Genomic DNA, 70,966 nt, shown 5'->3' on the forward strand with positions numbered 1-70,966 from the left:
ATCGGCCGGCTGCAGTGGAGTGAGGCGGCTGTTGATCGGCCGGCTGCAGTGCAGTGAGGCGGCTGTTGATCGGCCGGCTGCAGTGCAGTGAGGTGGCTGTTGATTGGCCGGCTGCAGTGCAGTGAGGTGGCTGTTGATCGGCTGGCTGCAGTGCAGTGAGGTGGCTGTTGATCGGGCGGCCCCTGAAGCTTTTACTTTGACTGGAAGCTGTCACAAGTCCCTTAGAATAGGGTTAAACCCACTGCTATAGCTAAGGAGCACCAGCCGTTGCTAAGGAACTTTGTGCTTTCACTGACTTAGAATCCTAGGTTTCCTGGGTTGAAATAAGTCTATCAAATCACAGACCACACATTGGATCCTCACCCACCCACCCACCCAGAGTGGGCACAGGAGCCCAGGTTTGGGAGCCGACGGACCTGGGCTCCAGCCCTGACTCTCCTTTAACAAGTCACTCAATCTCTGTGACAATGTCTCCTGAAGGGCACCCCCACCCTCCAAAACGGGGAGTTATGTTGACTGAGTGAGTGAGTTCATGTGTGTCAGGTTCCGGCTTACGCTCACATTTACTTTCATAAACCGGAATTTGAGGGGTCATTCCGGCCCCGGGTCTGGTGGCCAGGCGTGCAGCCCATGACTCAGGTCCCTGCCCCGGCCGTCAGGGTTACAGGTTGTAACATCCGAGCACAGGTCTCGCTCCTGGCGGTGCTGCTCGTTGCTCTGGGGGAGCCCAGGCACCCGCATTCTTCAAGCTCCCCTGTGGTGTCCCCAGTGCACTGCAGTGGCCACGCCGGCCAGCACTGCACCCAAAGTCTTGCAGGAGATGAACATTTTGCTTTGATTGGTCTTAAGCGCTGTGCTTTTCTTGTTAAAACCTCTTCTGAAAATTGTGGAGTTAAGAAAAAACCTGATTTAAATGGGATATTCTCTGAGTCCCATTCCTATTATTGCTCTCATTATTATTAAAAGACAAAAACAAACGAAACTACCTTATGACTTGCAAAATCTAAGCCAATCGGAAGCCAGATCATGATGGAGACAGCGGTGGGCTTGGGCTCCGGAAGCAGTTCGGAGTTGTCTGCCTAAAGGAAATGAGCTTGGTGTGAGCTCCGTCCTGTTGGTTGGCGTGTACATTATGCATACGTTTTATTAAACACTAGAGGCCCGGTGCACTGGGGAGGGGGTGGGCGGTGCTCCTCAGCCCAGCCTGCGCCCTCTCGCTGTCCAGAAGTCCTCAGGGGACGTCTGGCTGACGGCTTAGGCCCCTAAGCCCTCAGTCAGATGTCCTTAGCGCTGCCGTGGAGGCGGGAGAGGCTACCACCACTGCAGTTGCTGCTGAGCCCTGCTTCTGGCTGAGCAGCACTTGCTCTGTGGGAGCACACTGACTATGGGGGCAGCTCCTGCATTGAGCATCTGCCCCCTGGCGGTCATTGCGCATCATAGCAACCGGTCACTCCACTGTTCAGTTGATTTTCATATTAGCCTTTTATTACATAGGATTGCCTCCTTCCCAAAAGGTTTATTATCTTTAAGTTTTGAACTTAATTTATAACAGAGGAGACCATGAATTCCTTGTAAACTTCTACAGCATCTGGGAGAAAGCGTCGTGTTATCTAACATCGCCTTCATGCCTCCAAGGCCTCAAAGCGCACAGGTTGCCCCCCTATAACATAATGGGACCCCTTTTTGTCAGAGAGGAACAGGGTTTTAGTTAGTGGCCTTCCCACTATTCCTTTCTTTCTAGTTTTGAGGGAACCTCTAGTCGGTTGAAGGACTGCATATTGAATTTTCTTGCTGAAAAACGACTGGCTCACATTGTGCCTGAGAAGGGTGGCGCTGCTGAAGCAGTTGATGCTTACACTCATCTTAGTCATGCAGGTGTCCCTTTGCTCTTCCTACTTGCAGGATGGACTTCACTTTGTATTCGTGGCTGTTCATTCACCTTTTACTTTGGAATCGTGTGTGCACAGCTCACCCTCGGTGTTGCGCACTTTATGGGACTAGAGTACTGTGCAGAGTTGTTTCCCGGGGCCAGGTCTCTGCTCTGCCAGTCCCCACCCCGCCCCGCCTGCAGTTGGAATTGTTGAAGGAGAAGTTAGTCATGGCACTTGTAAAGCACCGCAGGGCGTACTATGCAGGGGCTACTGCATGCGACTTTGGCAGGTGGGGGTGGGGGGCCGAGCTCAACTCCCGACCCAGGAAGGAGAAGGGGAGCCTGCAGCCTGGAGCAGGTGGGAGAGGGGCATGCACAGCCCCCGAGGAGAAGAAAGGCATCTGGCCGAACGGACCAGCGGGGCTCTTCCTGAAGGCGGCCGGGTGGTCAGGCTGAAGCTGGCTGAGGGGGCGGATTCTGGCTAAACCCACGTAGACTGATTCTTGTTAAAACTGAGCAACGCCAAGATGCATCTGGAAGTACGAGTCGCGGCTGGTTGGGGAAGGGGATCCAGAGGAGCCTGGCTGAGTTTGGTAAAAGGAGCCTCTGTGGGGGAGACCTGGTGTGGCCTCCCGGTGGCTTCTTTCTCTTAGTAACGCCGTCGAAGGCTTCTCCACGTGTTTCCCAGGCTCGGTAGCTCATTTCTTTTTATCGCTGAGTATTATTCTGTTAGCTGGATGGACCACCGTTTAGTTATCGGTTCATCTGCTGAAGGACACCTTGATTGCTTCCACACATTGGCGATTATGAACACAGCTGCTATAGACATCCATGTGCAGGTTTCAAGAATAATTTTATGTTTATTAAAAAGTCGCAAAGGTAGTACAAAGCATTCCTGTGTACCTGTCCCCTTCCCCCAGCTCTCCTGGTATTAACATCTTCTGTACCCACGGCACACCTGGCCACGGCACACTGGCAGAGCTAAGCAAGTGACATTGGCACACCCCCGGTAACTGGACTTTATCTGAGTGTCACCAGGGATTCCCTCCTTTCCTTTTTCTGTTTCAGGATCCAGTGCAGGAACACGGTGCATTAGTACCACGTTTATTTTCATTTTAGTTTATAGGAAGAGCTCGAGTGTGTGTGTTTTATTAATTATATTCATAAAATTCAGCATATACTAAGGCAGGGGACGTAAGCATCAGGTGTAGGAGCTGGTGCTTAATCAGATGAACACATTAGTTATAAAATCGTTGCTTAGAACATTTTGGGAACCTGTTTTTGTCTTTGGCAAAGCATGCAGGAGACCCAGGGTCCCAAGTCAAGGTCTGGTTTTAGGGCTGCTGGTTCCAGACAGAATCCCGAAGCTATGGAAGGAAGGCCCTGTCAGGGTTGAGTGCCCCAGGCCCTGGAGGACAGCTGCCAAGTGGCATGAAAGCTGTCAGGCGCACCCTGTTGCAGGCTGATGCCGGGGAGTGTCTGGCTGGTCTCTGACGCGCTGCTCTGCCGCAGGGGGACCACATGAAAGATGACAGAGGAGGTCATCGTGATCGCCAAGTGGGACTACACGGCCCAGCAGGACCAGGAGCTGGACATCAGGAAGAACGAGCGCCTGTGGCTGCTGGACGACTCCAAGACGTGGTGGCGGGTGCGCAACGCCGCCAACAGGACGGGCTACGTGCCGTCCAACTACGTGGAGCGGAAGAACAGCCTGAAGAAGGGCTCCCTGGTCAAGAACCTGAAGGACACGCTGGGTGAGTGCTCGCGGCCCGGGACCCAGGTTAGAGCGAGGAAGCCCGGTGGGTGCTCTTTGAGGAGAGTGTTCATCATTTGTGTTAAAAAAAAAAAAGTTTGTTTTAAATGTTGACATCATTCTAGTTTCCTTTTTTAGTCTCTGAGAAAGAAGCGACTGGATGGAGAGGTAGCACATTTGTCATTTCCGAGAGATTTCCGAGTGTGGAGTCGGGTGTAAACTGCTCCCCCTGCTCCTCTCCGGCTCCCACCTGCGGGCGGGCGTGGAGGGCAGTCCCTCCCCCGGAAGTGCCCGCTTTGCTGTCCGCACAGATCTCCTCCCCGACGAGCCTGTCCGTCCGCGCTGTGCACAGGGAGGAGCGGGGAGGAGCACCTTGGACACGGGTGACTTTCACACCACAGTCCTGGGCAGTTTAGCTCAGTCGGCAACGGGGCGAGCACCACTGTGATGTCTGAGGCCATCGGGGTCACCCAGGTGGGGACTGCTGGGGCTCAGCTCTGGTGCTGTCGGCCAGCTTTCTCCCCACGTCCTGTCCCTTCTGAAGTGAAGGGACCAGCCTTGCCTTTGTATTTTGTGTGCGCATCAGGCTTCCTTGCAGTAGTTATTGCTTCAGATTATGTGAAAAGGTATCTTTGAGGGCCTTTCTGAGAATAAGTGAACTGACCTGCCGTTAAAGTGATCGTTGCCTCCTCCCGTGATACCAGGTGGCTGTGTCTGAGGCTGCTGGTTATCTCTGGAGCGTGTGCTATTGAAATAAGTCAGTATTACCACCCGTGCTATGTTTACTTGAGTTTTTCCTTTTTATCTTTAACAAGAGCATATTTTTTTTCATTTAGGGGAGAGGGTGACAGGTGGGAAAACTGAGCATTATACACGGAATGCAGTGGGTATTGCAAAGTATTTGTCTTTATTTTATGCAACCTTGAAAAGTCTCGTTCTTCAAAACCATATAAAGCCTGCATTAACGGGCTAATCTGTTTGTGCTGTGGATTAGGTGATGCCCAGGCCTGGAGCGAGAAGCGGAACGCGGGCCTGTGTGGGTCACGCCAGCTCGCCAGCTGTCTGAGATTCGGAGGCTGATAGAGAAACCCCGTTTTTCATGAGCAATCTGATTCTCTCCCACTAAACTGACAGCCCTTTGTCTTTGTTCTCCAGGCAAGGCACTGGAAAGAAACATTGTTGTCCTACGTTTATAACTCTTAATTAAAGAAATGTAGGCTGCATGAATAAGTAAAAACTTCAAAAGTGCCTGAGCTTAATTTTATTTATTTTTTCCAATTTCAGCTTTTCACCTACCAAAGTGCCTTTAAAAAAAAATTTTTTTGGATGTACTAAACATTGTAGACTTCTTTTGTCTTTCTTCTTATCCATTTAAAAAATATATATAGTCTCAAGATTTTAGTGCAGAGCTAGGCCAGAGTGGCTCAGTGGTTGAGCATCAACCTATGAACCAGGAGCTCACAGTTTGATTCCTCATCAGGGCACATGCCTGGGTGGCGGGCTAGATCCCCAGTAGGGGGTGTGCAGGAAGCAGCGATCAATGATTATCTCTCATCATTGATGTTTCTATCTCTCCCTCTCTCTTCCTTTCTGAAATCAATAAAATATATTAAATTTAAAAAAGAAAGAAAGAAAGAGATTCTAGCACAGAATGAAATGCCCAGAAATGGAATGAAATACCAGGAAGTAAAATAAGGCAAAGCAAGCCTTCTGACTTATCTAGAAATTCCCTTGAATCCTTGTTATTTTTTCCTTCAGCTTGTAGGAGAAGACAGAGCTTCAAATGGAAACTATTAGCCACAGCTTTTGCCCAGTGTTTAGTTTTTCACGAGCCGTGATCAGAGCTGTGACCAGTGCAGCGAGCTTGTGTGCTGCGGAGGAGGCCGGCACCCCAGCCAGCCCTGGGGCTGGGGCTGGGGCTGGGGCTGGGCCCGCGGCCCCACCCCGACAGATGGCCACCCAGCTCTGTTGGAACACTGCTTCTAAGTCATCCAGTTCCATTTTTGGAGAACACAGATTGTTAGAAAGCTCTTCCTTAAATAGATTCAGAGCTTGCTTTTTGCTTTCTCCTGTGGCTCATCAGCCCTTGAGAGCTGTGCTGAGTGGGGGTGCCCTTCTGTGGAGGGACAGCTCTCGGCAGGCTGTCCACACAGGCACACGTGGCCTTGGACGCGTTCGTGCCCAGCAGAATATATTGTGAAAACACACGTGAAATTGTATCTGCAGCATCCGTACCTGTTAGCAGCAGGTGACACTCAGAGTCTGAGGTTGCTATTTCCACCCCGCAGAGCACTGCTCCCCTTGTCATATGTCTTTCTGTTTGGATGGATCCATCATGCTCTCAGAACCCTGCTTTTGTTGGGCAAAGACCTTGTTGCTTCGGCATGAGTTTTTCCCTGCCCTCGAGCAGTATGAGAGAGCAGGAGGCACCCTGACATTTTCCTGCCCTCGAGCAATATGAGAGAACAGGAGGCACCCCGACATTTCCCTGCCCTTGAGCAGTATGAGAGAGCAGGAGGCACCCCGACATTTCCCTACCCTCAAGAAGTATGAGAGAACAGGAGGCACCCCGACATTTCCCTGCCCTCGAGCAGTATGAGAGAGCAGGAGGCACCCCGACATTTCCCTGCCCTCAAGCAGTATGAGAGAGCAGGAGGCACCCTGACATTTTCCTGCCCTCGAGCAATATGAGAGAACAGGAGGCACCACGACATTTCCCTGCCCTTGAGCAGTATGAGAGAGCAGGAGGCACCCCGACATTTCCCTACCCTCAAGAAGTATGAGAGAACAGGAGGCACCCCGACATTTCCCTGCCCTCGAGCAGTATGAGAGAGCAGGAGGCACCCCGACATTTTCCTGCCCTCAAGAAGTATGAGAGAACAGGAGGCACCCCGACATTTCCCTGCCCTCGAGCAGTATGAGAGAGCAAGGGGCACCCCGACATTTCCCTGCCCTCGAGAAGTATGAGAGAACAGGAGGCACCCCGACATTTCCCTGCCCTCGAGCAGTATGAGAGAGCAAGGGGCACCCCGACATTTCCCTGCCCTTGAGCAGTATGAGAGAGGAGGCACCCCGATATTTTCCTGCCCTCGAGAAGTATGAGAGAACAGGAGGCACCCCGACATTTCCCTGCCCTCGAGCAGTATGAGAGAGCAGGAGGCACCCTGATATTTCCCTGCCCTCGAACAGTATGAGAGAGCAAGGGGCACCCCGACATTTCCCTGCCCTCGAACAGTATGAGAGAGCAGGAGGCACCCCGACATTTCCCTGCCCTCGAGTAGTATGAGAGAGCAGGAGGCACCCCGACATTTCCCTGCCCTCGAACAGTATGAGAGAGCAAGGGGCACCCCGACATTTCCCTGCCCTCGAACAGTATGAGAGAGCAGGAGGCACCCCGACATTTCCCTGCCCTCGAGCAGTATGAGAGAACAAGGGGCACCCCGACATTTCCCTGCCCTCGAGCAGTATGAGAGAGCAGGAGGCACCCCGACATTTCCCTGCCCTCGAGCAGTATGAGAGAGCAGGAGGCACCCCGACATTTCCCTGCCCTCGAGTAGTATGAAAGAGCAGGAGGCACCCCGGCATTTCCCTGCCCTCGAGCAGTATGAGAGAGCAAGGGGCACCCCGACATTTCCCTGCCCTCGAGTAGTATGAGAGAGCAGGAGGCACCCCGACATTTCCCTGCCCTCGAACAGTATGAGAGAGCAAGGGGCACCCCGGCATTTCCCTGCCCTCGAGCAGTATGAGAGAGCAAGGGGCACCCTGACATTTCCCTGCCCTCGAGCAGTATGAGAGAGCAGGAGGCACCCCGACATTTCCCTGCCCTCGAGCAGTATCAGGGAGCAGGAGGCACCCCGACAAGAATCTCTGTGGCAGAGAGAGACCTCCTTTGTCTCCACAGCCGGACGGGACATGGCACTGAAGGGGGCAGCCCCTCCTGCCTCCCAGGGGTCTCTTTGCTGGAAGAGATGGGAGCTGAAGTGCCCATGGCGCCTGCTTCCTGGCTGTCTCCGGGTGCTGTCAGTGACAGTCGCTCAGATCGATGGTGCAATCAGAGACTATCTCCACTGTGTGTTAGAAGGGGCGAGGACGACGTCAGAAATGACCCTGCATCACTGAGCTTCCGGTAGCTCCTCGTGGCATCCTCACATTGGTAGTTTGCCCTGCTGTGGAAACCTGCCTGCTTCCGAAATCCAGGCTGAGTCCCTGGCAGATGCCTGGCTTGGAACAATAGCGCCGGACTCGCCAGCAGTCATGGTGCCATAACTGCGGTTTATGTCTGTAATGGCCGGTCACTAACTCTGTCTCGCCTCCCTGCCTGTCCCCATCAGGTGTGTGAAAGCTGGTAGGAAGTTAACGTCATCCCATGTCGTGCTGGTTAGAGCAGCTTTGAGCAAGCAGCACCTTTGACAAGAAGATCTGTTAGGGAAGGGTGACCTTTCTTCCTTTTCTTTTAATAATTTTTAATCAAATAAAATGATCTGAGCTCTTGTTTGCACACGGGCAAGGCATTCACGTACTCTGGGTCTCCTCTGGTACCCACCTTAGGTCACCAACAGTCAGAGCTTCTCCGTGGGTAAGGGTGGCTGGTGTGCGGAGGGCCCGGCTGCAGCTCTCAGCTCCCGTGTGGAGCCTGGTTTATGCAGTCACGGCCCGACGTTTCACGGCGCTGCGCTGTGTCCTCAGGTGTGAGAAAGGGGCCCGGAGGCCTTTTCACAGCCGTTCCTTCAGGCTAATGGAGAGCAGTTTTTGTATCACTTCATGGTAACAGCTGGAACCCACAACCCCGAAGGTTAACTCTTCCCCGTGGCTCAGCCCAGGTGCTGACCCCGGTACACAGAACGGCACACTTCCACCTGTCGCCTCTGCTCCCAGGCGCACGGCCCGTGCTAAGCACGTCCTTAGGCGTCGGAGCCGGAGGGAGTGCGCCGCCCGGTTTGCTGCTGGAGCACTTGTCCCCGTGTGACACACCTAAGGCAGTGAGAACCCCGCAGGGGTTAGGACCCCCTCTGTGGCTCCTCACCGCTGACCACTGTCACACGGCCCTTGCCCTGCACTGGCTTGAGCTAAAGCCTTTGGACGAGGAGGGGTGGTCCCGTGGGGACATTCACATGGCTCCGAGGCCCGTGGATGCTAGGATTGACGTTGGCGGGGCTGAGTGGCTTCCCCAGGACGCACTGCCAGTCACGGGGAGGAGACAGAGATGGGGCTTCCGCTGAAATGGAGGCTTTGACTCCCCGGTGGACGTCAGGGTTCAGTGGCTGGGCATCGGCGAGGACTCTGGAAGCGACGGGCACTGAGAATGTTAGGGGGCATTTTAGTGATGACAAGTTTTCTATTTTAGAGCTGAAGCACTTATCAGTAAAACTTAAATGGGGTCCTGAGTGGCACGGTGGTGACCACCAGGCCACGCTAGTTTCCTGATTTTGGTGGCAGTGCTGTGGTCCTTGCAATGGAAATACACACAGTATTCACGTGATGGGACGCCGCGCCGGCACCTTCTGGCACGGCTGAGGGAAAGCCGTGCTGCTCTCGCAGTGTTTTGTTCATTAAACCCCCGGGCCAGCGTCAGGGTGGCGTGGAGCCCGCGCCCGGGTGTCGCGTGGCTCGTGGGGCACTTGTCTGCATGGCCACAGTGTTGCAGGCCTTAAACGTGGCCTAAGCCTCTCGGAGCGCAGGGGCGCCCTGAGGATCTGCCGCGATCGGACCTTAAACATGAGGATAACACCCAGTATAAACATGTCCAGCTGGTTCTCCTTCGAATGGTTTCCCCAGTGCTGGACCCTGAACATCTGCCATCACCTGCAGGTCTCTCCCTGCCGCCAGCTCGCCCGCGAGGAAACCCCTGTGGGACCAGCCGGACGGCGTGGAGCCGGTCAGTCTACGCGTTCTGTTATCGGGCGACAGGGAGAGCGGGGTCAGAGCAGCGTCCTGGGCTCGCAGCCTCCGGTTGGACGGGTGCAGGATCGTGGGTCTTTGCTGAGATTATGCGTGTCCTCAGCGGTAATCAGTGCTGCAGCCTGTGCCTGTGGCAGCCCCCGAATTTCAGTTGTGCCCTCCTCACTCTGTCCCTTGGAAACCCCTTCTAAGCCACGTCATTCCTCCCTGAGTGGCCTTGGCAAGCAATCACCAGAGGCTGTGAAATAGGGGTGCAGACATTCTGGGGGGTCAGCATGGCGTAACGGTGTGTTTGGGTCAGAGCAGGAAGCCTGGCCGGCGCTGCTGCCTCTGGCGGGACATAAGGAAGCAGGCGGTCTGGCCCTGACTTTCTGAGGCTTGTCTGGGAAAGGGACGCAGGCTCCATAGGCAGACTCCTGCAAAGTGGCACTGCCCTGCTGTTCCCCTGGGAACGGGCTGCCCCGCGTGCAGTTCAGGCCTCTCCCGTCTCCCAGAAGGCTGTGCGCAGCACGGCGGTGGGGGCACCCACGTTCAGATCCAGGCGTTGCCGTTACCAGACGAGCGGCTTTGGCAGCTGTGAGAGCTGAGCCTCTGTGAAGCGGTTAAGGGACACTTGTCCGTGAGGTTGGTGAGCCTCGAGTGCGGTCATCACGTCAAGACGACTGGGCTGAGTCGAGACTTGACGAGGCGGTGGGGCTTTAATTGCAGGAGGAGAACACGCGTGAGAGCCTGAAGGACACTGAGCCCGCTGACTGGCAGGCAGGGGGACGTTGGGGAGTCCTGAGTGACTGGGGTGCACCATACGGGGAAGGCCCTGACCACGAGGCCTGATGGCATTTGAAAAAAGAGCCCCCCCAAAGGCTTCCCCCCGGTGGGGAGAGGAGCCCACCTTCAGGGTGGATGGCAGGTTTCCGATCCTGCTGGTCGGGAGGGGCCTGGAGGGCGCCAGTTGGCCAGCAGGAGGCTGTGGATGGAGCTCAGAGCCTCTGAGGGGTGACCCTGTAGGGCCTGAGCCCAGCAGTGGGAATGGCGGGTGACAGGTCAGAGGGATTTTGAAGGAAAAACCCAGGATCTGTGTTGACTGGGGATGGGACAGCTGGAAGGATTAGTCACGTGTGACTCAAGGGTTTTTCAACATTTTTTTTTATTGATTGATTTGAGACAGGGAGGGAGAGAGAGAGAGACATGGACGTGTTGTTCCACTGGCTTATGCATTCATTGGTTGCTTCTTGTATGTCTTGACTGGGCATCGAGCCCACAGCCTTGGCGTATCGGGATGGTGCTCTAAGCAAGTGAAGCCTGAATGAGGGACCAGCAGGATGACTGAGAATGAAGGAAGCAGGACGAGACACTGGGCCCTGAGCACAGACCTGCTTGAGTTGGAGGTGAGGGCAGGACATTGAGTGAATGAATCCCAACTTCAGGAGACACAACATTATATTTTTGTCGTAATGTACTTCCTATGTTTAAGTGGCTTCTTGGCTTTTGGGCGTCTATACAAATGATTTTCCTGAGGCCTGCAGTGGAGACCCACACTCGGAGCAGCTGTGGTGGCCCAGCCAGGCGTTCAGTCTTTGTTTTGTCCCAGGGGTCCCCGCCCGCTGTGGAGAGCTGTCACCATGGCCTCCCGGGCAGGAAGCCCCAAGGCCCTGAGCCAGCCAGAGCCCAGGCTCCCAGGCTCCCCAGCCCTCGTTCCCTGTGGAACACACACCCTGAAGCCAAATAAAAGCTAACACAGCAGAAAAATTCAAATCGAGACTCCCGAACTGATTGTATATGCATTTTTCCAGCGTGACCAGTAATAATGATTTCTCTCTGATTTTGCCAGATACTGTGCTGGGTGCCACATACATTTTTGTTTAATCTTCACAATAACCCTAAGAGGAACATAATCACTTTTCATGTGAAACAAAGTTGAGACTCAGAGTTCAGTGCTGTGCCCAGGAGCACGCAGGAAGTGGCAGTGGGATTCCGACCGACCAGCGTGCTGGGCTGCAGCCTGCTGCCCGTCCTGCGGGGCCTGGGCTCCGCTTGCCTGGGGTGGGGATGGCGCTGCTGGGCATTGATTCCATGAACCAGTCAGCCTGGCGGCACCCCCGCAGCCCATTGGGTTGCCACCCTTGCTGTGGCCCCTCCAATGCCAGGGCCAGCTCCTCCGCTGAGCATTGCTGCTCCCTGCCCCAGGGAGTCACTTACTAATGACGTCCTGGTTCCTTCCCATTCAGGTGAGTGGGAGCCATTCATTAAATGATGCAGGAGCTGCAAGTCCCGGGCGTAAATTGATTTTTACTTTGGCGCCGCTTTTGTGCACAGCGAACACGCACTGTGGCTGCCGCGCACAGTGCTGTAGGCATCTTTGTCACGCAGGGTTTCTTTGTACGACAGGTTTCTGCGCGCAGCTTTCTCAAAATCACTATCTCTGAGGTGCCTGCATCCTAGCCAGTCATGCATTTTAGACATGGGGGGAAGATTGTTTGTTCTTTTTTAAAAGGGGGAAGATTAAAAAAAATCACCTATGATCTCATCACTCAGAATGCTTCTGTGTCTATAAGTCATTGTGTCTGTCTGCTCAGTGTTTATACACATATATAATCAAAATCGCGTTGCATGGGCACGTGCCTCCCTGCTGTTATCAGTACCAGCTGCCCCGGGGCAGGTGGTCCAGAAAAGGCCAGCCTTTCGGCAGGTGCCCGGCCCGACGTGCCGGGGAGGAGATGGAGTGAGCACGCTTGCACACGCTGCCTGGCTCGCCAGATGCTCACGTGTTCTGTGCATTTTATAGACCATGTAAGAGGAGATACAAATCTTTAGGGTGCATCTGTCTTAGAAGAAGTTTGTTTTCCTGGATTGAATGTTCTTCAAGAATAGAAAACTACTGTTAGTCTTCCAGCAAGTCGCTTAAGCAAACTTCGTAAACTGAGTCACTCTCTAAGCAACCAGTTTTTCGTGTCAAAAAAGAATAGAAGGCCACACCACTCCTCAATGACAGTTTGTATGTAACATGTAAGAAGAGTAAGATATCTCAATGTGATTTCTTTGTCTATTTTTGCCTAACAAATATATGAAAAGGACCTTGGCAATTTCTAACCCTCATTAGGGTGTTATAACTAAATTAAAAAACTGGATTTCCTTATAAAAATTAAGACAGTTTTACTTTGAACTAAGAAAGATATGTGGCTACTAGTCACAGTATTTCTAGCCCATATTTCAGCTCTGTGCTTGATACATTTAAAAGCAGGGCTTCATTATTTGATCTCACTTTCATTTAAACTTTCAGCTTCAACAAATGATCTCTTCCACGTTAAGACAGGGACTCTGCAGTCTCAGAGTTGCATTACCTCCCATTCCCTGTTGTATGACCCACTGTTTGTGGACGTGCCTTGCATATCAGATGATGACTTAGGATTCTGTCCTGTGAGCTCGTTCACAGGAGAAACGCCCTCCCAATGAATTGCCCACCTAACACGGAGACTTTTACTGTAACTGGTGCCAGCCACCAAAGTGAACGTGGATTCGTTTTTGTATATCATAAGCATCCAAGTATTTAGAACCAAAAATGTAAAACAGCTAGCCACAGATTAGTGGGAGGATAATTAGAAAAGAGACAGAGTGTTAAAGAGAATACTAACGGGAGAAAAGCCAGGAGGGACTGGGAAATGGTGAGGGTCTGTGCCCCAGAAAGTGAAGGGAAGGATGTGCAGGCTTATGTGGCTTCGTGAAACCACATTGCTCTGTCCCTGGGCCGTGTGGTCCCCTCGTGTCCTGGGGAAAGGCAGGGACCTCAGGTAACGTGTTTCCCAGCACCTGGCATCTTGGTTGCTTCTTATTAAAATTATCGTAAAGAGCATAGAAAACACCCTTTCCTGATGAGAGAGTTACTCAGAGCCTTCAGTTTTTGTTTTTCAGTTTTCATTTTTATTTTAAACCTTTTGGCAAGAACCACCGCAGCAGGCAGTGTCACGGTTTTCTTTGGCATCAGAACGGGTTTGAAGATGCCTTGGATCCCGGGGATCGCTGACGTCCAGAGGCCCGTGGTCAGTCACTCGTGGAGAGCCTTCAGTTTTAGAACACAGAAGCATGGACTCAAAGTGCCCAGAGACTCGAGTAAAACCCTCCTACCGGTGCAGGTGCTGACTGCGTTTCCCCATCTGGCACTCTCTTTTTCAGACCGTCCATATGTCCCGAATGTTGCTTTTCTCTATTGCACGTTCTGTGTGTCCCCTGGGGACAGGCATGGGGAGCATGGGGAGGGGGGTCCTGGCATGTGCTGCGTTGCTTGCTGCAAGGCCGGCACTGCTCCTGGTGCCTCCGCCCCCTGAGCCGCTGCCCGTGCACCCTGCGCTGCACGGCGGGCAGCTGCCAGCTGCTGCGGGCCACGGAAGGCCGCTCCTTGGCGGGCTTAGCCAGGCGGGTGGGTGTTGCTCTGCACATCAGCCTACGTCTCCTCCAGTCCTCTCTTGTCTAGAAGTCAGTCCCCGTGACCGGCCCCTTCCGCGGCCCGCCATAGCTCACCACTGCCCTCTCTGCTCCTGGGCGCAGGGCCGGTGAGCACCCAGGGTCTCAGAGCCGGAGCCGCCTGCGGGCAGCTCTTTGCAACATTTTAAGGCCGTGGCTGCCCGTTTCCTCGTGGAGGCAGGCCGACCTGCGGCGGCTGTGTGCAGGGCCTCATTTGATTTCGCATGTTTGGTGTTTTTGCATTTTTTGTTTTTTAAGGAGTAAAGCAGTTGATTGTCTGAGTGGAAACTTTTGCAGGTGGGTGTTTAGAAGGAGAGCATGAATTAGTAGTGAAACGAGCTGTTCCTATGCCACTAATTTAAGTTGACTCAGTCTATAATGTTTAATCTAAGAGCTAAGAAAAGCAGTGTAGTGACGCAACATGGCTGTGAGGCTCCGAAAGGGCCACGTGTGTTCTTCCGTGGGGTTTTTCATAGCCTCGCATGTTCCGTTCAGTGGGAAGGTGACGCGCAGCTGAGAGCTGGGCTGTGTGTAGACTTCAGATGCTGGGAAGGGCCCTGGAGACAGCCTGGCCCAGAGCTTTCCTCGGAAAGTCAGGCAGGTTGAGTGACTTGTCCCGGGTTACAAGGACTCTTCACAGCTGAGGCAGGTCCTGGCTGGCACGTCCATAAAGCCGGATGTACGGCCAAGAGCTGCAGGCAGGAGCCCAGTTCCCTCCGCGCCCTCCCCGGAGCGCGGGCAGGAGCGAGCCCGCCACGCCCAGACCCCGCGTCTCGGTGACCAGTGTTGCCCGTCGAAGGCAGCGTGTGGCCTCCCAGCCTTGCTGCCTGCTCTGACTCGGAAATGGGCTCTCTCTCACTCCCTGTGTGAAGGCCCACTTTGCGTTATGGAGCATCCTCTCTGAGCCTGTCCATGCCGTAGCCCGAAGAGCAGGAGTGGGTGAGACCTGCCCAGGCACATTTTCGGGAAAGAAGAGCTAAGTGGCACCTCTGTTGAGAAAGCACCACCTGTCTTGTCTCCATTGGTCCTGCCTTTGTCCTCCAGGGGGAAGGAAAACAGTTAGATGTAATAATGGCAGTAAACACAATGACAGCTGCCATTTGGGCTCTTGCTGGGTCCCAGACCCAAGGCTAAGCCCCACAGTGTCACGGCTGTCCTTGGAACTGAGGAGTAGAGGCGTTGTTGACCGGCCGCGGTCTGACGCTGCTGGCACAGAGGCTGGGCGTGGAGTGTGGTCTGAGGAAGTGGGCGGGAGCCTGGTGCAATTGTCTTTGCCCACCCCTGGCCACCTGCATGAATATGCTGCCCGTTCTCGTCTTTGTTTATTTGACACGTTTGTTTTACTTGGATGTGGTCTGGGGTAGATGCATGCACTAAACTTGCCAGTGGGCTGACACGTCAGGTAATATTGCAGAATGTCATATACTGCCATGCCTCATACACCCTTTTGCATATTAAAAAATGCTTGTGCTGATGGATCCAGTATATGTATTGAGAAGTATTAAATATGTATTGTTAATTAAAATTTAAAAAAATTCTTTTTATTGGCATCTGTTGCCATTTGACTTTCACATTTGAGGGAGAGTTCTGTATTTCTGAACCATGCTGTTCAGAGTTAAATATTCAGTCATGTTATTTGCTGCCTGCTCGCAGATGAACAGGCTTTCTTATGAGCAAGGGTGGAGACTCCAGTCCGGAGGCCTGGACACGGGACCTGTGTGTGGTGGGCCCTTTGACCCTGACCCTGTCCCTCTGGGCTGATCCTCCAACATCTGCCCACTGGAGGGGGTGCTGGATGGGGACTAGCTCCTTTGTCCCTCCTTCAGCTGGCAGCCCCTCCCCAGTCATTGTGAGTTTGCCTCAGGGATAGCAGCTCCTTCCAACTTAGGAGTTGCCTTCCTCCCTCCCTCCCTGTACTTGGGACAACACCTGAGGTGTACATTCCTAGGAACGATGGAAGTCAGCCTCCTCCATTCATTCCAGTTTGGGGGGCGAGTAGAGAGGGGGTACATCAGGAACCAGTGTACCTTGGGCCCCTCAGACACAGCCCAGCTAGAGCTGGGCCTTCCACCCTGGCCCCTGGCCTTACGGGTGCGAGTGTCCGGCCCACAGTGGGGTCTCACAGTTCTGTTGAAGGGTGGAAGGAAGAAAGAGTCATAGGGGGGCTTAGTGTGTACTTGGGGGGTTGCTGGGTGCAGCATCAGTCCCTCGGTCTGCTCCTAAGTAGTCTTGTCACAGTCCTGGCAACACAGGCGGGTGCCCCCGGAGAGGTCAGTCTAGAAGGATGGAGGAGTGTGTGACATGGTGATGAGACAGGAAGTGGAGTGTATTTCCTGAGCAAGCAGTTATTGAATGCCAGGCCCTGAGGCCACAGAGGGACTAAGATGGGCTTTCTCAGGGCGGTAAAGACAGTGCAGCGAGTGGGTGCTGAGTAGAGGTGGGTGATGCTGTTGAGGCTGCGGGTGGGGAAGGCTGAGAGTCCCCTGATGAGCCGGGGTGTCCCACGGGCCAGATGCCTACAACCCGGTCAGGGGCGTGCAGATGGACTCAGCTTTTGGAAAGGACTGGTTTTCACTTTTAAAAGTTATATTTAAGCCGCTAGAGGAAGGTTTCCAGGCCCAGCTTCATGCTCAGCTTCCCTCGTTCCCACCACATCCTGGCTGTCTTCCTTCTTGTTGTCAGGACCTTACAGAGTGGGTGGGGCTGCTGGGGCACCCAACGGCAGCACCATAAGGCTGGGGCACCCAACGGCAGCACCCATAAGGCTGGGACACCCATAAGGCTGAGGCATCCAATGGCAGCACCCATAAGGCTGGGGCACCCAACAGCAGCACCCATAAGGCTGGGGCACCCATAAGGCTGGGACACCCATAAGGCTGGGGCACCCAACGGCAGCACCCATAAGGCTGGGGCACCCATAAGGCTGGGACACCCATAAGGCTGGGGCACCCAACGGCAGCACCCATAAGGCTGGGGCACCCATAAGGCTGGGGCACCCAACAGCAGCACCCATAAGGCTGGGATGCCCAACGGCAGCACCCATAAGGCTGGGGCACCCATAGGGCTGGGATTTTTGTGAATGAACTTGGTGCCCAGAGAGGGACATGGAAGACCCAGAGAGCTGTCCTGGGCTGTGTTTAGTCCTTTATCTGGGAAGAGGTTAGGAACTCGATATTTCTTCTTGAAGCATCTCCAGTTCCTAGCAGTGAGTCCATGGTGTCAGGTACGATGCTCAGAAGAGAGTTGGGCTGACGAGCTCTTTGCTTTGCCTGACGCAGTCCTGCCAGCTGCGAGGGGACCTGTCTTGGCTGCTGGCTGCCCTGCCCTCCAGCCCCATGTCCCACTCCAGGGGTGGCCCAAGGCCTCCTTCACACCTCACTTACGGCCTGGGTAGCCTGTCTTCTCTTCTGCACACACTTCCTCCCTTCTCAGCAGTTAGCAACCTAAGCCCTGTGTGACGAAAGGAGTAGGTGCTGACTGCAGCAGCTGGGTGCTGGTGTTGGGGCTCAAGTCTGTTTTGACCTGGACCTGGCCTTGTCTGAGATCATTCTATACTGATGAGTCTGTCCCAGTCTCTGAGCTGCCCTGCAGTGTCTCTGACACCACGCCTAAGACACTGGCCGCAGGGAAGCCTTCCGGGTCCTTCCCAGGTCACATCTGGGCCGTCAGAGAACTGAGGTTAGATGTGCTGGTTGCTGAGGCCTGATGTCCGTGCCACCCAGTGTCACAGGTTTCTCATTATGGGTCCTGTGGGGGCACATATGTTAAACCCGAGATTCTGGGGGTGTAAGAATCGCGTGCACCAGCCCAGCGGCTGGTTAGTCATGGCAAGTGGTGATCCTGTCCCTCCACCAGCACCCACCTCACTCCCACACCCAAACCTGCTTGCTTGCCAAGCCCAGCAAACCCTCGATTTTGCAGGCCTTGGTTTAATGGACTTCTGGTCTAACAGACCACATTCCCGGTCCATATGTCATATGTGAAAATTAACACCCTGTTAATCTTTAAATGCTTTTAACCAAGATTTGCTTATAATTAAATTAACAGGTTATTTTTTTGTTATTGACACACTGTTATTTTTAACAAATTTTAGTGAATAGGCCATATATTGAAAAAAATACTGTAGTAATTTTGCTGACATAAATATTACATATCTACAACTATAGTCTATATATTTAAATCCAAGGGCCACCGCTCACAGACAGTGTTCGGGAATGATTAGCAGGTGATCACACCGCATCGTGTGTGGTAAGGGGTGCTGTTGTCATGGGGTGTGACTTCTGCAGCGGTTTTATCGCACTGGCCCGTGTTCCCCGTGCCCTAGGCCACGCCCAGCCTGTGCATTTGTTTGTTCGAGGTGACTGGTGAACGCACGCATTTACTAGGCCTATTCAGTGGAAACTTAAAATTGCTGTAATACATATAGGAAACTTTCTGTGAGATGGAACCTTTCCTACATACTTAATTTTAATCACACAGGCCTGTCTACATAAGTCAATGTAGGTAAACTAACTGATTTGTCATTTTTTTTGACATACACATTCGGAAAACCTACTTCGTTACATAACGGCCTTTTGACTTTCACGGACACCCCCTCGCCTGAATTAGTCCGTTATATCAAGGAGTTACTGTGTTACTGCGCTCTTTTCAGCTTACCCAAATGCAGTATTCCCCCGGCTTAACCACGGTTTTGCCTCCGCAGTTTCAGTTATCTGGGGTCAACTGCGTTCTGGAAATATTTAAAGGAAAGTTCCAGAAATAAACAATGTATAAGTTTTAAATTGCATGCTGTTCTAAATAGTGTGATGAAGTCCCGCGCTGTCCGGGGATAGGAACCATCCACCTGTATCGTGCCCCTCACCCGCGCCCCCCCCCCCCCACGCCCCCTGTGTGGCACTCAGTAGCCGCCCGGTTATCAGGTCGACGTCTGGGTGCCCCAGTGCTTGTGTTCATGTCCCTTTATTTTACTTTGTGCGGGCCCAGAGCCATTGTTAAAATTGGTCTAGCTTATTACTGTTGTTAATCTCTCACTGCGCCTAATTGATAAGTTAATCACAGGCACGTATGTATAGGAAACAAGCAATATAGACAGGGTTCAGTACTCTCTGTGGTCTCAGGGGCATCTTGGAACATGTCCCCCTCAGATCAGAGTGGGAATAAAGTTTGGCGTATTTAAGGGCTGGAATGGGAGCGAAGTGAGAGTTGGGGGAGAGTTGTTTTTTTGTTTTTTTCTAGAGCTCGCGGAGAAAATTTAAAGAGGATTTATCTCACAGCACTGGGAAGCATGGTGGGACTGAGGGACTCAACACATGTCATCTAGGTTCTGTCTTTTCCTCCCTGGGCCTCATGCCTGCCCTCTCCTTCATGCTCCACACTGTGGGCGCCCAGGACGGTGCCCCCCACTGCGCACTGGTCCTGAGGAGCCCGGCCTCCCCTGTGGCCGCGTGGGTGGAGCCCTGCAGAAGCCACGGACAGGAGTTTGGTGAAGAAGAGAAGGCGGCTGAGCAGATAAAACAACAGCAGAGAACGCTGGGCTGATCTTTTTTTAGTTAAATGTATTAGGGTGACTTGGTGAATAGGATCATGTAGGTTTCAAGTATAGGTTTCTAGGTTACAAGATCTGTACATTGCACTGTGTGCCCACCATCCAAAGTCAAATTATCCTCTGTCACCATACGTCTAGCTTACTCCACCCCCCACCCTCTACCGCCTTCCCTCTGGCAACCCCTCACTGCTGTTTGTGTCCACGAGTTTCAGTTTTATATCCCACATATGAGTGAAATCATATGGTTCTTGACTTTTTCTGCCTGACTTATTTCACTTAGCATAATGTTCTCAAGGTCTATCCATGTTGTCGCAAATGGCAACATGTCATCCTTTCTTCCGGCTGAATAGTATTCCATTGTGTATACCAGTAGATACCACATCTTCTGTATCCATGTCTTGGCCACCATGAGTAGTGCTGCAATGACCATAGTGGTGTATATATCATTTTGAAAAGATGATTTTGAGGTTTTCAGGTATATACCCACGAGTGGGATTGCTGGGTCCCATGGTAACTCTGTTCTTAATTTTTTGAGGAATCGCCGAATTGCCTTCCATAGTTTACATTCCCACCAGCAGTGAGTGAGGGTTCCCTCTCCGACAGTTAGTACTTGTCTTGTTGAGAGTGGCCACTCTAACAGGTGTGAGTGTGTCTCATTGTAGTTGTGATTTGCATTTCCCTAACAGCCAGTGAAGCTGAATGCATTGATCTTAAATGGTCATCCTTTAAAAAATCTTAAGTTTAGTAAACTTGAGGTTTTCCTCCTTATATGTTGAAATATTTTTATCATAAATGTTAGGACTGGGTGTTCTCTGAGTCTTACCAGCATATCTAGTTTTTACTAAATATAAATTATATGCACATATGATCATATGAAAAGCTATTAGAAGCCAAACATTATCCTAACTCTGATATGAAAACTTATTTCAGTTACTTGGTATCTTAATCAAATCTTGTCAGATCTTCTTAGCATTTAATAACAAAAGCCTTTTGTAATTTTTAGTTGACTTTAATAATAGGTCCTAACTCACATGAGGGAACCCCCACAAATTAATAACCTCTATTCTTTACTTAGTATAAATGGCATTTCAAGTACAAGAAAGCTTTCTGGTTAAAGGTGGTTCATGTTACAGATCTGATTAGTAACAAAAATAAAATGTCTTTGCCTAGAGCTCCTAAAACTTGGATGCTGTCTATGGTAGAGAGTTTTTATGAGTTCATTTGAGCCAAATTGATAGCAATTGTTGGAAAGCAAAATCTTAACGGATTGAGAAAATGCTCCTGAGAAGGCAGTTTTGCAGCTTATTTTATACACGAGAGGCCCGATGCACGAAATTCATGCAAGGGGCTTGCCCCTCGCAGCCCCGGCTTCATTTGGCAGGTCGCCCGGACGGTTATTCTGCTGTTCGGTCTAATTAGCATGTTAGCTCTTTATTATATAGGATTAGAGTCAAAGACAGGGGTGTAAGGGGGTTACATGCAATCAACCAATGGTAGATTAAGGGGGCGGGGGAAAACAAAGCAGGGAAACTTCTGGGATTGGATAAAGAGTAAAACAGAGAGACACATCCTTGTACATTGGTGGGTACAGGATAGTTAACATTTATTTCACACACAGATTGTACTCGGGACAAAATAGCAATGGGGGTTCAGTAGTCTCCTGCTCTGTGGGTGTGTCCTGAGGGGTCTGGACAGAGGGGTGACCGACATTCCAAAGGCGTGTTATCTGAGATGCAAAAAGACAAGGAGCAGGCTCAGTCACGGTAAAGACTGACCTTTGTCAAGGGGACTATGGTTGGCGGACATGACTACCCACCATGTCTGCTTTTAGTTAGGAAGTTTTAACTTCACACCATCCCATGTGGTTACTTTTGGTCTCTGAGTCTGTCAGGCTGCCACACAGGCCTCCTCTGAACCGGCCAGGTTTAACACATGGCCCCTTTTCGCGCACAGTACATTATGTCTAAGTGAGTTGGCTTGAGTACATTTCTGAATAATCAAACTTGTCTGACTTTATCTTAAATCTGCAGAACTATGCTGGAAGGTGACAGCATATTTTAAAGTCGTCTGTTTACCATTCCTTGGTCTTAAAAGGAGTACATGAGAGATTTTGACTTTAAAATCACTACCATTAACATGGATAACACAGTCAAACTTTTGTTAGAACTCAGTCTTTTATTCAGGAACTAGAGGCCTGGTGCACGAATTCGTGCATGGGTGGGGTCCAGCCAGCCCGCCCTAATTGGGGCCGATCAGGTCGGCCAGGGAGAGAGGCTATGGACAGTTGGCAGGCCGGCCCCGCCCCTGATCGGGGGCGGGGGGGGGGGGGCGATCAGGGACGGGGCTGGCCAAGGGGAGGGGCTGCAGGTGGTTGACCAGCCGGCCCCACCCCCTGGTCGAACTCCCAGTCAAGGGGACAATTTGCATATTAGCCTTTTATTATATAGGAGTTAAAGCTGCTTATTGTTGTCAGTGAAAAGGTAACTCAGGGTCAGTAGTTTGCTGCCACACAGACATGCCTCGGAGATGTTGCGGGGCTGGTTCCAGACCACTGCAATAAAATGAGCGATGCAATAACGTGAGTAGTCTGCGTCTTTTAGGGTCTTGCCTTCAGTTTGTAAAAAATGCAACCTCTCTGAAGGGCAGTAAAGCACAGCAGGATAAAAGGAGGTATGCCTGTAGTGTTAATCCAACTCAGCTACTAGTCATTTAAAGTTATTATTGCTCACAGAGTAAGAAGTAGCATTCCTGTTGGTGCATACATTATTTATTATTATTATTATTATTATTATTATTATATGCAAATAAAGTTCACTGCACACATTGTGGCTGGTCTCTAATGTGACAGTGATGGAGGGAGCTCCGTCAAAGAGCTTATTATGTCCTCCTGGGCCGCAGGCCTAGTGCAGGCAGCCCATCCTCAGGTCGCGCCCTTGCTGCCCAGCCTGGCTGCGACTGGCCTGGGGGCTGGCATCTGGCCTCTCAGAGACCTTCACTCACTCCTCTGTGGAGCGCACTGCCCGGCACTCCTGGCCAGCACGCCTGGCATTGGAGCTGCTGGGGGCATGTTGGGTAAGGGGGTTGGGGGTCTTCTGCCCACCGGTCTCGGGCACCACACACAGGAAGGACCCCAGGCCACTCCCCACAGCAGCAGCCTGAAGCAGCTGAGCAGTATAAGATTTCTTCTAGATCTTAAATGCCAGTTTTATGATAGTGGATTCGAGGGAACGGGAATGTTTGCAGAGCTAACCAGTGCAGAAGCTGCACTCCTGGTCGCTCCTGAGCTCGTGCCACATGAGGCAGTGGCTTCCTTCTCTTTTTGAACGTGGTTTCCATTCCTTCTTTGTCCTTTCTTCGTGCAGAGCTGGTGAGTTTATGCTGCGGAGGAGAGCATCGCCCTGCAGAGCGGTGCGCCGTCGCCAGGGCGGCAGGCGGCAGGCAGGAAGGCCTGTGGATGCTCGCATCTAGATGTCCTCACTCATGAAGTGACCTGCCCGACGCCCCTGCAGCAGCAGCTCCCTGTGCAGGTGGATTCATGATAAACTCTAGGACGAAAGAGAAAAGCATGTCATTTGAAGCCCCAAGTCTTGCTGAAACCCACTACTGCTCCCCGTGCTCAGGAAGTCCAGCGAGGGTCTGTGCCGCCACTGCGTGTGCTCGGCTGGAGCCGTCTGGGCCCTGTGTGGGTTGGGCCATGTGGGCCCACTCCTGGGAGTTCTTCCCTGCACCGCCCAGGTGCTCAGGAAGTCATGGGTGGGCCAAGTGGGCAGGCCCCAAGGGGAAGCACTGGAAAGTATGTCCTTCCGAAATCTGTGCAGAGGGTGTGAGCACAAGCTGCTCGTTGAGGGCTTCTGGGCGGCCGCGTTTGGTTACTGCTGTTCACTTACAGTGATAAAGGGGCCTGAGACTCTGCAAAGTTTGTGTGAGGATTTGCCTCTCCTTTTGGGAAAATACATAAAAGTTTAAGAGAAAAAAATTCACCTGGTCCTTGTAAAAGACACATTGGAATTCCAGTCATTTTTCTTAAAATGAGAAGTGGTGTGACTTCCGTTAAAGGAAAAGAAACGGAGAAGATGTGCAGTGGAAATACACACATGGGGGTGGGGACAGCAGGCTGCCCTGAAAGGGAACAGATTTTCCTTCAAATCAGAGACGCTGCTTGGAGCCCAGACATGGTGGGGTCATCTGGGGCTCAGGCTGATGGGCACACGTGTGTCCTCTCCTCCTCGGACACACAGCAGCACTGCTGCTCCTGCTCACACGCGTGTGGCCTGTTCCACATTGAGACATGGCGATGGTCACATGGCTTCATGGTTCCTCGTGATTCCCTCAACCTCAGCCCCACTTCCACCTGGAGGCACCGGGCCATTTTCACGGCCTAGAATCAGAGGAAGGGTGCCTTGCTATTTGGGAGGGCCAGGGGTGTTGGCAGAGTGGACTCTCGGCACCTCAATTCAGAGTCCATCCCGCGTTCATTGCCCACAGAGCCTGCTGCACATCAGCCTCTGACCGAGCTGTGTGCTTGGCCGTTTCTACTGGGAGCCGGTCGGAGCCCCCACTGCTGTGTGCTTGGCCCTTTGTATTGGGAGCCGGTCTGAGCCCCCACTGCTGTGTGTGTTGGACCAGTTCCCAGACCCCCTTTCGCACTTTTCTCCATCTGCAGAAATGCGGGGAGGCCCACTTTGCACAGGAGTGTTGTGAGGGTTTGGGTCGTGTGGGTGTCAGTAGGTCGGCTTCCTCCCTGTGCCGACACCTGTCTCTTGAATGTCACTGCAGCAGCAGCTACACATGACACTGCCCTGTGGAACGAGGGTTCCCAGGTCCCAAACCCCTGACAGGCACACGTTCTATTTTGGTGGCTCTCGGCACAGGTGGGCCACGGCCACGGGCACTCAGAAAGGACTGCAGTCCTCTTCTGGTAAAATACAGCTCTGAGAAAAAGGCAAAGCCCAGCTCAGTTAATAAGAGGCACGCTTTTTATCGTTCCTAGAGCGCTTCCGTGCTTGGTGCATATAATCCAAATCCAGGTACCTGATGTCGGCTGTTACATCCCCGAAAATCCACACGTCAGCATCCTCATCCCCAGGAAGTCGGCTAGGACTGTTTGGGGCAGGGCTCTGAAGAGGTAATTAAGTTAAAATGAGGTTTTTGTGGTAGGCCCTGACCCAATGCGACTGGTGCCCTGGTGAGAAGAGGAAATCAGAAAGTAGACACACACACGCACATACACACCTGGGAAGAAGAGGAAATCAGAAAACATACATATGCACGCACATGCGCACACACACACACACGCGCATGCAAGGAAGGCCATGTGAAGACACAGAGGGCAGCCATCTCAAGCCCAGGAGGGAGGCCTCAGAGGGAACCAGCCCTCATCTTCTCCTTCTGGCCCTCAGAGGTGTGAGGAAGTCAGTTTCTGCTGCCCAGCCCCGGTCTGGTTTGGTTGTGGCAGCCGCAGCAGCTGGCCCAGTGCCATCATTGCCCACATTGATGGGTCAGGAAACTAAGACACAGACGCAGTCCCTTGCCCCAGAGCACACAGCTCGGATTCCCCAGGCTGTGTGCTCGGTCACTTCTGTAACTGCCCCCAGGCCCACCCAGCGTGGTCTCAGGGACCCTCAGACCACGTTAGAGCAAAACAGGGCTGTTTTCCATGGTCTGGCTGCTACGTGGAACGTTCCAGTCTTGGTGGAGAAAATAAAACTCCACATGGGCGGAGAGGGGGCCTGCCTCATTTATCTCGCTCTCCCAGAACCGAAGGGCGGCCAGCAGACCAGGTAGCATGTTCATCACACACCGCTCACGTGTCTTCGGCAGCGTGTTAGCTGAGCTCTGTGTCTGCTCTGTGACTGTGACGCCTTTATGTCCTGGTGGATATGCTAACGCTGGGTCTTCCATAGTATTTTTTTTCATGTGGCTTTTGTTATAAGTTTGCAGAGGCCCATTAAAAAGTTACGTTTACATGTGATTTCTTGAAATGTTTGTTACCAGAAACTGGACTCTGCCCGGTGGTATCGGCTTCAGGGTGGGGAGCACTTTCTGAGGTTCGTAGGGCTGAGCCTTTGAGGGAAGTTCCCTGTGAACAGCTGCCTGGGGTCGGGGAGTTGGGGGTCACCACGCTCTCGGGCCTGGGTGAACCCTCCGAGGTGGAAATCACATAAAGGATCTGTTCTAATATTTGGACCCTCAGGTTTTGATGTGAGCGAGTTCACTCAGTGGAAATCACTTTTTAACTTGGCGTAATGCCCTGGCTTACTTGCTCTTGCGTTTCCCACGCATTCGTGTGTGCTTGCCGTGGCACAACGGGGACCGGTGGGCGCTGTTAGCTCCAGGAACTGATGCGTTCCCCTGAAAGCCACTCCACGTCGGTGTGCCGTCACCTCACCGGCCGACCGCCTGCCTTTCGGTCTCCTTGCTCCGCGGTGACGCCAAACTGGGCACGTGTCTCGGGCGGCAGAATCCTAGGCCGGGCAGGCGGCTCTGGAAGGCAGCGCCCAGCTGCCCGCGTGGCGGGTGGTCACCGCGGCGTTCTCTTCCTCCTGGTCCTGCTGCTCAGCCCGGAGCAGAAGCACGGCCAGTGCGTGGGACCGTTCTGTCTTTCCTCCAGTTTAAGGAGTAAACGGAGAGAGAGGTACAAGCTACCCAGTGAAGTACTTTAGTGTCATTTGGAAAAATAAAACAAAATAAAAATCTGCAATGGCTGCAGTTCCCGCACCCTCAGAATCTGCACGTGACTCCCGAGGAGGTGGTGGCCGCCCTCTGTCGGGAAGGACGGAGGAGCATGGCCCCGGCCCCGGGCACTCGGCCCTCAGCCCTGGCCGCGCTGCCCTCCCCCAGGCTCCCGGCTCCAGCAGGCTCAGAACCCTACGCATTCTCGGGGGGTAGTGGAGGGGCGGGCGGGGAGAGGGGGGAGGACGGTGAAACATTTTCGCCTTACGGCTTTTCAAATAGTTCCTCCTGCTCTGGAAAAAATCAGTTCCACACTACAGCCCTCACTCACTCACATGTATAACGGAAGCAACAATACTGTATTTGATGCACTGTTAGGTTTTGTATTTTATTCCCCTAAGAAAAAAGCAATACATACATACAGGCTGGTCACAACCCACTAAATGGATTTTATGATCCACTCGTGGGATTTTAGTCACAATAAGAAAAATTCTGCCTTCATCACAACCTGTTCTGGGAAATGAGCCTTGTTTTGAAAAAAAAGAATTGCCAGATGAGAAGAAAGGAGAAGGGTACGGGTTTCTGCCAGGGGCAGCCCTGGGAGGGCACGGGTGCCAGGAGTGGCGGAGAGGGCGCATGGCTGAGGGGAGGCGGCGGAGCAGCTCGGCTGGTGCAAGCTCTGCTTGCTGAGACCTGACTCTCCCTAGAACCGGTCTTTTGAGTTCATTCGTCCAACTTCCTGCCCAGCACAAGGCTGTGATGTGAGGGCCTCTTGTCTGTGCCTTTATGCCTTCTTTTTCTGAGTGGCATAGGAATTCTCTAGTTGTTTCGAAAGGAAACTAACTTTCTACTATTTTGTTGTCTTTTGGACTGCTGTTACTCTAGCATTTTTTTAAGAGTAAAGGAAAGAGGTCAGTTTTAGCAGTTCTCAGCTTGTAGTCTTGGCAAGTGCTCATTGCAGCCATCAACATGTGACTTTCCTGATAGTGACCCTGGTTTGTAACCAGGGTGGATTCCCCCCTCCCTTTTTTTTTTTGTTTTTTTTGTTTCTTTACATTTTATTGATTCCGGGAGGGGGGGGGAAGGGAGAGGGAGAGAGAGAAACATTGATGAGAGAGAATCATAGATTGGCTGTCTCCTGCATGCCCCCTACTGGGGATCAGCTGCAACCCGAGCAGGTGCCCTGGCCGGGAGTCCAACTAGTGACCCGGTCATGGGTCCGTGTTCCACCATTGAGGCACACCGGTGGGGCGGATTTCCCCCCTGAGTGTTATGGGCAGGGAGGTGGCAGCAGGGTGCCCATGATGCCCAGCAGCGCCCGCTGCAGGCGTCGGTGCCCACTGAGCCCCTGTTGTGTCTCCACAGGCCTGGGCAAGACCAAGAGGAAGACGAGCGCGAGGGACGCGTCCCCAACGCCCAGCACGGACGCAGAGTACCCTGCCAATGGGGGCGCCGACCGCATCTACGACCTCAACATCCCGGCCTTCGTCAAGTTCGCCTACGTGGCCGAGAGGGAGGACGAGCTGTCCCTGGTGAAGGGGTCACGTGTCACCGTCATGGAGAAGTGCAGCGATGGCTGGTGGCGTGGCAGCTACAACGGGCAGATTGGCTGGTTCCCCTCCAACTATGTCCTGGAGGAGGTGGACGAGGCGGCCGCGGAGTCCCCCAGTTTCCCGAGCCTGCGGCGGGGCGCGCCCGTGAGCAATGGCCAGGGAGCGCGGGTTCTGCACGTGGTCCAGACGCTATACCCCTTCAGCTCGGTCACCGAGGAGGAGCTCAACTTCGAGAAGGGAGAGACCATGGAGGTGATCGAGAAGCCGGAGAATGACCCCGAGTGGTGGAAGTGCAAAAACGCCCGGGGGCAGGTCGGCCTTGTCCCCAAAAACTATGTGGTGGTCCTCAGCGACGGGCCTGTCCTGCCCCCGTCTCACGTCCCGCAGATCAGCTACCCGGGGCCTGCGGGCAGCGGGCGCTTCGCTGGCAGAGAGTGGTACTACGGGAACGTGACCCGCCACCAGGCCGAGTGCGCCCTCAACGAGCGGGGCCGCGAGGGTGACTTCCTCATCAGGGACAGCGAGTCCTCGGTAAGTGACCTGGGGCGTGAGGTCTGCCCGGCGCCGGGAGGTTCCAGGAGACACAGTAAATGTGTGTGTGCGTGTGTGTGCATGTGTGTCGATGTGTATACAATGCATAGTGTGGCAGCCTAGCACCGTGGATCATGCGTGTGCGTGCACATGTGTGAGTGTTATGGAAATACTCAGCTGGTTTTGCAGGCCTCTTTGCAAAAACACCTTCCATATAGTTAGATACCGCTGTTCCCCCAAAAAACAAAAATAAGAGTTCTATGGTTAGAGTTCATTGTGATTACATTGCATTGGTTCTGGCAGGCTTCCGTTTAGTTTTTTCAATGCAAACTATACAACTAGTAAGTGTGTGCTATGTGCTGTAATTGTCCTCTGGAAAGGTTGATGCCGCAGTGAGTGCATAGTCAACACTCGGGTGCTTGATCCGTGAGGAGTTAAGGCCACAGAAATGCTTTTCCCCTTCAGAGGCTCGCGAGGCAGCCTTGGTGTGTTCCTTTCTGAGGCAGCAGAGCCCATGGTGGTGGTGCCGGCAGCTTGTGGAGTTAGCGGCCTCCCTGATGTGTCTGGGCAAGCAGGCCGGCCTGATCGCTAACTGCATCTGAAATCTGAACTCGGAGCTTTTCTTATCCAGCTGCCAGAGTTCATCATCCCTGGCAGGACATCACATTGCATGGTTCGCCTGTGACGTAAGCTCTGTGCTCAGCTCCCTTAGATCAGATGGACCCGCACAAGGCAAGGGCCATTCTGTTTGAGGCAGAATGACCCACAGCAGCACGTTTAACTCTTCTGAGCAGAAGTTCAGAGGAAGCCCTGGAAAAGCAATTACAATATAAAGCGACGGATCCAGAGCCCCTAAGGGGTAAATAATTCAGTGTCAAAAAGTGTAATCTTGACTTAGAACACCTGGGTGTGAAGAGACTTCTTAGAGCCGGGCTGAAGCAGCCCCCCAGTGTGGGGACACCAGCCCCATTCGTGGTGGCTCCTGTCGGGATTTGGGGAAGAGAGTCCTCGGGAAGAGGAGTGAGAACAGCGGCCTGCAGGTGGCTGGCCTTCGGGGGCCTGCTACTCTCCGTGGACGCTGCGTGCGGGCGGCGTCAGAAGGAAGTCCTTCTGGTTGGGTGGCCCTTGCCTTGTGCAGGTCCATCTGAGAACTGGCCGATGCGATGTCTTGTTTGTCTCACGTTAACACAGACTAGGCTGACTGCTCCATAATGGAAACGTTGTTTACATTTGATTTTAACGTTCTGAGGACGTTTTAACGGCTTTCAGATTGTGTGCACTGTCTTAACTTGCACTGCGAATAGTGTGCCTGGGCCTTCAGTTCTAGGGCTGTGGGAGCAGACAGCCCCTCGTGGGGCCAGCCCCAGCTCTGCATCCACGGTCTGCTGGTCTGGAGATGCTGTGTGGCCTGATTGGGTGCAGGCTGCCTGCCCCATGGGTGTTGCTGTCGTGAGCCTGTCTGTACTGAAGGGCTGCTGCCAGGCTGTGAGGCATGTGCTGCTTTGTCCTGACAGCAGCAGCAGGCCAGTCGGCTGCTTTTCTCCTTCACAGCCTGTCACCTGGGGCTTGTGGAACTGCCCGGATGGACAAGTGGACAAACCTTTGCTTATTCCTGTCCCTCCGTCCGCTGCCTCTGCCTCTTGCTGGAGTCCCGCATCCTCTTTCCTCTCCCCTGTCCGTTTCCCTGCTCACTCGCATGTCTCAGGGGAGAGCCTGCTCTCAGTGTCCACCAGGCCAGCTGAGGGCCTGGCCAGAGGCCAGCGCGCACCGCGCACCTCGCACCGCGCAGGGCGGGCAGGGTTCGTCCTCAGCATTTCTCAGGGCTCCGAGGCATCTGCGCCTGCGGGCCTTTTCTTTCCTGCAGCCTTGGGGCCTGGAGCCTTCCTCGGAGACCACACAGGACGCCCGGCCTGTAAGCTGAGCAGCTGTCTTAGAGCGCATCTTCAAGATGGGCCCTTTCTGCAGGCCGCCTGATGGTTCCAGTGTCAGCAGCTAGACTCTTGCTTGTCGGGATTTTGCATTTTAAAAATATATAATACATTTCAGTTTTGAAAGAAAAAAATATACCCAACTCTGAGTCCAAGGAAATACATGCTTTTGGGAGGAGAAGTGCTTATTTTGGGAAAACAAACAAGAGCATTGCCACACCCGCGGCCTCCGGTGTCAGTGATGTGCGGCTGTTCTGTGGGTATCTGTTAGACACGGTTCATCAGTGAACGCGCGAACCAGCCACAATATGAGGAGCTGTATTAAAGGGTCGCGGCATAGGAAGGTTGAGAACCACTGTTTTAGACTAACACATAAAAAGATGGGGTTTTTTTTTAATGTTTTTTATTGTGGCAAAATATATATAACAAAATTTACCATTTTGACCATTTTTAAGTGTAGGTTTAGTGGCATTGAGTGCATTCACATTGTTCTACAACTATCCCCACCATTCATCTCTAGAACTTCTTCATCTTCCCTAATTAAAGCTCGACACCCATTAAATACTAACTCCCTATTTCTCCCTCCCCTAGCCACTGGCAGCTTTTTGCTTTCTGTCGCTAGGAGTTTGACTACCCTAAATGCCTCATGGGGGGATCATAGAGTACTTGTCCTTTTGTGTGTAGCCTGATTTCGTGTAATGTCCTCAAGGTTCATTCCTGCTGTAGCACGTGTCAGAGTTTCTTCCTTTGGAGGCTGAATGGCATCCCTTCATGATGTATAGACCACATTTTGTGTATCCATGCACCCTGCCATGGGCATGGGTCGCTCCCACCTTCTGGCTCTGCTGTGTAACGCTGCTCTGAACACGCATACAAATGCCAGCTCAGTCCCTGCCTGCAGGGTTTTGGGTGTAGATCAGGGTGGAGGTGCTGGATCAGATGGTAATTCATTGTTTAGTTTTTAATTCATCTGTTTCCCACAGCAGCTCTGACATTTGCATTCCCACCAGCAGTGCACAAGGGCTCCAGTCCCTTCACATTCACACCAACAGTTTTTGCTTTCCAGTTTTGTTTTGTTTTTAATAATAATAACCAGGGTATAACGTGGGCATTTTTACTGTGTGCTTCAATTTATTAACATGGTAGAAATGAGAAAGTTATAAAGATGGGGAACAGATGGTGGTTTCTAGGGATAAGGGGGGCAGAGGGGGTGTGACTGTCCGTGCCGGGAGAAGGGAGTTCTGTGTGGTGAGGAGCGGTTGCTGTGGTTTTGATTTGCATCAGCACGTAATTTTTTTCATCTCAGCTTCCCCTTTTGCTTGTTTGGGGTGTTTCTGTGACCCTTAGCTTGGCCTCGGGAGCGTGCAGGAGCAGCAGAGAGTGATGCATTCGCGTTCTGCCCACGGGGCTTGAAGCACAGAGAGCAGGGGTAGTAGCAGCGTGGAATTGTGTGCACACTGGCCTGCTCGCTGCCTTCTCACCAGTGTTTCACCTTTGGAAGGTCCCACTGTCACGGCCATTGGAAATGAGCAGAGTCAAGCAAAGGTCGTTCCGCAAACGAGGGGGAGAACACCATGTAAAATGTTTTCAGCCTCCGTGGCCTTAATTCTCCAAGTGTGGTTCTTAGACCAGCAGCAGCCACATCACCAGAGAACTTGCTAGACATAGAGATTATCGGGCCCCACCCAGACCTGCAACCTCCACCTGCACAAGCCCTCAGGTGACTCCGACGCTCGTGTCTGGGCACCACTGAGCGTGGCAGGTGACATCGGTCAAGCCTCTTTGGACAGCGCTGCGCATATGGTCACATTCGGAATTGAATATCATTTATTGATCAGCCGAGCAGGCATGATGTGGTGATGAGACAAAGAATGGCAAGGACAGTATTCTAAAACGCTGCCCTCCGAGGTATTTAAATGTAAGAACTACATTTTGGAGGCCGGGAGGGGCGAGCACTCACACATGCTGACTTGAACATGGACAGTAAACACTATTGTTTCAAGATATGGTCCATGGGACGTGGAGGGCTGTGCTGCGGCCGATGGTTGATTTTCCTTCCCTTGTGCAAAGAAGTTTACTTCAGACACTAATGAGACCGATCACACTGATCATGTTGTGTGTGGGTTGGTGTGAGCCTAGGGAGTAAATATTTCAGAGACGCAGTTACAGGAGAACAGAAACTGTTGGTGAAAAGATCATCTGAGGCGAAAACAAAGAGTAGTATCAGTTGGCAGCTAGTGGCATAAGTGTAAACTGTGAGTCTGTTTTGATGAGGGAAGGAGTATTGGACAGCTAGAGAGGGTGACTAACAGGGATGAAATTCCAAAGCGGCTTTTCTGAGCTGAGGGCAGAGAAGATGATCAGGGAAGTACTGTTGGCCGCTAACCTGTTGGTTCGCAAATTGAACTACTTCTCTGGACAAAAGGGTGCCTTCCTTAAAGAAGTCACAGATACAGGAAAATAGCTGTTTACCAACTGAAAGGAGAGGATGGCACTGCCTTGGCTAAGGGGAGTGTTAAACGCTACATGTGTGAGTTGCTGATCGAAGAGCTGCGGGGCCAGAAATGGGTCCAGAGTTCACCTGGGCAGCTTGGTGGGCCACCCCAAGGGCATTTCTCTCATCTTCCCACGGATTCTAAAGGAAAAGATAAATAGAAGTTGTAAGGTTGTTTAAGAAATGGACTGCCTCCCCTGTGACTTCTCCACAGCCGTGTGCTTAGAGGACAGGCATAGTAATACGTCTGCTCTCTGGGTGGTGGAGGAGAAATGAAGGAGATTACCTGCTGCTCTCAGTATGGTTTGCTTTTCTAGAAGTATTCACTCGTGAGGTGAAACTTCAAAGCAGTGAGCTGTAAGAATTGCCTGAAGAAATGGACAGTGGAAAACATGGTCAAATCGTGAGTCCATAGTAGGTGCATTTATTGATGCCTCCTCTGCTCCCATGTGGGGATGTGAAGTGAAATCAGGTTCTTGTACTTACAGGGATTACACTTAAATACGGGACTTAAAACCTAAACCAAAATAATGACAATATAATAAATAAAATCTTGGTTTTTCTATCTATTAACTGTCTTCATATTCCACTTGGAGAATGACTTCCTAAGAAGAAGGGTGGAATGAATGGCTTTACCAACTGATAATCCATCAGAACCTCTGGTTCAAAACCTGTGAGAATAGCAATCATTCCTAGGAGGAATAGTCAGCGGGAAGACAGTAACAGGAAGTGATCTGATGTTAGAATATTTGAAAAGTTAGCACATTATTCAGCAAAGAGAAGTTATACCGATTAAGTGTAGTGTTTGGAGAAGGAAAACTTGGACAATGAGAGGAAGCACAAAGATTAGTATTGAAGTGGGGAATAGAAAGTGGATATTTCAAACCGGAAAAGAAGGCACAGGACTGAGTCTAGTTAGATTCTCGTCCAGCTAAGGAAAGTTTGAGCCAAGTGTGGTACCTGTGATGGCTCAGACGATGTCCACAACTTCTTTGATGCCCGTCCTTCAAAGCAGGGGGCCTGCTCGCCTCCCTTCAGCAGGGGCTGGACTTGCTGACTCACCGCCGTGGTTAGAGGTGGTGGAGTCTTGGCAGGTGACTCTCAGGACTGGGCCACAAACAGCGCGCGGCATCACTCTTGGATCACTTGGTATGGGGTTAGGGGGGTCGGGGGGCTGCCATGTGCCAAGAAACAAGCAGCCCCACAGAGAGGCCAGGCGTGACCACGCCTGACACCGATCCTCTGTCCCCAGTGGAGCCCGCAGACGACCACAGCCTCAGCCAGTGTCTTCACTGCTGCTCCCTGTGGGGATGTGGAGTTAAATCAAGAGCTGGAAGGCTCTAGTTCAGCCGTGGGCAAACTACGGCCCGCGGGCCAGATCCGGCCTGTTCGGCTGTTCTATCCGGCCCGCGGAGCTGAAAGAGCGGAGGGTTCTCTTGCTCTCCCCTCCGCTCCTTCACCAGCAGCAGTGTTAACATGGCAACGTCGGGAAACACGGCCGCAGCTCCTTCTTCTGAGTCCAGTTTAAGAACCCATTGTGGCCCTCGAGTCAAAAAGTTTGCCCACCCCTGCCTAGTTCAAGGTTTACGGCAAAGTCCCGAGCCACAGAAACTGCACTTACCAATGTTGCTGTTTAAGCCACTGAGTTTGGGGGTGATTTGTCACACAGCAAAAGACAAACAGCACAGAACCCCAGATAGAAAGCAGAGCTCTGACAGGAGAGGGGACAGAGGGGAGTGAACACTGAAGTTCAAGAAACCCTGCCCTCCCACTTGTTGTTTAAAGAGAAATCCTATTGCTAATGTTTATTTCCTCAAAGATACGAGGGTCGCATGGAACGGTATGGACAGCCTCCCAGGCATTCCTTTGCCAGTTAGTTCAGCAACCACCTAGCGTGCACCTACTGTGTGCCAGGCCCCGCTTTCCTCCAGCATATACAGGAATGAGCGCTGGTTGGCTACCCATGTGTCCCTCTCGCGTCGATGTTTCTCACTCTCTCTCCCCCCTCCCACTTCCCTCCTCTCCCCCCTCTTTTAAAAATAAAAATCAATGGGAAAAAATCCTGGGGTAAGGATTTTTTTAAAAGAATGTATGAAAGTGAGATAGGAATGAGCCTCGGGAAGCTTGGAGCCTAATAGGAGAGACGGATCTAAACGGGTGCTGAGGACGCGTGATCACAAATGAAGTAAAAGGCGCATTTCTGCAGAGGGTGGAGACCTTGTCCAGTTAGTTTAGGAAAATCCCCGTTTTCTAGGGATTTTAATGGAAAGAAACCTTTTTAAAAATTGATGATATACTGTTTGCTGTTTTTATAGTCTCGTAAAAAGAACTTTGTATTCCCCAAGGATGTTGTTCTCCTGACATTTGTAAACTGTCCCAGCCTGTCCCAGGGTCAGACGTTACCTGTTCCGCAGTGTGAAGACAGGAGCAGGCAACTGAGGGGAAGTTTGCACCAGGTCACAGGGCCATTAAACCAGTGGTTCTCAACCTTCTGGCCCTTTAAATACAGTTCCTCATGTTGTGACCCAACCATAAAATTATTTTTGTTGCTACTTCATAATTGTAATGTTGCTACTGTTATGAATCATCATGTAAATATCTGATCTGCAGGATGGTCTTAGGCGATCCCTGTGAAAGGGTCGTTCCACCGCCAAAGGGGTCGCGACCCACAGGTTGAGAACCGCTGCCTTAAACTAAGGAGCCAGGCTGTGGCCCAGGCAGCCTGTTGCAGAGCCTGTTGCAACCAGCGTGCTGCCTCTCAGTCCTGGGGCTATAGACACCCGGGGGTGGGCGGGCACGGCCTGTCCAGGGTCACATGACCTCTCCCCACCTGGCAATGTGGGCTCACACTTCTGCCAAAACAGCAGGACAGCTGGACAACACATTGAAACAAACAGCAACAATGAAGTAGCCTTCCCGTAGACTGCAGTGATGGGGGACAACAATTTAGGAAGAACTAGTTTAACGCAGGTGAAGAATGTCAGGAAATAGGGCCCAGGTCAGGGTCAAGAACAGGACGTTTCCTCCTGGTCCTCGGGAAGCTGTGGCCACACCCACGTCAGCCCTCTGGCGGCAGCACCGCCCACGACTGAGAGCTGCCGCCTTTAATGTTACCGTAACCATTTCTGTGCTGCCGGAGCCTGCCCCTGGGCAGTGCGTGTCAGTGCTGCCTGTTTGAGGTTCTGTGGGGGTTCTTCTTTCACTCGCCTCCGTGGGCCCACGCTCTGGCGGATGTAGCTCTTGGACAAGCAGTAGCTCCTGTGTCTGTCCCAGCAGCCCAAGGAGCTCCCCGTCCCGGCCGCTCCCCTCAGGAGCACGTGCACGGTGGCCTCGGTGAGGGCACTCGCCAGTCTTCTGCCTGTGCCCAGGGGAACAGCCCATGGTCACTGCCCTGTAGGGCCCGTGTCTTCAGATCAGTGGCACCCCGAAACCAGAGCCTGTGCGAAGGAATGCTGAGCTGGCGCCCTTTCTCAGCAGACACTCAAGCAAGAACGTGTTTTGATTTACAGTCCTGAGTCTTAATATCAGTACACCACCACTCGGGAGGTGACTGCGCTGGGCCCAGAACATCCGGTGCCCCCAGTCTGCTTCAGAAAGCCAGGCCCGGTGGGGCCACGGCAGCCATGGGCAAGGCTGTGGCCATGGCCATGGGCAAGGCTGTGGAGCTGCCCTCTCAGAATGGCCCGCCTTGCGCTCTGTCCCTGGAAGCAGAGTGGCTTGTCAGATCCTGTACCGGCTCAATTTGGAGGGAAGAGACCGGAACATTCTCCAGCAGTGTCTGCTATCCCCACAGGCACCCCCACAGTGTCCGGCTGTCCCCGCAGTCATCCCCCCCACCCCCGCAGTGTCTGCTGTCCCCGCAGGTACCCCTACAGTGTCCGGCTGTTCCCGCAGGCACCCCCCACAGTATGCTGCAGGGCCGAGAATCAGAAATGCGTCTGCAGCCGCAGGGAGGTTGGCCATGGAACGCCCTCCTTCAAGGGTACAGAGCCCATGAGTGACATTCACACCTTTCCTCCGGCTCCGACCGTGGGAAACACTGGGGTGGTTGGCCCCAATTTCATTTCTGTTCTGCAGCTGTGTCAGCAGCCCCTGGAGGGCTCAGTAACACCAGGTGAGCCCTAGACAGCTTGGCTCAGTGGATAGAGCATCGCCTCGCGGACGGAAGAGCCATTGGTTCAGCTCTGGTCAAGGGCAGGTACCTCGGTTGCAGGCTCGATCCCCGCCTCATAGGTACAAGTACCAGAGGCAACCCTATCACTGTGTCTGTCTCAGTGATAGGGTTGTTTCTCTCTGTCTCTCCCCCTCCCTTCCACTCTCTCTAAAAGTCAGTGGAAACATACCCTCAGGTGAGGATTAACAAAAAAGAAAAAACCAGAGGTTGCTGGAGGTTAAAACACAGGTGGCCGCGCCCAGCCAGAGGGTCTGGTTCCTGGGTCTGGAGGGGCGGGGGGGAGGCAGTTGGCAGGTGCTGCTGACAGTGCCCCCGGGCGTGTTCGTCGCCAGGCCACGTGGAGCTGTTTGGTGGGAACGTGGAGCCGGGCATTTGAGTGCAGAGACGGGGAGTCTGCTCAGGCTGAACTGAGGATCCTGCATGCTCAGCACGCCTGCCTGACATGAACCTGGCGGCTCTCTGCCTTCACTGCGGAGGCACGCGGGTGCAGCGGGCCCTGTCCTGGGCGCAGGGAGGGTCGTCTGTCCTGCTCCGAGAGCCACACAGCGGCTCGGACGCAGTGTGAGGACAGTGAGGCGCTTCCCCCGGCTGGTGGCTCGAGCCTGTGGAAATAATCAGGATTTGGGGACTGTGCTCGCATGATTGCTTAGAACGGCGCTTTGTGCTTTAGAATATCATGTCGAAAGGGCTGCTCGACAGGGTCATCTGTGACGTCAGCGTTCCTGATGACTCATTCCTAAGAGTCTGAACTGGCAATAGAGTTTTCAAGGCCTGTGTTCTCCTCCCACTCCCTGCCGCTCGCGCCCCCCACCTTCTGTGGCCATGACCCTGCAGATAAGGTCCGGCCTTGCAGAGACCAGCCTTCCTGTCTCCTGAGCTCCATCCCCCAGGGCTTGTCCCGTTGGGTCTGTCTCAGGCTGAGCGAGCCACAAGCTGTAAATACAGTGTCACTGATTCTCCTGTGCTAACGGGCGTGGCTGGTGGGTGTCAGCGCCCGGCCCAGGCTGAGCTCTCTGAGACCCCATTTCCTTGAGTTGTCATTCGTTTGTTCATATGGGTTAGCTCTTGCTCCGCAAGATTCTCACACTGTTGATCAAACGTTTGGAAACTCGGCCTAACAAACCGTGGCAGGTGCTGGCGAGCGCTGCCCTGGGGTGGAGGCCCGGCAGGGGCCGGGCTGTGTCCTCAGCACCCGTGAGGCCTGGGTGTCGGGGAGCTGAGACCTGGTCTAGAGATTCAGGGAGGGGCACAATGAAGGGGTGGGCATGGGTGTGGCGCTGGGCCTGCCACGGCCTGAGGTGCGCCCGCCGCAGGCCCGGGAAGAGCCTGTCTTGTTGGGAGTGAGGAGGCGTCCTCAGCCTTGCAGGAGCTGCGCCTTGCGGGGGCGGTTGACCAAGGATGGGGTAGGGGCTCAAAGAACTACAGGAACAGGAGGGGAAATGGGGCTGGGGATGGCGCATGCTTTCTCTCATTGATTGGATCGCATTGTGGGCGGGGTGGGGGTGGGGGCAGAGGGCGGGCAGCTGGGTTTTCTTCTGAGGCCATTGAGGGAGGCCAGCATCCCTCCGCCTCCGCCTCCGCCATGCTGCCCATGGTGCCGCCGAAGAGGCTGGCCCTTCCCTCCCTCTCTTCACCAGTACCCAGTTCCATACCCCCCAGCACCCCACCCTCACACCGCGCGGCTCCCCCAGTTTCCTCAGGAGCCTTTCCTGACCCCACAGTCGTGTTTAAATTAGCCTGGCCTGCCTCGGTGTCTCTCCTTCCTCTTCATAGAGCCCACCACAGTTTGCAACTAGACACATAACGGCCTTTTTACTTTTATTTATCTGTCTCCCTACTGGACAGTCAGCACACATACTGTGCATGGCACACACGCATCCACAGCGCCAGTACACGCACATACACACAGTACACACACGTGTACACAATGCCAGGGCACGGCCTGTCAGCTATGTAGTTAGTACCCAATAAATAATTGTTCTTTATTGAACTAATCAATAATTTTTTCCCTAAAGAACATTCTTAATATCTTGAGCATATTTTTCAATAAATGAGATAAAAGACTAATTTTAATACAAATAATGATGTCTTTCTAAAATATATTCAATTATAAGTGTGGCGCTGACATGTCACAAATTTAAACATCTCTCAATAAAATCTGTGCTTGAACCATTGTACAGCCACTCTGGGATTTTATGATCCGTGTTTAAAATGCAACCAGAATTTTCCACTGCTCTTAAAGTTTTTCTTTTTAAATAGCTTAGAATTAGAGCTTTTTTGTTGTTGTTTTTGTTAATCCTCATGCGAGGATTTTTTCCCCCCATTGATTTTTAGAGATAGTGAAAGGTAGGGGGAGAGACAGAGAGAGAAACATTGATTGGTTACCTCCTGCATACGTCCCAACTGGGGCTAGGGACTGAACTGCAACCCAGGGACATGCCCTTGACTGGGAATCGAACCCAAGACCCTTTGGTGCGAGGGCCGATGCTCTAACCACGGACCTCAACCAGCTGGGGCAGATTAGAACATGTTTGATGGTTGTGTCTAATAGTGGTAGAAGCCAGGAGAAGAAAATCTTTTAGCTGCTGTCTGTGTACAAGCTCCTTTTTAAAATTCCCAGTTTATAAAAAGCAGCTTGGGAGATGAAAGGTCAGGCGGGTCCCCTCCGCAGCTGGCACCGTGCATTCCGTAACAAAGCTCCAGTTTTGAAATAACTGAAATACATTCAGCAGCGAAACTGTGGGAAGCAAAATTTCACTTTTCTCCTCTTCAGACCCCAGAGCCTTAGACGGCCGCTGGGTCCTCCCAGGAACGGAGCAGGTGCCGTTCCTTTCGCTCCTGTAGTCAGAGGCCAGAGCAGAGAGCTGGCTGCTGCGCTGTGTGCGGGTGGGGTTTGGGTACGTGAGATTTGGGCGGTAATTCCCAGGTAGTTGGGCACAACCAGCAGCTGAGGCTCTGGGAGAGAAGCCCTCCCCTCCCAGGGCCGGCCAGGCTAACGCGTGTCTCTCTCCTCCCCAGCCCAGCGACTTCTCCGTGTCTCTCAAAGCGTCAGGGAAGAACAAACATTTCAAGGTGCAGCTCGTGGACAGCGTCTACTGCATCGGGCAGCGGCGGTTCCACAGCATGGACGAGCTGGTGGAGCACTACAAAAAGGCCCCCATCTTCACCAGCGAGCACGGGGAGAAGCTCTACCTCGTGCGGGCACTCCAGTGACACCCGCCGGGCCCTGCCGCCTCCAGCCCCGGTGCCGCCCTCACTTCCCCGAGGAGAAGACATGGCCTCCTCTGCCCGGCCGACCTGTCCAGGCCACTCCTGCCTCTTGTTGGCCAGCCCAGGCCCTCGCTCCATGTCCCAGGCCACCCGATCCTGACCAGTGTGGAGAAGGGAGGGGGCGGGCTTGTTCTCTTTATTTCTGCTCCGTTGGAAACAGCCTCGGTCTGTTCAACCTGTTCATGCCGTCAGCACCGCGCTGAGAAGACGCGGCGCAGCTGCCCGGGATGGAGTGACCCACAGCGCACTCCCGGGGCCGCGGCGAGCGCGGGGCTCTGATCCGGCAGCGCAGGCGGAGGTCCCGGTCCCCAGCAGCCCCTGCTCAGCCCTTCGCCCTCCCCTGGCGCCCGGCTCTCCAGGAGTGGCCCGTCTGCTGGGAGCTATCCCGGAGCCACCAGGGAGGCCGCAGCGAGGAAGCTGCCCAGTGCCTTTGGGGCTGTGCTTGCAATAAGAAAGGGTTCCGGAAGGTCCGCCTGCAGGAGGGACGGCCGCTCGGAAAGAGACGTTGGCGATCTCCCCCGTGTGCCATCCGCATAGTGCTCTCCTCTTGCCTTTGGCTTACGTCCGCAGTTTCAGTTCTCAGAGTGATAGGTACCTGTAGCCATTTGTTGACACTAAAACAGATGATTAAGGAAAACCGCTGATCTTTTGGGAAGGGAAGCTACCAACACTTTACACACACACAATATATACATATATATATTTTATATATATATATTATTTGCTTTACAGGGTTTTTCAGGGTGTACAAAGGAATATGTAATTGGTAGGAAAAGACACACAGAATGTTTGTTTTCTTTTTTCTTTACATTTGAACTTCTTTATAGTTTAAATATACTATCTTGAGATGGCACATTCCTACAGTCAAAGAAGGGGTCTTGAGACCTCCTCAACTTGCATACTCAGTTTTTTGGATATTGTAATAAAAAAGTATTACAACGAGGCTGTGTGTGTGTCTGGGGAACCGACTCTGCGACCGGAGGCTCCGCAGAATGCTGGGCCCCGAAGGGAGCGTCTGAGAGGAGTCGCACGCGGTCGTCGCAGCAGGGTTTCCTTCTCTCTGCCTCATCTCTCCGTAGTGAAATAATGCGTTACCTCCTGAAACTCCCAGAGAAGCCACAGTCATCAGCTGGGCCCCCACCGCAGCTTCCCCTGCACTCGCCTACTCCGCTCACTCGGGAGGGGGGTGCTGCCATCACCCCCATTACACAGACGGGGAAGGAAGGCACCACGTCACTGCACACGGTGGGCGGGGCTGCAAACCCAGAGGTGTCCGCGCCCTTCCCACCAGCCTCGGGCGTCCAGGAGAAACAGGCATCCCGTGAGCATCTGCACGTGGTCTGTCATCCCTGTCCCTTGAGAGTCAGTGGTGCCTTTTCGTTGCCATTGACACAAATTAGGAATTTGATAATAAATTGGAAGTTTGGTGTCTGGTGCCCTTGCTTGGGGCCGCACAGTATAGGAGAGTAATGAGGCAGATGGGGACTCGGACAACATGCTGGTTCACTGCGTCTCCAGCAAGGAGCCACTCCTCCAGCTCCCGGTCTCGCTGTTGGCATCACATTTTGTCCTCAGGCTAGAATCCCTCTAGGCCAGCGGTTCTCAACTGCTGTGCTGAGGGCACCGGGGTGTCGCAGGAATTTTTAAGACATGCAGTGCCTGCCTGTTTAGTCAGAGGACTGACCTCTTTCCCCTAGATTGTCAGGTTAAAAAATGACAACAGTAGTGTGGATGCCCTGGCTGGAACCATAAATGTGTAGGTCATGTCATAGAATTGCATCTTACTGGTCACATCGCATTAATAAGGTCGCACCTGTTTGGTTAATTCTTGGCACCAGAAATCCTTATGTACAAGTTAGGCACCTGATTTTTTTGAAAAGTCACTTTGGAACAAAAAAGGTGGGTAATTATTATTATTTTTCATAAATCAAAATTACACCTATTTTTTGGTGAGATTAGAAAAATATGTGATCTATTTTTTGGCGTGCTGCAGAGTTTTAGTGACTAGTTTACGTGGCCTGAGAGGGGAATGTTGCAAAGCGCTGCTCTAGAGAGCACGTGCCAGGATACGGACAGGCTGGGCGGACGCAGCTCTTCAGGAAGAAACGAGCGGGACACAGGACAGACGCGTGTTTTGGCTTCAGGAATTCGAAGGCTTACTGTTGTGATTGACAGTTATTCTCAGTCTTGTCCCAAGCTGCTGTGCGAGTCCTCCGGCCGCCGGGTGGGTCAGCGTTGTCTCTGTGAAGGACGCAGCACCCGGGATGGCCTGGCAGCAGGCGGGCCAGGAGCGGGCAGTGAGGCCAGGCGAAGCGTCGGTGGCGTAGGGCAGGAGGTGTCAGGCAAGGCCCGCCTGGCTTGGAGTGTGGACTGCCTGTGCCCAGGCGGCACCACTGCCGTCCCCTCCCGCACGCCCGGAGAGCCCCTGGGCGGGGCTGGCGTTGCGGCCACTGGCCTCTGCAGACGGCGGGGGATGTTCAAGGTCATTCCTTTCTTCATCGTGTGGCGGCTCATTTCCGTGCACTAACGGCCCTCGTTTTTCACGGACAGCCCCCTAGTCGGTGCTGAACCCCAGCCCTCCCACGTCGCTCGTGCAGTGCCATTCTCCCATGTTTCTCGCGCGCGGAGCTGTCCGTCTCTTCCGAGGTGCATCACAAACTGAAATCTTAGATTAGAATCTTTGCACCCACTGAAACTCACATTTCTGAAAAGGCATTCATGGTGAAAGGACAAATGTGTCTGGTTTCTATGTGCTTGCGGATTTATAATTTACTTTTGTGCCAGTAACTCCTTACGACCGACGTTCAGAACTGGGAGGATAGGAAAGTTTGAAAGAATTTATTACTTGCCAATAAATACAGGTTGGGTTTTGGCATTCTCTCACGAGAACCCAGCAATGTTGGGCTTTCTTTGTCGTTGCTGTGTGATCCGTGTCAGCGATACACTAAGTCACTCCTTGCCCGGTGGCAGCTGCTGTCCCGTGAGCAGCGTCCCTCGTCCCGACATGGCCGCTCTGCCCACAGCCCGCGTGGAGCGCCGGCTGCCCTTGGCCGTGGGGCTTCAGGCAGAGGTGTCAGCTTCCCCGGCGGCTCGCTCACAGGTAGGTGGGCTGCTCCCATCTGCGTCCTCCCAGGCTGTGAGGATCCGCTGGGGGAGCACTCGGCGCACTTCCTTACGTGCTCCCCGCCGGCGTCCACGCAGCCAGGCCTCCCGTGTGGCCCGGGGCCTCCTGGGCCTGTTTCCTCCTTGGCGTGAACTCCTCGGTGCCTCCTCCTCCCGCTCCCGCGGGGCAGCCAGACCAGGTCCCTTCAGAGGCTCTGCTCCTGGCCTTGGGACTCAGAGCCAAACCACCCCCGTGCAGCCATCAGGCTGTCCCGCATTTAAAGAGGTGCTGCTCTGAGACTCTCAGGCGACCTGCGTGACCCCTCGGTCACCCGGCCTCACAAGGCACACCCCTTCTGTTCTTCCCTGGGGAGCGAAGATGCACGTCACACCCTAAAGTGAGTTCTGGAGAAGCATCTTCAGGGTGGGGCGGGACACCTCCCTGCTCCTTGGGCGGGAGGCCCTTGCATCTCTCAGCCTGAGCTGGCAGCACTGGCCGTTAAGTATTGTGTGAACGTTGAATAAGGCCACTAACGTCCAGAAAACGTTTCCCCGTCTTAATCTGGCAATGCGAGGTCTGGGCGCCAGCACAGTCTGGTTCGGGTGGGACCCTCCTCCATGGTCCGATCGGGTGGGGAGAGCCAGCCGGCCCCCCCCCGGCCTTCCTCAGGGCACTGGTCCCATTTGTGGGGCTTCTGGAGTGACCTCCCAAAGCCCGCCTACTCATCCCATCACACTGGGAATAGACTGCCACATGCGAACTTGGGGGGTGCAAGCACTCAGTGCCTAAGACCCTCTGCTCAGCAGGCGGTATCGCTGTGAGGGAGCCGCTGTTGTTCTAAAGAAGCGGCTCATGCAGACCCAGGGGCATTGTAGTTCCAGCCACGAGCAAATGCCCTCCATGCAACTCACCCTCCAGCCGGCAGAGGTGCAGGGCCGACACCTGCCTGCTAACTGCTCCCTGAAGAGTCTCTTGTGGGCGCTTGGGGCCTGCGCTGGGGGTGCCGCTCTGGGCTACTTAACTTTTGGGGGGACCCCCTGCCCCCACCGCCTTGTGCATGCTCTCATGTGACTGACATTTTCTACAGCAGGTCCTTTCTTCGGGTCATGCAAAGAGAGATACCGGTACTGGATGCCTGAAATGATCTATTTTTTAAAACAGTCATTTGCCTTAACCTCCATTTGGATGTCGCCTGTCGCAGCCACCAGCCACACAAGCTGCCTGGGAGGACTCGGCGTGTCCGTCTTGCGGGGTCCTGTTGCTGGGCAGGAAGTTGTTACTGGAGGCGGATGAGCCCAGCTGGTATGAAAGGGAACTTTGACAGCTGCTACAAGGCGTGGCCTCCCACCCAGGGGTGGGCATTGGGCCAGCTCTTCAGCGTGGGGACCAAGTTATGCAGCAAAGTTGGGAACCAGAGGCCCAGAGCTTGTACTCGAGCTCCCACCGATGGGTGAGGGCGAGGACAGAGAGGCCGTGGCCCTACCTTCATGGCCATCGAAGCCGCCGACCTGCAGGTCTGCCCCTGGCCAGCCTGGGACCTCCACCGCGTTCTGAAGTGAAATGGCCTCAGAACAGTGAGAGCTGCACTTCTTGCACAGGCTGATGTGACATTCAAATCAGGGGAACTGCTGTGCATACTGATGCTGAGAGCCTTTTACAGCCTTTAAACGATCTTAATGAAAAGGGGAAAAATATTAATACGCTAAATGCTTGTCTAAATAAGCCTAGTAATCCAAGTCTGCAGACCACATCCTCTCTTAGGACCACGGGACACAGAGACACCATATGCAAACGATTTCAGCCTGGAGCTCCATGGAATCCCGGTGGCATTCAGACGCAGTATTGCTTTCTGTAAGGAGAAAGGTTTCTGCTGTGGACTTTGCTTGGTTTCCTGGTGGTTTTAGAAGATAATTTTATCTTTGGTTAATATTTTCATCAAAAACACCTATTAGGAACATGATCGCCAAATTCAAAAATGAAGTCAGTTACCACAGAACAGAATGCTGATCAAGATCATCAAACGTTCTCAACTTTCTCAGTTAAGCCTCCCCTGACTGTGCTGATCCCACAGCACCTGTCACAGCTTCCAACATCCTGGGTAATTTACTTCCTATGCTTATCATCAACTACCTATACCCCCACCCCGACACACACACACACACACACACACACACACACACACAGCCAGGCTTCTAAATTCTGCAAAGGTCGGGGGACTGGTTTTGTTACCGCTATAACCCAAACAGAACCCAAGCAGTGTGTGCAGCATAGCAGGCACTCGGTAGGTATTTAATAGCGCCGAGTGAATCCACCTGAGAGAAACAAGTGCCTGCGCGGAGCCCTTTTATGTCTGAAAGCGCCCTTGTGTTGCCCTTGGAGAATGTTTGCTTGGCTGGATGAGGTTCACCCATCACTTTTTTTTCTTTCATAATCCTGGGCCCAGTTCTATCTTTGTGGCCTTTAGTCAGCCCAGTGCTGCTCCCATCCACACCCCATCCTCGTCCTCCTCACCCCACACGGGTTCCTACCCTTCTCAGCACACCACACCTCCCCCAGCCCTGCACCACCTTCATCCTGCATGAGGTCTTCTCCATCCCCAATGCATCGTTCCCTCTCTCAGCCACCAGCAACTTAGTCCATTTGCTTACTGCATTCTGCTCTACTAAAGAGACATTTTTGTTGTTGTTGTTGTTAGTCCTCACCCAAGGATATTGTTTCCAGTGCTTTCTTAGAGAGGGAGCGAGGGCAGGAAAGAGAGAGAGAGAGGCATCGATGCGAGAGAGATACATTGATTGGTTGCCTCCCACAGTTGCCCCAACAGGGGGCAGGGAGTGAGCTCAGAGCCCACATGTGTGACCTTGACCAGGAGTTGAACCCGTGACCCTTTGGTGCACAGGCCGTTGCTCTAGCCACTGAGAATACCAGCGAGGGCCTAAATAGTAACTGTTTAAAAATGAGATTAGTGTAATTTTAATGCCAAACAAGATTTAGACAGAATGAGAAGAAAAATAACAAGCTAATCTCACTTATTAACATACTAGAGGCCTGGTGCACAGATTCGGGCTTCGGTGGGGTCCTTCGGCCTGGCCTGCGGGGGTCCGGCCGAAACTGGCTTTCTGATTTCCCTTGAGGGGTTCTAGGATTGTGAGAGGGTGGTTCTCAGGTGACGCGCCCCGGAATCGGACTTTCTCCTCTCTGGTTCCAGGTGCGGCACCCAAGAACCACAGCTGCCAAGTCCCTGCAGCTTGGCAGCTCCTGCATTGAGCATCTGCCCCCTGTGGTCAGTGTGCATCATAGCTACTGGTCAGAATGTCTGCCCCTGGTGGTCATTGCATGTCATAGCTACCGGTCGGATGGTTGGAGGGTCACTTAGGCATATATATATATATATATGTTCAAAAAGAGCAAAACATATACAGCAATAGAACTAAAGGGTGACATTTAACTGCACTGCCCTCACAATATTTCTTCCCTCCACCATCTCTTCCCTCCACTTCCATCTCATCACTTACTTGCGAGGAAGACTCCTTAGTTCCCTCCTGTCCACCAGAGATGACGAAAGCTGAGCTCTGGGTCCCTAACACGCTCTGACTTCCCTTCGCACGCCAGTTCCTCCACATCTTATCAGAATTCTTGTCGCCATTCCACAGACAGGCCTAATGGGCACAGGCTTCCTGCATCAGCTCACTCCTTCAGCAGTTTTGTTCCTCTGCCCGTCCAGCCCTGTGCCCAGCCCCATGCCCAGCTCCCTTGTCACATGGCCCCTCCCCGGGACCTGCAGCACTGCTCTGGTACCAGGACCTGCCTGGTCATTGCTGGCCGACTTCTCTGGTGTCTACCTGTGCCTGCTCTCCCATCAGACTGTCAACCACTCTGGGTTGTATCATATGAAATTGCCTTTTTTCCAGGTCAAATATGGAACATTAGCAATTTCATAAGTTACAACCTAGAAACTTGTTTCAGAGTTCGTAAGACTGTGCTCCCTGTATCCAGTGGCTGCTTAATGAATATTTGTTGATTTGAATAAAAAAGAGAGCCTCTGAAATCGCAATGTAAAACACTGAGAAGGGAGCATTGACGTGATCAAAGGTTGGCTATAAAGGGTACCTGCTTGGTCCCAGCGGCACTTTGATGTTCCCGGTTCGCACACACAAGTACAGCGTTGGAGGGGACAGGCCTGGCTCTCCTAGCCCCGCCCCTGGCAGAGACCACAGGTCCTCTGAAAGGAGCCAGGTTCCTATTCAGTAGAGCTGTGGCTGCTTCTGCCTAATAATCTACCACAGAACTTCTGCAAAATCCCTCAAAGTGGGCACCACATGTGACCTGTGACCTTTTAAAAATGTTGTGGCAAAACACACACAGTAAAAGTTATCGTGATCCTTTTTAATTGTACAGTTAAGTGGCATTAAGCACATTCAGATGGCTGTGCTACCATCACCAACATCCATCTCCAGTATCATCGTATCTTACAAAACTGAAACTCTGTCCCCTAAACAACTCCCATTCTCCCCTCCCCCGTCCCATCCCACTCTGTCCCCATGAATTCGGCTACTCTAGGTACACTGGTTGGCTTACCGATGTGCTCATTCCATTTCTAAACTCAGCATTTAGCACTTCTTTTTAATTAGTTTGATTAATATCTAGTTTCACTTTAAGTGGATTAAGTAACCGCCATTTAGAATTTTAATTTACATTTATATGTCGATTAATTCAATTTCCTTATTTAAGTACTTAAGTTATCTAATTAACAAACAAACCTTTCCAAGTACTTAAGTAATCCTTGGAAATCTAATAAATTAAAGGTATAACTATGTTGAGTCCTGAGCCCTCTCAAAGGTTCTGGTGTTGTTATGCATTTAGTAAGATTACAACCTAAATTCAAAAGTCTCAACCCAGTTATGCATTTTAAATTTACACACCAACTTCGCATAAATATTATAAGTTCACTTGTAAGCCCACTATGCACAAGGATTCTTATCTAAAAAATATTGGTGTTATAGCTTAATTCTCTTAAACATCCTATATTTAATTCCAAATCCTCCTGGGATTAAGGAATACTTATCTACAAAAGAAATCATCGTCACCCCAATAGTGTTGCATGACTTTCCCAAGGCGCTTCGGGGTTTGCCTTCTCAGCTGGATTTCGATGAGCAGAGTCCCAGCTCCGACTTTGGAGGCAGGCGGGGCTGAGCGCGGCCTGTGGTCACGCTGCCCCCTTCCGGTGGGTGCTCCCCAGCCCACCCCTTCTCCTGGGACCCATTGCAGTCTCACCTCCGGACGTCTGCACCCGCTTCCACGTGGTCAGGTGCACCTACTCTGCACAGGGGCCGTCTATGCAGGATTCTTTCTATGTTTGTTCTCCTGCCATGGCCGCGACTCTTAAATCTATGTCTGGCACCCCGCTGAATCCCTCCGGGTGTGGTCCCATGCTGGGGACATTCCAACAACAGGGGTGAGGCCATCAGCTGAGAGGGGCAGCCTGGGAGGGCCGAGGGGGTGGGGTTGGAGGAGGAAGTGCCCTGCAGTGGCCTTCCAAGCACCAGGGGACCCCCACCCACACCCCCCAGATGGTGAGCACTATTGACAGGCCTCCGGCGGGCACGCCCCGAGCCTGCTCTCCACCGTTCTTCGTAACAAGAGGCAGTTTTGTTTGTTTTGGGCTGACAGCTGTTCTAGCACCTGTTTATTCCAGCTTACATGTGTCCTGAGAATATAATTGCACTCAAGTCGTTTCTCAAGTATCATTTGGTGTCCACTCGGTTCGTCGCAGGCTTACGCAAGAATTCCAATCAGCCAACCCGTTCTCAAAGGAAAAGCAGGGGCCGAACCCAAAAGATTAAGATCGGTGAATTAATGCCCATTAGATGTTGGCAGCTAAAATAGCATGTCCACAGGCTTACGCATCTTTTTTTTTAGAACTCTCAACTTTAACTTATTTTTAAAAACTTTTTAAACATTTGTTTGCTTACTTAAATTACCAATTGCCAGACCAAATGACATGAGATAAAATGCCCCCTACTGTAGTTATAAGCCACGGTACCCACATAGAATAAAGGAGAACGTAGCGAGGAGCGGAAGAAAGCGAGAAATCTGGCATCGGCGACGTGGGAGGTCCAGGTGCCACTGAAAGGTTAAGCGAACGCCGTGGAGGAGCAGTGGCTGTGGCTGGAGTGGACGGAGGAATTGCCCATCTGAGGGGCACAGTCAGTGTTCACGGAGAGGAGAAACCTCACTGAGGACTGAAGAGTGGAAAGTCAAGAAACTGGATTCGTCCGGATGGCCCTGGACAATTCCTCCCCGTAAAGAAAATGTGCCTCGGAGGCTTGTACTTGTATCGGTGGTCAAACCCACTGCTCTTTCCCCAGGAAGGTGCGGAAGCTCATTCCTGGGACATCTGAGCCGGAAGGAACCTCGGTCACCTGTGCGCATCACTGACATTACCCACAGCGAAACAGGCTTAGCGCGTCTGTGGGAGCAACACAGGAAGAGCCCCTTTGAACTGATCACAGGGGCGGGCCATCTCTCAAACGGGGTGTGCCACGCAAGGGGTGCTTGAGTTCTGAAGACTAATCCTCCTGACCCTGGGAAAAGGCAGGTGGCAGCCTTGCCTGCCCACTTCCATGCTGGCTCCTCCGGGGCCGGGTGGACTTGCCTTCTGTGAACGTGGATGTCTCGGGGTTCCCTGTGCACCTCCAAAGGCCTCACAGGAGGTAGCAGTCTGCTGGCGGCCACCTGAGCTGTAGCACCAAGATCATGGGGTCTGAGCGAAGGCCACAGGTCTGAGCCTGGGCTGGGCGCCTCCCTCATTGCTGCTGGGAGTGACAGGTGACGTATCACCCGCCAGGGGAGAGCACGGTGTGTGTGTTCTGAGGTGGGAGGATAGGAAGGTGCGTGCTGGTCCAAGAGCAAGAGACACACACGCCATCACTGCTGGGCAAGAGGAGACAGGAGGCTCCCCGGTAAGTATTCTCGACTTTCACAATGAAGTGTAACTGTGTTCTTTCTCACCTTTCGGCTCTGACCTCTGAAGGTCAATTTGAAGGTGAACCTGAAAACAAGCACTTTCTTTAGAAGAACGCTACGTATCTGTGACCCTTCTTGAATGTTATCTTGAATATTCTTGGTCCTCAGCTGCGGGGGTGGCCAGTGAGGCTGCTGCTCCCGCCCGGGTCACCCCCAGGAGTGTCCATGCGTTCAACGTGGGCCAGGCCTTCTCATCTCTCAGGCGAAATCTCCCCTCAGCAGCAGCCTCTGGGGGGACCGATCCCCTCCCTGTGGGCAGCGCAGGGCGGGAGTCTCCCTGCTGTCGCTATCAACCTGCGACACAGGCGGCACCAGGCTTCCTCAGGACCAAGAGACCCCAGCCCTGACTCCTGTGGGGACAACACACACACCCATTCCCGCCTCTGGTCGGCCGGCAGCTCCCTCCACAGAGCCTGGCTCTGAGGTCAGGGGACCAAGCGCCAGCCCAGAGAGGGCGCCCCCAGAAGGCAGGGTGTGGCGGCAGCTGCTCCCCCTCATCGCCGAGCCTCCCTTCCTGACTCCCAGAGCCCAGGAGATTCTGGAACACGTCTTCATCTCTCCACTCCGCTCCTTCCTCGGGGGATAAGTGTCCTGACGGCTCTCCCTGCCCCGGCCTCAGCCCACACTGTCCCACACAGCCCTGCATCCAGGAGACCGGTTCCAAACATACTAGTAGCTGGTCCCTTCTGCTCTTTGCCAAGCAGCCATCCACAGGTCCCCTCGAAACTGGGCGGCCTTTGTGACCGTCCTGACCAATAAGACAAGGCAGAAGAGACACTACGTGGTTTGGGAGGTGAGGCCATGGGCCAATTGGCACTGCCAGATGTAACTAAGTCTTTCCACCTCTATGTATGTAAGACAAGGGGACTCCCCAGAAGCAAGAGGGACCTAGGCTGCAGACAAAGCAGCCCAGGAGGCTGCCCTAAAGCCAGTGGGGCCTTTACAGGTTCTAGTGACTCTTCCAGACCCTGTACTACTCATCTCACCAGTTTACTCAAGTTCTTTCAGGCTTTACCGTCTACACAGAAAGCAGACCAGAAGCATGTCCGAGATGATCTGCCTGTATCCGGTTCATCCCTTCCAACCTGGTGACACTGTTTGGGTAAAGAAATTTGCCACCCAAGGACTGAAAGGAGCACCTCCATGGCACAGGCAAAATAGAAAAGTCCAGGACTCTTCGGACCCTCTGAAGATTACTCCTGGCCCTCATTAATTCTATCATGCTTATAGTCCTCAGGGGTCCCTCCCCAACAATGACCCAAAAGAGTCAATGATTTGACTCATGTACATAAAACCAGTGGGGAATGTACTGGGCTGCATATCTGGCACTTCGGCCAGACGGGTCATGCTGTGCTGTCTGTTCCTAAAACACATAGATAGGAAGGTACTGACATCAGGCCAGGCCTTGAGATATGGTCTCATGGCCCCTTCCCAGCACGCAGGCCTTTCTCAGAAGGCCCGGAAGTCTCATTCCAAATTTGGGAGACAAAAGACTGGAAAAAGTATAAATAAAGAGAGTTTCCTCCATATTGGGGGGCCCAGAATTTGAAAGACACCTTTTTCTCGGGGCCTCCACAGAATTTAATAATAAAATGTAACTCCTGTAGTCTGCGCTGCAATTCAGCCTCTGCTTTGGCCGGGTGCTGTGACTGTGGTCAGCTGGCCAGCTTAATAAAGGCTCTTAAATTTAAGTTCTGAGTCGGTGGTCTATCTTGCTGAGTGAACCCATAACAGCAGCTCCCACCTGCTCTCTGTCTTGAGGTGCTCACCTGGCACAGCCACGGTGCTGTGAGGCGGCCAGGCCCTGGGAGGCCCATGGGGAAAGGAGTCGAGGATCCTGGGCCTCAGCTCTGGCTGGACTCCCGGCAGACAACCAGCCCCTGTGCGGGAGTCCTGGTTCTTGGAAGCAGACCCGCCTGCCTGTAGTCAGCCACTCACTGATCCCACGTGGAGCAGGGATGAGCCTTCCCTGATGAGCTCTGGTCAAACATGAATCTGTCACACTGCAGATTCGTGAGCAAAATACACGATTGTGATGGTTTTAGGCCACTGTTTGGGGTGGTTTGACATGCGGTGATGGAGATAGCCCTGGGGGCCCAGCACTGTCCGCTTCATCTCCCAGTGGCAGGTCCCCCCTCTCAGCTCCCTCCTCCTCAGTGGCCAGTCCTCCACTCACAGACACTTGGCCTTGCTGTGCTCTCTCGTGCCTCCTTACCTTTGGCCCTGCTCTTCCCTCTGCCTTTCCACCCCCAGTTGCCACCCCCCACCACCTGACTCTGGGTTGTCTTGAAGGCTCAGATCTGGAGTCCCCCTCCTTCATTTGCCCTGGCCCCTCCCCCACTACAGGACCCCAGGGGACCTGTGCTCCTCTCCGTCGTGGCCTTCCCACAGCCCTGCCCTCATGCCTGCTCTCCCGTCAGACCTGAGCGTCTCCTGCGGTGTCTTACCTGTCTCTGTGACCTTGAAGGTTAACGCAGGGTCTGCTACAGCATGTGGGTGTGTGTCCCCCACATTCGTATGCTGAAGCCTAGCCCCCAACATGATGGCCTTAGAAGGTAGGGCCTGTGGTAGTGACAAGGTCAGGAGGGCAGGGCCCTCGTGAACGGGGTTAGTGCCTCATGAGAGAGACCTCTCCACCTCCCTTTTCCCGCCCACCGCGAGGACCGCACGAGAGGACAGCCACCGTGAGCCAGGAAGAGAGCCCTCGCCAAACACGGAGCCTGCCAGCACCTGGGTCCTGGGGCCTCCCAGCCCTCAGAGCTGTGAGAAACAATAAGAAGCTGAGGGTAGGTTAGGGCAGAACCTTGCCTCTCGTGGGGCCAGTAGCTCAGTGTCCCTTGGAGAAAAGTTTAAATCCACTTTTCAGCATTTCTCACACTTCTTGACTGCTGGTGTGCTGTCTCTAGGCCAGGGGTGGGCAACCCCTGGCACGCGTGCCAAACATGGCACGCCAGAACTTTTGCTGGCACAAGAAACTCTCTCTTATAATCTTCTATTTACAATTGTGAATTGTAAATTGTGAATCTTTGTTCTTAGTGATGAATTTTGTTAAGTCTCGTAATAGGAGTAGCCTGACGGATGAAAGGCATATCTCTGAAGGGCAGGAAATATAAACCCGATGTAAAATCTCTGTTATCAGTGATGCAGCAGCAAAAGTCCCACTGATAATATCAAACGGAGTCATAAAGTTTTCCGTCGGACTATCAGTGTACATGTATACATTAAAAAATAAAAGTATTTTTCATCATCATATACTGTGTTTTTGTCGCTCGAATGAATTTCATTATTTCTTCAAGGTTCTTCACATACACATACGTACACCTTAAGAGATATCAAGTAGGCGTAATATGTTCTCAAAAAATTAGGGTTGGCACGCAGAAGAATTTTGAGTCAGAGACTTTGCTGGTTTTGGCACGCACTCACGAAAAGGTTGCCCACCCCTGCTCTAGGCCATATTTAGACACAGCATGAAGAGGCACCCGCTTACTCAAGGAAACGAAGAGCTTCCGTCTGTCTGAGGACAGAGTCATGTGATGACAATAGGAAAAAGGTAAATGAATTAAAATTGTTCACTTGGTTAAAAATCACTGCAGTGTCCTGAGGCCTCGCTAACCTCTCTGGGACTTCAGACTTCCAAGGCCCACTGTCTGCAAACCCACTTAACAGGCAGGCGATTCCACCGGGTTTGATAAGCTTTCCTTTCATCACTTTCCAACACCCACACTGTGCTTCCTCGGCCACAGCCAGGCTCTCTGTGCCCCGGGCCCTGTCCTGCAGGAGACATTTGCACAAAGGCCTCTCTCATAGCTGCTGCTCTCTGTCCCTAGAGGTCCCTGGGCTCAGGCCCTGGGTTGGAACCCAAGCCACAGCCAAATGCAGTGTCACAATCGGGCTATTGTCTGAGCTGTAAGTCACTGGGAGGGCAGCAGGGGCCCAGGGCTGACTCACCAGCTACACCTGCCCAGGCCTCAGGGCTCCGGGGCAGGCGGCACTTCCTGCTCGCCCTGGGTCTCGCTCCAGGTCCCTGCCCCTGAGTAGGGGGGCATCTCTTTCACTCCTGCTGGCCTCACTGCATTTCTCTGGGCCTCACCTTACCTGCAGAGGGCAAAGGCCCAGAGCCCCGGCCCCAGACATCGCAGCCCCAAGCCCGCTGCGGTTCCTGAGCTGGCCACGACCAGAGCTGGCCACCGAGCTGGGGGCCCACAGCCCACACAGTGTTTGTGGTTGGAGCTGGGCTGCTGCCTCTGGGGTGCAGTCCTCACCACAGTGATGAGCTCCTTCAGCCTTCCAGGCACCCCCAGGCTGCACTCTGGCGAGGTTAAGAGGCCGTGAGCCAGGTAGCAGCCTGTCGTATCCAGACCCGTACAGCAACGTTGGGGTCCTAAGGGGAGCCCAGGATGACAGTCACAGAACAGGCCCTGTGAATGGGGCTTGGGCTTGGGTTCGGGTTCGGGATCTAGCACTTTTTAAGTTTGAAAATGGGTGCGAATGCAGGTGGTGTCTGAGAGGGGAGATAGTGCAGAGGGGGCCCGTGCCCGCCGTCACAGGTTGCCGGGATGGAGCAACGTGCCAGGTCCCACCATCCAGGGGCACGTTCCAGAAGGACGGGCGGCCGGCTGGAGAGGACGCCCCTGAGCGAACAGGGCGGCGGGGGTGAGCCTGGCGCTCCGGGTGCTGCCCGGCTGCATATGGCTGTTAAGCACTGGAAACGTGGGGAGTCCGAATGAAGACGTGCGCAAGGCCAAACCGGTTTGGCTCAGTGGACTGCGGACTGAAGGGTCCCAGGTTTGATTCCGGTCAAGGGCATGTACCTTGGTTGCAGGCACATCCCCAGTGGGAGGTGTGCGGGGGGCGGCTGGTCGATGTTTCTCTCTCATCGATGTTTCTAACTCTCTACCCCTCTCCCTTCCTCTCTGTAAAAAAAAAAAATCGATAAAAATATATTTAAAAAATTAAAAAAACGTGCGCAAGTGTAAACACATACCAGATGGTGAGCACCCCGACAAAGTGAAATATTTCATTCATAAGGTTTCATGTGGACAACATGTTGAGATGATAATCTATTGGATATATTGTGTTAAACAAAATACATTATTAAAATTAGCCAGATCGAGGCCTCTTTCTTTTCAAACTCATTTTTTTCTTTTCTTTTTTCTTTCCCTTCTCCTCCTCCTCCTCCTCCTCTTCTTCCTCCTCTTCCTTCTTCTTGTTTTTGTTCTTCTTCTTGTTCTTCTTCTTCTTCTTCTTCTTTCTGTTTTGTTTTGTTTTGTTTTGTTTAGTTTTGCTAATCCTCACCCAAGGATATTTTTCCGTTGATTTTTTTTTTTAAGAGAGTGTAGAAGTGGGGGGCATCGATGTGAGAGAAACACATCAATTGGTTGCCTCCCACATGGGCCCAACCAGGGCCCAACCAAGGTACATGCCCTTGATTGGAATCGAACCCAGGACCCTTCAGCCCATGGTCCAATGCTCTATCCACTGAGTCAAACCAGCTAGGGCTTTTCCCCACTTTTTAAAACGTGTCTGTTACGAAAGCTAACATGACATCATTGGGTCGCCGTATATTTTTATGGGCCAGCACTGCTGCGCTGTTCTTGCCTGAATTGCCAGGTTCCCCAGCTGGGTCCCCTTATCTCTTTCTGTCAGGCACCTCTAACTGCTGCACAGACTGCTCTCAGAAGAATACGGTGCATCTGTGCCAATAACGGGACACTATAAAACAGGACCAGCGAGAATAAAACGAGCTCTCAGAAATTAAAAATGAGATGGCGCTATTCATAGATTTATTAGAAGGTTTGGGCAATAATTTTGAGCAAAGTCTTCTAAAAATGGAGAGAAGAGATAAGAAAGACAAGAACTAACAATGAACTGCTAGGAATTTCCACCCCAAGAGAAGAGGAGAGAGCGCTGGGAAGAATGATCAAAAGCCCTGGGAGAGGGGCAAGGAGAGCAGACGCAAATGCCTGGAACTGAAAGACTGAGGACAGACAGCTGCCGGCCCGGGAGAATGTCCTGCGTGCTGCGGACAGAGGGACAGCGGCCGCACTGTGGGTCAGCAAGGAAAAGGCAGACCACGCAGCCATGGCCGTGGTTCCTGGCCCAACTTCATATCCCCGCGGGATTAAAGGCACGATGCGAAAAGCAGAGCTCTTAGAGGATGCCAGAAACAATGCTTTTACGGATTTGAAATGGGAAAACATTAATAGATAGGACTCAAAAGTATACACTCTGAAGTGAATAATAGACAAATGCAACTCCATTAAAAATCAGAACGTCCATTTCTCCAAAGACACAAAACAGATTATAAAGACAAGTTAGGAATTGGAAGAAAATATTTTTAGCACTTTCTTGACAATAATAACTTTAAAAAGGAAAAGAGAAATATTCAATATAATAAAGAGCAAAATGTGGAAACATCAATGTCCACGAGGAAGGATGAGACCCACATCTGTGTCGCACCCGTCAGTCAGACCTGCCTGCGTCTGAGTCAGTGTGTACTGCTGGTGGGAACGCAAGTGGACACAGCTTCCTTTGGGACAACGCGACAAAGCTAATCAAGTTGAATGTGAGCATGTCGTGTGACTGAGGAATTCCACAGCTTGACTGATATGAGGAAATTCCATAGATAGACAGATAGAGAGGTAGATATATACACACACATTCCCATACTTTATAATTCCATAAAAATATCTTCCATACATAACGATGGAATTTTCTGATATATACTATATGTTTAACACACACACACACACACACATACACACTGGCTGTCTGTCTGAATGGTTAGACCATCATTCAGGCTTTTACATATATAGATAACAAAAACTGTAAACAACCAAATGTCCACTGGCAATACACTGGCTAAATAAATTGTAGTGCATTCATACAAAAGATTATGATGCATCTCTAATAATCAATGCTTATAGTCTTAAAAATCCACTATACAAAACGATTCAAAATGTGTGAAAACTTATATGCACAGTTAAACATATTTATAGAGCAAACACCCACATGGCTGCCACCCAGGTCAACAAATAGAGCATTGGGACAGTCTCGAAGTCCTGCCCTGCCTCTTCCCCACTCACAGCCCTCCCTCCCGCCAGAGAACCACTGTTCAGACTTGCAAGTAATGCTACTTTCCACTCTCTTCATAGTTTTCCCACCTGTGTATAGTTGGCTCAGCCTCTTGTAAACATTATATAAATAAAATTATACTGTATTATTTTGCATCTGATTTCTTGCATATATATATATATATATATATATATATATATATATAATATATTTTTATTGATTTCAGAGAGGAAAGGAGAGGGAGAGAGAGATAGAAACATCAATGATGAGAGAGTCATTGATCAGTTGCTTCCTGCATGCCTCCCACTGGGGATTGAGTCCACAACCCAGGCATGTGCCCTTGACCGGAATCGAACCGGGACCTTTCAGACCACAGGCTGACGCTCTATTCACTGAAGCAAACCGGCCAGGTTTCCACATTATAACTGGTGGCCTGGTGCATAGATTTGTGCACATTGAAAGGAAATTAATTAGAAGAAATATTTTAATATCGCTATTCGTCATTTCTCTATAATAGAAGTGTCAGAGATGAAAAAAAGTTAGCAAAATGTATATGAAAATAATATATACATTTATTAATAAATAAACAATAACAACATGATATAACAACAACAAAAACATGATATAAAAACAACATTGATGCCCTGACTGTTTTGGCTCAGTGGATAGAGCATCAGCCTGCAGACTAAAGGGCTCCAGGTTTGATTCTGGTCAAGGGCATGTACCTTGGCTGCGGGCACATCCCCAGTGGGGGATGTGCAGGAGGCAGCTGATCGATGTTTCTCTCTCATTGATGTTTCTAGCTCTCTATCCCTCCCCCTTACTCTCTGTAAAAAATCAATAAAAAATATATTTAAAGAAGAACAACATTGATAAAAACAATGACTGATAAAGTGATTAAACTTATTCTAATAGCTCCCTGTACACCACATTAAGAGTAAAAACACTTTCAGAGTGCTTGACTAATTTCCTCTGTGATGAAGTATTTACAACTTTAACTTTAATGGTCACACGCTCTTCAAACTTGATAGAAAGCAACATATAACTGACCATGTGCGAAAACAGGTTCAGGTAGGAATATTCCTATTCTGTCTAGAATTTGTCCTTGTGATTATTAATAGTCATCACAAATGCTGGCATCATGGGAAACTGTCTTTGAATTAATTTAAATGAGAGGCCAGTGTCAGATGGGGACAAATCCATTCTTGGAATCAGAACAACCTCTCCTTTCGAAGATCCTGTTAATACTTCAGCTTTGATTATGTTAGATCACAATCTTTTGTGCCAATAGTTGGTCTTCAGACATATTCTGTTGACTACGCTTTCTTTCAGCTTCAGAATGTCAACAAAAACAAATTCACAATCAACAATGACCGATCAAAACACACCGGTGTGACTGGTGCCAGCAAGAGCTTTATATGAATCACGCATGTGAGTCAACGTTTATTTTTAAATTGCCAGTGCCCATCATATGTACCAGCCGGCTGGTGGGACGGACGGATGGTCGGTCACTTAGCCTTTTATATATATAAACTAGAGGCCCAGTGCACAAAATTCGTGCACGGGGGAGGGTGTGTTCCTCAGCCTGGCCTGCACCCTGTCCTATTTGGGACCCCTCGAAAAATGTCCTGCCAGTTTACAGGGATCAGGCCTAAACCAGCAGTCAGACATCCCTCTCACAATCTGGGACTGCTGGCTCCTAACCGCTCACCTGCCTGCCTGCCTGCCTGATTGCCTCTAACCATTCTGCCTGCCAGCCTGCTCGCCCCCAACTGCCCCTCCCCCCACTGCCAGCCTGCTTGCCCCCAAATGCCCCTCCACCAGCCTGATCACCCCAAACTGCCCTCCTCCCCCCGCTGGCCTGCTCATCCCCAACTGTCCCCCTGCTGGCCTGCTCACTCCAAACTGCCCCCTCCCACTGTCCTTATCACCTCCAACTGACCACCACTGATGGCCTGCTTGCCCCCAACTGGCCCCCCTGCTGGTCTGCTTACCCCCAATGGCCCCACCCCCCACCAGCCTGATCACCCACAACTGCCCTCCCCTCTTGGCCTCTAACCACCTCTACCTTGGCCCCGCCACCATGGCTTTGTCCAGAAAAATGTCCTGAAGGTCTCCCAGTCTAATTAGCATATTAATCTTTTATTAGTAGATATATATATTAGTAGATATAAATATATAGATATATTTCTCTGTAAATATGATTATGATTGCAGATATGAGTAGGACCAGGTAAAATTTTATAGAATGGGCCTTTTATTACAGATGGTTTGCCATGTATGTATTTTTTCTAAAGAAGTAAAAATTACTTTAAAAAATGTTTCAGAAAGACTTTGAGAAATTTACAGTGTCTGCTTTTCTTCCAAGAAAGTTGTCACTTTTATGCCAGAGTGAGAATTATTTGTGTGCTTTGTATGTCAGCATTGGGCCACTGTGACTGGGGGGCACTTAGCTTGATTTGAGAGTAATTATCTTGCTCACTGACTGGGAGGGAGGGTGTGAGGCAGAGGAGATAAATACTCTGTTCTAGATTATTCATAGATTGCTGACTTTCTGGATTGATTGTGCAAGCCCCTCCTTTTATTGATGTCCACCTTCTGTTGACAGACATCTACCCTGGGAGAGAAATGAGATGAAACTCTCTTTCTTTTCATTGTAAAAAGCATTTGAATTCCTAAGGTTGTGATAAGGCCACCCAGCCATCCACAGTCAAGTTACACATTTTCATGGAGGATGCTCCCACTTTTGAATAAATTAAAACAAATTTTTTCTTTTAATTTAAACTTTCTTCTATAACTGTTTTCTTGTTACTTAAAAGCTAGTTTCTTTTTTTTTGAAACTGCTTCCAAAGCTTTTCAAGCTGTATATGTTCTTGGAATGAATTTATAAATAAGAATTGAGCCCGGCCAGTGTGACTCAGTGGTTTAGCATTGACCTATGAACCAGGACGTCACAGTTCGATTCCAGGTCAGGCCCCATGCCCAGGTTTTGGCCTGATCTCCAGTACGGGGGTGTGTAGGAGGCAGTCGATCAATGATTCTCTCTCATCATTGATGTTTCTATCTCTCTCCCTCTCCCTTCCTCTCTGAATCAGTAAGAATATATTTTAAAAAGAGAGAGAGAGAGAGAGAGAGAGAGAGAGAGAGAGAGAGAGAGAGAGAGAGAGAGAGAAGAGTGTATATGTTTGTAAATAAGAAAACGTGTATTTGATGCTCTTAGAAAGTCTTATTTTCTTTCATTAAAACTTGTGCAGTATAGGGAACTCCATAGATTCTCTTAATTTGAAGAAAGTTAGAAGAAAAGGTACTAATTCAGAGTTCCTTGGGAAAATGTATCACTTATATATTTTTTTATGTTTATTTTTTTAAATCAAAAACTGAAATATTTTCTATTCAGAAAATATGTTTGGATCTAAATATCTTCTATAATTTTAACCCTAAAATATCAATTTAAATATTTTAAAAATGGTTGGGATGTTTGTTTTTTTAAATAAATTAGATTACTGGAGTTCTACATGTTACTGGATCACCTGGGGTAATTTTCTGATTGGAAAATTAAGAATTATAGTCAGAGGGAAGGACATTAGAATTTTAAAAGAACATATTCAATTTACTTCAGAAGCCGAACCTCTCTTATCATGTGACTTGTTTTGTATGTTTGTTAAACTATATTATCACATAAGCATTGCTGCTGTTGGGACAAACAGTGACAGTTGATTCGGATCATTTGAATGTCCACTGTCTGTTTAATTTGTATGTTCGTTTTGACTCTGTCATATGCTCAATCTTCAGTGGAAGTCATGAGAACCTATTATTTTTGCCTGCTCCCTCCTTTACGATGGAAATATTCTTTTTTACCCAGAGGGACCTTAACTTTGATGTAAGGGATTGTTTCTGTTGCCAACTGTTTTCTTCCTTGCCAAGTAAGAGAGTTGTGAACTCTTCAGTGATGCCTTCCCTAGGATATTTGCAGATGTGGTTGGGAAAAGTCATTTCATCCCCAACCTTTGCATGTCAGGTGCTGGGGTGTCCGGGTGCCGCCTGGCCTGCGCCCGGGCTCTCTCTCCCTCTGATTACCAAGGGGTGTCACCTGGCCTGCTGCCCGGCTTTCCGATGGCAATCACCGCCCCCCAGCTCTTGCCTGCCACCTGGGTTGCTGATCAACGTTCTTCCGTCTTTCCCCTTTTGCCTCCCATCATTGTGTGTATGCAAATTAACCGCCATCTTTGTTGGTGGTTAACCGCCATCTTTCTTGGCAGTTAATTTGCATATCGCCCTGATTAGCCAATGGGAAGCATAGCGGAGGTATGGTTAATTACCCTTTTTGTCTTTTATTAGATTAGATAACACCCGTGTGTGTGTGTGTGTGTGTGTGTGTGTGTGTGTATGTATGCGTGTGTGCACTCCCATTTCATTTTTATTACCAGGGAGTAATTCTATTAACATGTAAAAGTGCATTTATTCACTCTATGCTTGAGCCTTTGCTGATTACTGGAAATGAATAAAGTAGTTTATTATCTAAATTCTAATGTGCCTCCTTAAAAAGTTGTCTGGTTAAAAAGAATAAAATAGCCCTAGCTAGTTTGGCTCAGTGGATAGAGCTTTGGCCTGTGGACTAAAAGGTCCCAGGTTTGACTCCAGTCAAAGGCACATGCCCAGGTTGCAGGCTCAATCCCCAGTAGAAGGCAGGAGGAGGCAGCTGATCAATGATTCTCTCTCATCATTGATGTTTGTTTCTCTCTCTCCCTCTCCCTTTCTCTCTGAAATCAATAAAAATATATTAATAAAATAAAATAAAGAAAGCTGAAGGAAGAACAAAACTGTAAAAAGTAAGGAACACCCCATCAATTTATTGCAGGTCCTAATTTCAGTCTAGGCAGTAAAAATGGCATCATAAGTGAATTTGTTTCCAAGCCTCCTGACTGTGCAGAACCCGTGGTCTGGGTTCTGCTTTAGGAACATCAGAACGCCTCAGAAGGCTTGTAAAGTGAGGAGTCCTGGGCCCCACCCCCAGAATTCCTGACCTGTAGGTCTTCCAGGGTCTGAGAAATTGCATTTCTAAGAGCTCAAACTTTGAGAGCTACTGCCGTAGACGCTTCTTGTGCAGAAATCGGTAGGTGTTCTGAACTTGAAACAGCAAATCAAAAGAGCAAATCACACTTTTTGTGTCACAAAATCACTTTAAAGACTCCTTACCCACAAGCTGGCTTGGATCTGGAAGTGTGCGCCTCTGTGTGAAAATGAAATGTCACTAGAGCGAGCCCAGATTTGACTAGGGCAACTCAACGGCCTATTGTACTCAATTTCTCAGGCTACCATAGTGTCTCTGGGTAACAAGTGCAAAATGTGAGTATTCACTCTTGAGATATCAGTAATACTGTTTTCCAGCTCAATGTATTATAGGAAAGGTCACTAAGGGTGGGGAAGGGGATCTTTATTTATAAATCTGACTTGGGAGGTTTTAACAAAATGTATCTCCAATCATCCATATCACACACACATTGGAATGTTTTTGGCATTCTTCCTAATTGAAAACATGACTGCTCAAAACACAGTCAGGTAGAATTATGGAACGCTTTCTGAACGTGAAAGAAGTTCGTCAGCACACGCTGAGCTGGAGTTGAGAGCTGTACTTGTGTGCGTTATCTCTGTCCTCAGGGAGTGCTGCCTACGTGTTAGTGGTTCATTCATTTATTCATTCATTTGTTCATCAAACACATATTTATCGAGAGCCCACTGTGCTAGGCCTTGAGATGCATCAGAGGGAAAAACAGTAAAATTCTCTGCCTTCATGGAGCTTATATACACGTGTGTGTATGTGTGTGTGTGTGTGTGTGTGTGTGTGTGTGTGGACAATAAGTCATAAACATAATAAATGAGTAAACCACCGATTTTATTACAGAGTGATAAGTGCTATAAAAAATAAAATAAAGAAAGGCGATGCGGGGAGTGGTGATTGTGGTGTTGGGTGTGTCTTTTTACTTTTTAAAATTTTATTTTTCGGTGACAGCTGGCACACGATATTAAATTAGTTTCAGGCGTACAGCACCGTGATCAGACATTTTGCAAAGCGATCACCCCGATCAGCCCGGGACCCCCCTGACCACGCAGAGTTATTACAACGTTATTGCCTGTTCCATGTGCTGCACTTCAGGACCCCGAGATGATTTGTCAGTGCCAATCTGCTTCTCACGGCTGCTTAATCTTAAATAACGTGGTCAGGGTGGGTCTCCTGGCCAAGGCGACATTTTAGCAAAAGCTTCAGGAAGGACCTGGCTGCATAGATGTTTGGGTAACAAATGTTTCAGGCAGAGAACAGCTCAGAAACGCCCCTGACGTGGGAACCCGCCTGGTGGCTTTGAACGGGTGCGGGTGCGTGAGAACAGGAACCCAGCGTGTGTGGAGCTGCGCGAGCAGGGCCGAGAGCAGAGCAGAGAGGGCGCCCCTGAGGGCGGGCCTGCTGGCACGCGCAGGCCGTGGCGTTCACCGGGAAGTGGGAGGCGCTGGGCAGGGGACAGGCATGGCTGGACTTCGTTGTTTTCATAACAGCTTTATTGAGCGACAGCCGATGTGCCACAGGCGCACGTATTAAGGGTACAGTTTGATGCTGAGCGCCTGCCGCCTGGTGCCCTGTGCCCAGGTAACCACTGGCCTCTTCCCGTCGCTGACGATGAGCTTGCATTTTCTAGAATCACAGTGTGCCCTGCCCTTTTCCTGGCCCTCACGGATTCTGTGACGCACCCATGCTGCTGCACGCACCCATAGGGCACCCCTGCTCTGCTGAGTAGGGCTCCCTCGTACGCATGCCTGTCGGGGGCAGCGGAGCTGTTCCAGCTTCTGGCTGTGACAAATCAGTCTGCTGTAGGCACCTGTGTCCCAGCCTTTGCGTGAGTAGATGCCGCCTTCCTCCTGGGTAAATGCCTGGAGTGAGGAGGCTGGAGCGTATGATGATAAGTGTATGGTAATTGTTAAGAATCAGTGTGTCTAAACTGTTGTCCAAAGTGGCTGTAGCGCCTTCCAGGCCCGCCACCAGGCAGGAGCGCTCCGGCTGCTCACGTGCCCCTGAGCCCCTGGGAGGCCAGTCTTCCTGCTGCAGAGGTGCCTAGGTGCGGGCGGAGCTCACGGTGGCTGTAAGGTGACTTTCCCTGATGACTAACGATGTTGAACATCTTTTCACATGCTTGCCACTTAAGTATCTTCTTTGGCAAAGTATCTAAATCTTTTGCCCATTTTTAAAACTGGGTTGTTTCTTATCAAATCGTTTATTCTGATAGAGTCTTTTACTCTGATCTGACTGGTCAATATTTTCTCTCAGACTTTGGCTTGTCTTTTTATTAATAGCGTCATTCAAAGAGCAAAGGTTAACTTTTTCTTTCATGGATCAAGAACTAAGAACTCTAGTTCCTAATCAAAAGTTACAAAGATTGTCTTTTATGCTTTTTTTCTCCAAGTTTTATTGTCATACACCAAAGACTCTGATCCATTTGGGGTTGATTTTTGTATATGGTGCAAGTTATGAATAAAAACATGATTTTTTTATAGGACCACTGGGTTATATGCCTGTCTTTTCTTCACTGATTGTCTTTGCACCTTTGTCAAAAATTAAATTGTCTATAATATGTGTGGGTCTATTTCTAGACTCAATTCTGATTGTCAGTTTTATGCCAGGAACACAGTGCCTTCATTATGGTAGCTTTACAATAATGGTTGAAATCGGGTAGAGTGAACCCTTCAACTTTGTTCAAAGTTGTTTTACCTGTTCTGCGTCCTTTGCATTTCCATATAGATCTTAGAATCAGCTTCTTAATCTCTACACCAAAGGCCTGGTTGGGCTTTGACTTGGGCTGGCTTGAATCCGTGGGCCGGTTGGGAGGAGTGAGTTCTCCGCCTGGGAATAAGGTATCAATCTCCATTAATTTCAATCTACTTTCCCTAGGTTTTGCAGTTTTCAGAGTGCAGATCTTTCACATCTTTTGTCCGATTCATCCATCCCTAAATATCTAATACGTTTGATGTGACATTAAGTGATACTGAATTTAATTTAGGATTGTTTATTGCTAGTATGTAGCTAAATAATTGATTTTTGTATCTTGATTTTATATGCTGCAACTTTGCTAAAGCCATTAATTCTAACAGCCTCTTTTAGATTCCATCAGATTTTCCACAGGCTGTCCTGTCGCCTGGGAACAGAGAGGGGGTGGAGTTGCAGGACGTGGGGGCTGGGTCCTCCCACAGCAGCTGCTGCTAGAGGTCATGCCAGGGCGCCACCTCCACCTCCCTTCACCGCCTCCCAGTGGCCATACCCAGGGGAAGGCAGCTGGCAGGGGCACCGGGCCTCCTGTGGTTCAGAGAAGACAGATAAAGGGCAAAGGAGGGACATGAAAGCAAAGCAGTCAAGATTCAGCACAAATATCAAGATGCCAGGGATTTGAGGAGGCACCAATGGGGGAGGCCGGGCGGGCAACTGGAGGTAGAAGAGAGGCCAGGCTAAGGTGGGGCCCTGCAGCGGATGGAGAAGGTTCAGGGAGAGCCAAGCGCTGCTGAGAGGCCTTCGTCAGCTCTGTCCACAGGCAGAAATCACGGCCTCGGAGAGCTCCTGAGAGTTCTTCTCATGACTTCAGCCAACGGAGACTTCACTCAGCCCTCTTGTCCAGCCGTGGATTCCAGAGGAAATCTGATTGGCTCAGATCAGGGAGCTGCTTATTGCTGGAACAATCAACTGCAGCCATGGGGGCAGGGATGCGCTTAGAAAATGGTCCTTTGTGTTGAGGGGAGGTGGGAGGAAGGCACTTCACAGGAGAGCAGGGGCTGTTCCAAGGAAAGTGTTTAAAACAAAAAGCTCTGGGCTGGAATTGGTCAACAGGTAGCTGGTTCCCAGCCAATAGGAACGGGTTGCTTGAGCCCTGGGGGAGATAAAAATGGACATAGATGGGGGTCCAGTTATTGCTTGGGAAACTGACCACGCTGAGGGTTGGTTCACCCAGCGGCCCTCCCCGCGCACTTCTGGTTCGGTGTGCCTTCCAACACTGCAGAGGGGCAGGTGAGCTCCCCGGAGTCCTCCGCCACCAGGACCCCAGCGGCCTCTCAGGTCCACCTCGTGAGGCAAGTGGACGATTTCCTTTGGAGCCAGTCAGGTGGCCGGCAAAGCGGAGCCTCAGAGGTCTCCTGTGGGGTGAGCAGAGGTGAGTGGTCCTGAGGCCGGAGGTGTGGGCTGTCTGGACTCTGCAGGCCCCTCCCGAGTTGTCATGGGTGTGACCTGGTGCTGCTGGATGGCTTTGAGGGCAGCTCAGGGAGCTCCATCGAGTCTGAGCTGCCCCTAGCAGCCTGCAGGCCAGTTAGCAGCCTGAGATAAACCCCTTTCTGCTTCAACTAGTCCAGCGGATTCTCTTTGTGGCTGAGCCCGATGAATACCAGCGGGGACTGTCCCTCAGAAAAATAAGTGCAAGGCGGTGTCTGGCAGCGGTCAGCCCCAGCCTGGGGCGCCGGCAGCAGAGGTGCCTCCCGGCCCGGGTCTGGCTCAGTCCTAGGCTGTGGGGACGGGACTGGGCTGGATGTGGCAGCTCGGAGCCCCAAGAGCTGGGCCAGGGGGAAAGCAATGCTAGGAATCCATCAAGGCCTGCTATTGGCTGGGTGTGAGCAGTGCATTCTCTCACCAGGCCTGGCAGGAATCCACCTCCCCCCTTTGCAGAATGAGGCAGTAGGTGATAGATTTAGGATGATAGGTGTTAAAGAAATTTAATCCAACCAAGTAAGTCCAAACACCTAAGTGGCTTTATTGAACACTCCTGAATAGGGCGGCATCCCCCCTGGTAACTAGGACAGCGCTCCGAGGAGCTGGGCCACGCGGAAGGCCTCGCTGTGGGCTGAGCGCCGCTGACCCCGCGCTGGGCCTGCTGTTTCTCTTGCTGGGGAACCCACGTCTTAAGCGTTGTACTAGCTCCTCCCCCACAGGCACCATGTCCGTCAGCTGTGCTCAGAATGGCGCTTTGTAGGAGCCAGGAAATGGGCCCTGACCCGAATACATTTACTCACAACTGGAGCTGCCCTGCACTCGCTCCCCTTCCAGCACATGAGCATGGAGCCCCCACAGGATGTGAGAATTACAGCGGGGGCCCCCAAGAAGCCGCTACTGCTATTGTGACTCGGGGGAGAGCAGCAGCCAAATCTCACAAAGGCTGGGAGTCATTTTCCCACGTGCCCAACAAACGTGAGAGTCATCTCCTAAGGACCAAGTTCACACCGACCAATGCCGTGCTTTGCCAGGGTAGGCCGTGAGCTGTGTCATTGCAGCCGGCAGTGGTGTGCATCGCCTCAAACATTGGTCTTACACCTGGATGTGGAAATCGCTAGACCCATGCGGGAGGCACTTACTTCCAGCAACTACTCATTTTCCTTCCAATGCGTTTCTGTGGTGGAAACACAAAAGTCACTTCAAGAAGGAAAACCAGGGAGCAGAAACCTGGCCGTTTTCCTGGGAGCTGAATGGCTGTTTCCTGACCTGCGATATGCGGTTGTCAGCTGTGCTCGCACTGCGGTGGCCCCGCGCAGAGGCGGGAGGCTCCACGCCTGCCCTGGCCCCGCGTGGAAGGGGCACGGAGGAGGCCAGAGCGGCCGGAGAACAGGGGCCAGGGGCACTGCCAGTCCCAGGACAGTGAGGCTCACGAAGGCAGGAGTGCCGTCCTGAAGGCAGCCAGCCCCCATGGTCCAGCGCAAATAGGACCAACCTTTAATCCAGTTGCCATGAAGACTGAAAAGGAAAAAAGAGAGAATGAACTCAACCAAAGGAGGCCAGGGCTTCTCTAGAAAAACAACAATAAATCAACAGTTTCATGGGTATGTGCAGACCCAGCAGGAGCCGCCTTTCTGGCCCGCACGCAGCCCCACACTGCGCAGCACAGCCTGCTCCGCTCCACTGTTAAGTGAGGATGGAACCAAGAAGACGGAGCCCAGTAAGAAGAGGCTGGGGTGGAAGGCCAGCCGGTAGGCGGCATTTGTTGTGTGTAAAGTGGGCCAGGTGTGGGCAGCGGCTGACAGAGGCTGAGAGCTCAGTGTAGCCTGGATGGAGTGTTTGGGCGGGATCCCAGGACTGGAGATGGGAAGGGGAAGGCGCCGAAATGGGCTAGAATGGCAGCCGGTGCTGGCAGGGTGGGTTGCAGAAATGAGGGTCCTGGCCTCCTCCCAGCCATGCCTCAGCTGGCCAGCCGCTCACTGCAACAGCCCGGAGGCAGGCTGGGGCCCAGATCCGAATGGATATAAGTGATTGTTGAGCCAGGGCCTTCATCCAACACTTTGCAAATCTTAAAGTTGCCTGTTTGCGATTGATTGGATTTTCTCCCCGAGTTGAATGAATTAGGCATTGATAGGAGGCTCTGCCTCTCAGTACACACATTATATATGTCCATTCTGAGATCCCCTGGAGTCATGTACTTCAGAGGGCAATTAGTTCTGAGACCTGGGGGAGAGAATGTCAAAACCAGGCCAAGAAAAATGGTCTCACCTGGATGGATATTAGCAAATTACTTCTATTATATCAAGTGCCATTTTGCCAAATGCCCTTGAACAAAATACTCTAGAAACGAATAGAAGCAGCTCCAGATTCCTCTCAAATCCAGCAGTGCTGTGCCTTGTGCCCTAGCCATTTCTTCTAGGGAGGGAGGGACCTGGGGTGGTGTGAGGGGGCAGAGGAGGGAGGGACCTGGGTGGTATGAGGGAGCAGGGGAGGGAGGGACCTGGGTGGTGTGAGGGGGCAGGGGAAGGGGGGACCTGGGGTGGTGTGAGGGGGCAGAGGAGGGAGGGACCTGGGTGGTATGAGGGGGCAGGGGAAGGGGGGACCTGGGGTGGTGTGAGGGGCCAGGGGAGGGAGGGACCTCAGTGGTGTGAGGGGCCAGGGGAGGGAGGGACCTGGGTGGTGTGAGGGAGCAGGGAAGGGGGGACCTGGGGTAGTGTGAGGGGCCAGGGGAGGGAGGGACCTCAGTGGTGTGAGGGGCCAGGGGAGGGAGGGACCTGGGTGGTGTGAGGGAGCAGGGGAGGGAGGGACCTGGGTGGTGTGAGGGGGCAGGGGAAGGAGAGGACCTGGGGTGGTGTGAGGGCAGGGGAGGGGGATGGCCTGGAGTGGTAGAGCCCACACAGCCTTTCTGGATGCACATTTAGTGAATGCTGAAAAAAGGTGTGAGGGATTTGTCCCCAGTAAACTTACTAAAAGTCACATGAAGCATCTAGCTCTCAAGAAGTCACCATGCCTATCCTATATAATAAAAGTCTAATATGCAAAGTGTTTGACTGAGTTCAACCACTCACTGTGATGTGCGCTGACCACCAGAGGCAGCGGGGAACATGGCAGGTGTCCGTGATGCGGTGCTGGCAGCCGGCAGCAGTAGAGGCACTGCCAGCCCGGATGGACCCAATGAGAGCAGGACCGTGGCAGGATGGTGGAGCAGGTGAGCAGGAGGTGCCAGGCCAAGGTAGGTGCGAGCAGGGGCCGATCTCCCCGCCTATTGCCCTGCAGATGGCAACCAGTGGCAGTGGCGGGGGAGGGGGGGGGGCGGGGGGGCGGGGGGGGGGCTGCCGCCCCGCTCCCAGGCTCTGAGGGAGTGGTTACGGGCCCAGCTCCAACCAATTGCCCCACAGAGGGCGACCAGTGACTGTCAGTCCCTGATCGCCCGACTGGGGCTGGGCCTCAGGCTGAGACAAGGAACTGGGGGTGGGTGGCGGCGACCAACCTCCTGTGGTGCCTGGGCAGGGGGCTGCGACCTCTTGCCAGCTACCTAGGGTGCCTGGGACAGAGGTGCGGGGAGAATGTGGGTGTCTGCGAAGCTTGCTGTCACTCCCCCTGCTACCCTCCCCCTGGACGCCAGGGTTTGTGTGCCAGGGAAGCCTCCACACTCAGGTGCTGGGCACCCGTGAGGAGCCTGCCCCACACCTGCCTCTTCCAGGTGAGCCAGGCCGAAGCTGCCAGGACCACATAGGCCGGTCGGGCTCCCCGTGAGTTCGCGCAGGAGCCAGTCTGCAAAGCCAGCTGGGAGAGAGCATGCTGCCTGCCTGGCTTCTGGGCGGCACCTCTGGGCGGCGCAGAGGTCCACGCTGCACCCTGGCCTGCAGCGTCTGGCCGCTCTCACTGCATCTCTGTATGAGGACTTGGGTGCCGTGACTCAGGCGGAGGGGGCGTATGGGGGCATGGGGGCTCAGGTGCTGCCCGGGGACCAGGGATCAGCTGGGATCTGCCTTTCTATGCCAGATGCTGGTGCTTCAATCACTGGCCAGGCCTCGGGACCGCACCTGTGCACGAATTCATGCACTGGGCCTCTAGTTAATGTATAAAGGCTCTGAGAACTCCTACACAGGAAAAGCGAAGGGATCGGTGGAGCAGGCACGGAGCTTCCTAACCTGGCTCTGCACCTCGCACCACAAGCACCCTGGCAGCAGCTGGAGGGGAACCCAGGGCCTGTCTGGTGGGGAGTCCTCGGATGAAGTGCCTCCAGGCCCTTCGAGAAGTCCATTCCCCAAGGACCGTGTGGAGGGGTCACTCTGGGAGACGTTCCTGGTGACAGTGATGTCTGTTTGGGTTCCTCTGACGCTGACACCCACGAGGGCCCAGGGTCAGAGTGGGGGCCCAAGGACAATCTGG

The 70,966-nt window shown here is 52.0% G+C and overlaps 1 protein-coding gene across 2 annotated transcripts; it reads left to right on the plus strand.

Annotated features, from left to right (window-relative positions):
- Positions 1-3,398: 3,398 nt before the first annotated feature.
- On the plus strand, positions 3,399-41,085 carry NCK2 (NCK adaptor protein 2; the record flags this gene model as incomplete). Of its 2 annotated transcripts, none has more annotated exons than XM_081100642.1 (3): positions 3,399-3,669; positions 27,559-28,277; positions 39,892-41,085. In XM_081100642.1, 3 exons carry the CDS (start codon positions 3,399-3,401, stop codon positions 40,084-40,086), a joined length of 1,185 nt encoding a protein of 394 aa, XP_080956768.1. In that variant the 3' UTR covers positions 40,087-41,085. The 2 variants fall into 2 exon arrangements, with proteins under 2 accessions (XP_080956768.1, XP_080956767.1); XM_081100641.1 differs by having other exon boundaries at positions 3,399-3,624.
- Positions 41,086-70,966: the final 29,881 nt, after the last annotated feature.

Source organism: Myotis nattereri (genome assembly GCF_964212035.1).
Source record: "Myotis nattereri genome assembly, chromosome: 10".
In the NCBI taxonomy this organism is placed as follows: Eukaryota; Metazoa; Chordata; class Mammalia; order Chiroptera; family Vespertilionidae; genus Myotis; species Myotis nattereri.